Consider the following 71,794-nt stretch of genomic DNA (forward strand, 5'->3'; position numbering starts at 1 on the left):
GCAGTTAGCACACAATTAAAGCAATTTACCAAGTTTTACCTTAAAGTTAAAAATGTCTAGGAGTTAATTGAAACTACTAGAAATAGATTTACATGCAAGGTGTGTAAGAACAGTAAAATTTGTTTTTTAGTAAAAGGTTATAAGAAGGCATGGAAATGTAAACTTTTGCCTAGGATTAAAGGATTGTTTTGAGTTAGATATGAAAAGCTGAAAGTTCATAGAAGTGGTGGAAGAATTGTGGAAATTAATCTTGCAGAAGAGTTCTCTGTGTGAACATACTAATTAAATTCAAAGGGGTTATAAAAAGTTTCTGCTTCTTTAAATTTCTAAGTCATCATTTTGGCAAAAAGTTTATGGTAATCTAGAACTTTATTCAAGTGTTTTAAACACATTTAACAGCCTTCCCAAAATCAAACTTAAGTTTCAAAATTGTCTTTCCTGACACCTAACTTTTCAGATGCTTCAGAGGGCCCCTGAAGTGTCCAGAAAAGACAGGTAAACAGGATTATTTGACATGTTTAGGTACATGGGGTTGCCAAAATGATGTTCAATTTTCTTTAGGTTATATCTTGGAGAATAATGCTAATATATGTTCCAAAATTGTGTGGAATTTCTAAAATTCTAATTTCTGAATTCTGAGTATATGCTATCAAACATAATTAAGGTTTTTTATATTAAGTTATTGTGAACCACGGAGATAACCAAACCTCTTTGTCAATTATGTTTCTAACTATAACTGCCCTGGACATTTTGCTATTCACAGATAATTGTTGTTTTGTTTTAATCCTTTAAAAGATGGCTTATAATGAACTATAGAATTTTAACGGGTACTCTCAAATACAGGCTTCTGATAACTTTAGAGATTATAATACTGGAATAAAGGAAAACGTACAGGATTCATGAAGAGCTGAAATGTTCATGAATGTCAAGCAAAACAAGAGTTAACTAAATGGACTGAACTTGGAAAGCTGAAGCAACCTTTTTGACTTTTGCTTAGAATATTGCTGGTCCTTGTTTTGTTTTTCAGAGTCAAGGAAACTTATTTTGAAATAGTTATAGCCTTTAGTAATTAAGTAAGGTGTGTCGATGAAAAGAGTCGAACTCTGTAAAATATTTTAAGAGATTTATTCTGAGCCAAATATGAGTAACCATGGCCTGTAACACAGCCCTCAGGAGGTCCTAAGAACATGTGCCTAAGGTGGTTGGGGTACAGCCTGGTTTTATATATTTTAGGGAGGCATGAGACATCAATGAAATACATTTAAGAAATACATTGGTTTGGTTCAGAAAGGCAGGACAACTCAAAGCAGGGGCTTCCAGGCTATAGGTAAATTTAAATATTTTCTGGTTGACAATTGGTTGAGTTTATCTGAAGACCTGGGATTAATGAAAAGGAATGTTCAGGTAAAGGTAAAGGATTGTGGAGACCAAGTTTTATTGTGCAGAGGAAACTCTCAGATAGCAGACTTTAGAGATAACAGGTTGTAAAATGTTTCTTATTGGACTTAAAAGGGTGCCTGGCTCTTAGTTGATTATCTCCTGGGTCTGGGAAGCAAGGAAAACAAAGAGGAAAGGGGATTTTCTATAGAATGTGGATTTTTCCCATAAGAGACTCTGCAGGTCAATTTCAAGGTATGGCAAGAAAATATACTTTGGGGTTAAACATTTCGATTTTCTTCCTTGTTATGCCAGAGTCAGATTGGAAAGTAAGTCATGATATACAGGGTTAAAATAAAGCCCATCTGATGAGAATTTATAGTTTGTAGGGCATGACTCATTAGACCCTTTGGGTAGGAATTTGGGCAAGATAAAGAATCAGAGCTTAGTCCTCAGGTATATACATGTTTGTTTCTCTCTGCCTGGTTCCTCTAGACTTTGGAAACTATCTGTGAGTATTCTTATGGCAATATAGTTTTTTTCATCAGTGCACGAAGAATCCGTTTTTCTTTTGCAACAGGACCCAATTAGAAAAAATGGTTATTCTACCAAGGGTTTGACTGGAAGGGCATACTTCCCTTTAAGGAGTCAAGCTTGACTTACAGAACCAATAAAAGCCTCATGGAAGTGTGGCCTCACACCCTCCCCTACACAGTCTCTGTACAAGGTTCCTGACCTGTGGTCAGTAAAGAATGTGACTTTCTAACAGGTCTAGGAGCTCCAAGTTTATCTTGGGATCTTAAAAGGAGAGGACCACTCAACTCACAGGTATTCGAGGATACAAACCCATGGCTGGGTTGGTTCAACTTTAAAAGGTCTTATCTGAGATGCCTTGTGGAACAGAATTCCATCAAGTCCAATCCAAAAGGCCTATGTAGAAATAATTATTCTTGTTGTACTTTATGGAAATAATCAGGCCAAGTATAAAACCAAAGTCTATTTTGCAAACCCTCAGTCCTATGATGATTTGTTTTTTAACAAACATGAGGACTACAGAGAGAGAAATTATATTTCAAAGCTTATCATATATTTGTCATTAAATTCTAAACACACTAGTTGTTTGTAAGTTTTTGCCTACATTTTAGGATAACCCTGCTTGTTCCTGTGAACCAACCAGCAATCTCCAGCTACAGCTCAGAAAGAACAAGAGGTATGGGTAATGTAGAAATCTGGATCGATATTCTAGTTCTGAGCAATTATCCTGCAAATCCCGCCAGGTGATGGGAATAAATAGGATGCCCATCACTTGAAGGTTTCTTTTTTGGGAAAGTAACACCAAGGGAGCTAACCAAAGCCAAGGACCATGCACCCAAATCCTAGCAAGCATAACTGAAGCCACCAGTTATCTGGGTGTGTCACAAGACATCCTTTTCTTTCCCTTGTTGGAGGAGGACTCAGTTCCACAGTTGCACCTTAGCATTTGGCTTATGATAAGGAGTCCATGCAACCCCCTGGGAAACATTTTTGTCCCAAACTCAATTCCAAGCTTCAGGTCAATGCTATAAGAAAGAGAACTGGGCCGGGCATGGTGGCTCACGCCTGTAATCCCAGCACTTTGGGAGGCCGAGGTGGGCGGATCACGAGGTCAGGAGATCGAGACCATCCTGGCTAACATGGTGAAACCCCATCTCTACTAAAAATACAAAAAATTAGCCAGGCTTGGTGGTGGGTGCCTGTAGTCCCAGCTACTCGGGAGGCTGAGGCAGGAGAATGGCGTGAACCTGGGAGGCAGAGCTTGAGGTGAGCCGAGATCTTGCCACTGCACTCCAGCCTGGGTGAGAGAGCAAGACTCTGTCTAAAAAAAAAAAAAAAAAAAAAAAAAAAGAAAAAAAAGAGAAAGAGAACTGGATCTAACAGATCCAGAGGCAGGCAGCTACAAAGGTTAAAAGGCACAGCGCAGGTGAGCGTGGCTAATTTCTGCTGATTAAGCCAACCCCGAGCTTGCTATTTCATGGATAAAGGCCACGTTAATGTCCATGGCATAAATGAGATCTAGGGAACTCCAAGGCTACCAACAGCAAGGGAGATACGGCATACATGGGTAAGAGTGGATGATTCCCACCCCTAAGGGCCCCCTGCTTCATGGGTGCAAAGCTCTTTTGCACTCACGCCAGACCTGCCTAAGTCGCCCGGACTTGGGGATGCAAGGACGGAAGAGGAAAGAGGACACTCTTCCTTCTCTCCGTCACATCCCCGGGTATCTGCTAGGAAGAGAAGGGAGCCAGGGATGTCTGCTCCCCTCTTTCTAGATGGGTAGCCATTCATCTTCAGTCTGTACCCCTTCCAAATGCATCCTGAACCTCTGGGACTCCTTTAACAGGTGCCTCTTTTTTTCCTTTCTCCTTCTCTGTCCTCTCTTCACTAATAGGTAATTGTGTCTCTGTACTACAAGACACTCCCTTCAGATGCATCCTACAAACTGGAAGGAGTTAATTTCCCAAACCTTAAAATGGCTGCCATAGGATTGGGCTCAGGGGAAGAGAACCCAGAAGCCCAACATGCTGGCAAAAGGGTAAAGTATTTTAACCAGTTGGGCTTTTGGCCTCCCTCTTCCTGTGCAAACTGGTAAAAGGCCTCAGAATTTTTGAGCTGTCCTTAACCCTCCCCTTGTTTCATTTGGATACATGTTTTCTAATAACATAGTTTGTCTCTTCTTGCCTTCAGGCCATCAAACTCCAAATAGTCATGCAGCTGGAGCCTCTGACAATGTCCCCTTCTGCTGGGAAACCTTAAATAGACCTTTGAGGGAGCTCGGACTGTTGTTTCCCCAAAACAGCATCCCCTGTCAGCAGGAAGCAGTTAAAATGGGTCTTCGTCCTTATCCTTAATCTAACAAAAGTTTGATGTACTTCTTTAGAAAGGGGAACGAGACAGCCAGGCGGGAGAGGGCTCCCCGGAAAAACTCCAACCAGCCTGCACAATGGGGTGGAGCCACAGAAGTTCACACCCTTTGTGGGGAGGAGTTGGGCCCCTCCTCTTCCTGTGTGGAACCTGGGATTCCAAGGCAGGCGGGAAGTGCTCTAGCAGGGACTCTGGCATTGCAAGAGTCCCTGTTTGCTCCTTTTCTTCCTCTTTACCCAAAAAAACTTGTCTTACTCACCATTAAAATTGTCTGTGAGCCTGAATTTTCATGACCGTGGGACAAAGAACCCCATTTTTAGCTGAAAGAAGAAAAAGTCCTGCAACGCATGTTCTTGTGTGTTTCTGGAGTTTGTTCATTTTTTTAGTTGCTGAATAGGATTCCATTGTATAGAATTTGTCCAATTTGTTTATCCATTTCCCTATTAAGGGGTATTTGGGTTGTTTCTAGTTTTGGGTGACTATAAACAAAACTACTAAAAATATACTGTATAGGTTCTTCTGTAAATCTCAGCTTTCATTTCATTTGGGTAAAACCTAGGGGGGATTTTCTGGGTTGTACAGCAAGTGTATGCTTAACTTTATAGGAAATTGCCAAACTGAGAAGCAGTTTCTAAAATGTTTATGAATATTTTAGTCTTCAGAGCTGTGCAGGGTGGGCACTGCTATTATTCCACTCCCAGGTGCTCAGCTCTCCTGGTCTGAGCAGCTTGCTGCAGTCACAAAGTTGGCACGTGGTGGATCTAGGGAAGGTGGGCTCAGGCACTCTCACTTGATGCAAGTACTGCTCTCTGCTTCAGTTTCTGTTTTCTCACTGGCTTCCTTTGCTTTCTCACAGTCTCTGCCCTCCTAACGCAGGCTGGCCCAGCCCAGCCTTCTGTGAACCTCCTCCATCGGGACATTTTCCCCGTGGTGGTGCCATCTGGGGCTGCCCATGCCCTGAGAACTGCAGCTGTGTGCCGAATGCCGGCTCTGCTGCTGGCAAGCCACTGGCCTCCAGCTGCTGCCTCCCTTTGCCCCATTCCCTGTCAGGGTCCAAAAGAGACAGAACAGTCAGCTCTCCTGGCTACTCTGCTCAGAGCCCCGCACAGCCCAGGGACCTAGTGACACCTATTGGCCATTTGTTAGAACTGTGGCTGCACTTGAGTTCAATGTGCAACAAGAAGGCTCTGACGCAGCTTCACATTAAATAGGCACATACGTGGCAAAAGGATACGTGCTCATGTTTAAAAATTCAAACAGCTGGTACAGACATACAATAAAAAGTAAAGTTTCTCCTCCCTGTAGCTCGGTTTACTCCTGTGATTAGCGTTTTCTGTTTTTAGTTATCTGGTCAGCACACAAACATAAATAACATGATAATACATGGAAATCCTTGATTTATCCACTTTAGATAGTGTGTTAGTCCATTCTCTCTTGCTATAAAGACATGTTTGAGACTGGATAATTTATAAAGAAAAGAGGTTTAATAGCTCACGGTTCTGCAGGCTGCACAGGAGGCATGACGCTGGCATCTGCTCAGCTTCTGGGAGGCTTCCGGAAACTTACCATCATGACCGAAGGCAACCTGGGAGCAGGTGCATCACATGGCCATAGTGGGAGCAAGAGAGAGAGGGAGAGTGCAGGGGTAGGGGCCACACACTTGTAAACAACCAGATCTCACAGTAACTCACTATTGTGAGGACATTACCAAGGGGGATGGTGCTAAACCATTCATGAGAAATCTGCCCCGGAGATCCAATCACCTCCCACTGCGCCCCACCTCCGACACTGGGGATTACATTTTAAAATGAGATTTGGGCAAGAACACACATCCAAACTATACTAGATGGTGTCTATTACCTACATTGTAGGAAAGATGAAGAATTTAGGGCATTATAGGGCTTTCCTGTCTTCCTGTCCCCTTTACTTCCTGGTTTCAATCTGTAATATGACTAGGTTTTTCTAATGGCTAGATTTATGCTTTAAAAAAAAGGACCTAAATTTCAATTTCTTTCTTTTTCTTTTTTTTCCCTTTTTTTTTTTTTTTTTTTTTTTTTTCTTGAGACGGAGTCTCACTCTCTCGCCTAGGCTGGAGTGCAGTGGAGAAATTTCGGCTCAATGCAACCTCCACCCCCCGGGTTCAAGCAATTCTCCTGCCTCAGCCTCCTGAGTAGCTGGGATTACAGGCGCATGCCACCATGCCTGGCTAATTTTTGTATTTTTATTAGTGACGGGGTTGTACCATGTTGACCAGGCTGGTCTCAAACTCCTGGCTCAAATGATTCACCGGCCTTGTGAATCAATCCCAAAGTGCTGGGATTACAGCTGTGAGTCACTGCACCCAGCCAAATCTCAATTTTTTGATGTATTATTTTTAGAAAAAGTCTATATTGATTCTCCACTACACACACACACATACACAAAGTTAGTGCATGTAGACTTTCCTCTGCTTTCCACCTCCAGAGTTCTGTGAGCCATAATATCACTTTTGTGTTGCACGTGTTTATAGAATTTGAATACTGAAGTAGCCATAATTAAGTGTTCTGTGCTTGAAGTTGATTCTAAAAATTGAAAACCCTTAAACAGTATTTAAGGCATTATTATTATGTAAACACGAGTCACTGCAGAACCAAGTACTGTGATTAGGCCCACGGAAAAGGAAATAAAATACTATGTAATTAAACCTTGGGCACTCAAAGGAGAATGTTCTATGAATAAAGGTCTCTTTTCTCCACTCCATTAATTATCCAGTTACCCACACTTCAGTTACTTCAAATTTGAACCACGACTTTCTTAGACTGTCTTGTTTTCCCTGGATTTCTAATTGTCATTCTATTTGCTGTAATTTTTATTGAAGAATAACATATCTCATCTGATTGTTTAGAATTGACTTAGACCTGCTTAGAATCTTTATTCTGTGTTCTTATTTCTATAATTTCTGGAGTGGAAGTGACTTCCTCTGGTGGAAGTGGAGCAATCTTCCCCAAGTCCTCTGACTTTTTGGATGCATTGTTTTCTGGGGCAGCTGTGTAGCTGTCAGCTTAGAATTTTTTCTGGGACACCTGAGTACTACATTCTCATGGATCTTGTGACATTTTCTTTCTTAGATTTTATTTTTATTGCTAAAGTTTAGATTTGCTGGAACATGTGCTACATCAGTATAACATGGTGATTAAGAGTGGGCCTTCTGAGTTTGAAACTGCTTCATATTAGTCCTGTGGCCTTGGATAACTGGATCTCAGCACTGTGGCATCTTCATCTGTAAAACGGGCACAATGCAGCTCTCTTATAAGTTATTTTGAGATGGAGTGAGACAATATATGTAGTACTGTTAGGACAATGACCAATAAATGATAAATCTAATATTTTGGTGGATTTTGCAAGCGAGAGGAGTAATGGGGTGTGTGCTCATTTGGCCATCCTGAATTGGCAGACAAGACATATTTCTGAAGTAGTCAAGAAGGCCCACCTCGTCACTATGCACATCCTCAATGCCCTCATGCCATCCTCGATGCCAATGACTGGCATGTACGTCTCCAGAGCTCCCTCCTGAATCCAGTCTTCTGTCACTGACTGTGTCCTTGACATCTCCACCTGCATGTCCATTGCTCAAAACCAAACTTCTGATCCTCTCCCCTAACTTGTTCCACTTACAGTGTTCTCCACCTCAGGATGGAGCTGCCATCTTTCTAGAATCTCAGGCCAAGTATTTTGGAATCATGTTGATTCTTTTCTTTCTCTTGAATCTTCATTTCATCCATCAGAAAATTCTGGATACTTTAGCTTCAAGATATGCCCAGTATTCCATCACTTCTGACCCCACCACCATCACCCCATCTCAACTGTCATAATCTCTCACCTGGATGGTGTAGTGGTCTCCTAACTGGCCCCCCTGCCTCCACGTGGCTCTCTGCTGTCTAGCCCCAAACTTGTTGGGTGTGATCCTATTTTATGTCCTCTTCTTGGGGCACTCCTCCCTCTGACTCCTGTATGCTGTCCAAATGGCCATGGAACATTTCATGCCTTTGTTCAGATCACCGTCTCTGTGAGGACTTCCTCGACCACTCTTTATTGTTGCAGCCTCCTCTGGGCATCCTAACCCTCCTATTTGGCTCTATTTCTTCTTTTTCATGGCGCATGCCACCTTCTAAATCATGACATAAGTTACATACTTATCATGTTTAGCGTTCCCTGTCTGTTTCCCCTGCTAGAATGTCAGCTCCTTGAGGGCAGAATTTTTTTTATTTGCCTTGTTTACCAGTGTATTCCAAGTACTTAGTACAGCAAGCACCTGGCTCAGTTGTAGGTACAGAATATGAATACATATGAATAAGAATTCTCAGTTGTAGGCAAAACTGAGGATGTGCATAGTGGCAAGGTGGGTCTTCTTGATGACTTCTCAACAATTCTCAGTTGTAGGCACTGAATATGAATTCATACTAAATAAGAACACATACTCAGTGAAGGAATTTGCAAATGATAGTGAGGAGCGTGGAGGAGCTCCCACACTGCCTTGCCCCACAGTTTAGCTATTGAAGGTGACATCTGAAGGAGGCAGTTTGGCTAATAAGTACAGGGGGCAGACTCTCCTTAAGGGTAAGAGTGACAGGGAGGTCACTTTCAGAGTGCAAGAAGGGTGACAGGAAACATGAGCATGAGCAGGGCCTGAGGGTCTCAAGGGCCCCTTCTAGCTCTAACCTTCAGTGATTTCAGGCCAGGTGAGGTGCTGAGCTCCCTGGCCCCAGAAGCATTCCAGCATAGGCTGGCTGATGTCTCAGCAGGGATGCTGTGGAGGGGCCCAAGCATGAGAAAAGTACAAGAAGTGGATGCCCTCAAGGCCTTCTCTAGTAATAAGACTTGAAAATTAAACAACTCACCCCTCCCTGACCACTCTCACACCCCAAAGCCTGAGGCCTGGAGTCCCTGGGCCAGCTGGGGAGGGTCCTCCTGAGCTATTGCCTCACCCTCCCTACGCCCCTGTTACCCCATGGTTATGGCCACAGCACCTCCTCCTTCTTCCCTTCCCACGCAGAGCTCATTCTATTTTTGGTGAGGCCAGGTGACAGTGACCCTGACAAAGAGCACTGCTTGGTCAGATGGAAGGAAGGCAAGTGAGGGGCACCTGCCTCTAAGCCTTATTCTCCCATGTCTTCCCCCAGCTCTCCTCCATCCACCAACATGGCCACAAGGCCGCCTCTGGACCAGATCTATCCATCGGGTTTGCTCTGTGGTGCCCCACTTGGAGACACAGGTGGACATGGTGTTCAGAGGTGTGGGACAAACACATAAGATGGACGAGAGCAATGGTGGAGAGATGGGAAGGGAGGCTGAGGCCGGGCGTGGAGGACACGTCCCTGAGGCACCCAGCAGCCTGAACACTCTCATTTTGTCTCTTTTCATCAGAGTCCTTAATCTCTTAAACTGCCTGATGCCAAGAAATGTAGAGCTGCAGGATATGCTGGGCCCCACCCACGAAATTTGTATTTATTCACAGCCTTCTTATAAGCAAATATGTTCTTTTGTCAATAAGCCACCCGGAAGAGTGTCTCTGGGGACATCACCCCTTTGCTTTTATTTCTCTGGAAAATAATTAAAGAACATTCACATCAGAAAGATTTTATGAATTTATGTAATCCCTGAAATGTTGAGTTTATGCATTCCCACACCTCCCATCTAATTATCCCATTCCCCTCACATTAAAAAGAAGACCAGATTATTTTCCATCATTTTCTTCTGAAGTATGCTTTTTGTTTTTTGTTTTTTGAGACGGAGTCTCGCCCTGTCACCCAGGCTGGAGTGCAGTGGCGCAATCTCAGCTCACTGCAAGCTCTGCCTCTGGGTTCACGGCATTCTCCTGCCTCAGCCTCCCGAGTATCTGGGACTACAGGCGCCCGCCACCACGCCTGGCTAAGTTTTTATATTTTTAGTAGAGATGGGGTTTCACCGTGTTAGCCAGGATGGTCTCGATATCCTGACCTCATGATCCACCCGCCTCGGCCTCCCAAAGTGCTGGGATTGCAGGCGTGAGCCACCGCGCCTGGCCCTGAAGTATGTTTTTGCAATTCAGCAGCTGCTCCACTGTAATGATGGGGGAGGGACCAAGAAAGGCAAACAGAAAGCAATGCAAACTTGGTAACAAACACAGGCACCTCCCCACCTGCTTCCGTGAACATCTGCATAGCGTTCTCAAACCTTACCTCCTTCCATATGTAATTCAGTCAAGCAGCTGTTATTTCTTTTCCAGTTTTATAGATGAGGTAACCAGAGCTCAGAGAGGTTAAACAGCAACGGGTAGTGGCCTGTACAGGAGCCAGGCCTTCCGGCTCCAAGTCTCGTGTGCTCTCTTCCTGCTTCACAAATGCCTCTCCCCAAATAGGACTCTGTGGCCCACGATACTCACTGAGGACATTTGGTGAAGTGACTAAGCATGGACTCCAGGGATGCACAGTTCTAGCTCTGACTTACTATTGTGTGGTCTTAGTCTAAACTAATTTCTTTAAGTCTCAGTTACCTCATCTGTAAAATAGGGATGTGGCAGGCCAATTCTCCCTGATAGTCACACAGACAGGCCTGCATGACAGTCACACAGACAGGCCTGCATAGCACCCCAGCTACACAGACAAATTTCCACAGCACTGCCTTAACATTGAGCAAATAGTTAAACCTAGAGAAATCGGTGCCCAGACATCAAAGCTGGAAATGAAACATATGGTCAGTAGGAGCCTTGCATGGGCTTCTCCCTAACCTGGAGCAAGCCAAAATAATAGAGACAGTCATAGATTCCTAGTGCCAGGACCTGTCTCTGGTCAATGAAATCTGAGACGAGTCAAGGTAACAGAGGCAGCTGTTTGAATAGATTCATTGGAGAGTCTAAGACAGCTCTCCGGACCAAGCCATAAAGGAGATAAGAGAGAAATAATCACTCCAGTACCACAGTAGACAGGCCTTGAAGGTATTGGAGGCCTTTTAATTGGACTTAGCAAGCTTTTTTTTTGCCTCTGACCTTCTAGTTGAAACAAAATTAGTTACCAATAGACTTAGGTGAATGCTATACTGCACAGAGGCACATAATCCCAACCTATATAAGCACTGAGAAAACTGTAACACTTTGAGTTGGACTGATAGAATTATCTCTGACCTTCTCACTGTATCTGGTTACAGCAATAAGTTCCCTTCTTTCCTAGTTTGTCTGCTTCTCATTATTGGGCCTTGAGAAAACACAGCTGAACTCAGCTTGGTTCCAGGAACAGGGACAGTAATGAATAAGTATTGCATAGGCCTGTTATGCACCCTAAATAAGATAATTTATGCAAAAAGCTTAGCATAAGGTATGACACATTAATTCCTAATAAGTAGTAGTTATTCTTATGGCAAGCTCTCTGTTGAGTGGGCAGTATTAATCAGAGGAGATTGGAAGAGGGCAAAGACAATAAAGTTGGTTAGTTGAGGTAAAATTAGGAGACATGAAACAGGTCAGCTAGATGTCAAAGAGACAGGTGGACTTTGAGAAGTGACAAAAGACAAAACAAAAAGAGGAAGTGGGCATAATCTTAGAATATTTCTTTTAACCACAAATGTGAGGGAAGCCGGGCCTCTCTTCTCTTTGAGGAGACCCTAAAAGTAACAGCTCAGAGATCTGAACCAACTGAGAAACAATCCCCAAAAATGTGTGCAGCCAAGAGACCACCTTTGTGATTGTGATGATTAAGTTTATGTGTCAACTTGACTGGGCCACAGAGTGTCCAGACATTTGGTCAAACATGATTCTGAGTGTTTTGTGAGGGTCTCTCTGGGTGAGATGAACATGTGAATAATTAGACTAAATAGAGCAGATTGCCCTGCCTAATGTGGGTGGGGACCATCCAGTCTGTTGAAGGCCTGAATAAAACAAAAGGGCTGATTCTTCTTCTAGTAAGGGGGAACTCTTCCTGCCTTGGGCTGGGACATTAGTTTTTCAGCCTTCAGACTCAAACTGAAAAATGGCTCTTCTTGGGTCTTGAGCTTGCTGGCATTTGGACTGAAAGAAACTGTACTATTGGCTCTCCAGCTTGCTGACTGCAGATCTTAGGATATGTCAACCTCTACAGTCACAAGAGCCATACTGCTCTCCTAATATGTGGGGCTGTCCCCTCAAAGAAACATTCTGCCTCTGTGGAGCCTCCTGAGACCACTGCTGGGCAGTTGAGATTTTGTCCCTCAAGAACTCGAGTCCACTCCAGGCCACACTATACTCGAGGCTGAGGTTTGCTCTTTGTTTGCCCATTCTAAATTATAGATAGACCCGTTTCACTGGGTCTGTCCTATCCCAGGCTAAAGCATGGGGGAATTTCTTCACTTTCTCCTTCCTCTTCACTCAAGACCAGCACAAGGTTGCAAACTAGAAAAATGTATCTGTTCTAAAGACGGAAGCCTTCCCTCTCATGGAAGTCCAGCCTCGAGAGCAGACGCTTAGCCTGCCCATTTGGTTCTCGCACCCTTGTTAATCATTGTGTTTGTCAGTGTTCTCTAGAGAAACAGAACCAACAGGATGTGTGTGCTTGTGTGTGTGTGGTTTTTTTGTGTGTACTCACATGCACCCATGAGGTAAGCACACAGATATACACCTATCTGTGTACACAAATGCATATACATTTATACACACACATACACATGCACACATACAGAAAGATTGGTTTATTAGAATGAATTAGCTCTTGTGACTGTAGAGGCTGACATATCTCAAGATCTGCAGTCAGCAAGCTGGAGATCCAGGAGATCCAATAGCATAGTTTCTTTCAGTCCATATGCCAGCAAGCTCAAGACCCAAGAAGAGCCATTTTTCAGTTTGCGTCTGAAAGCAGAAAAACTTATGTCCCAGCCCAAAGCAGGAGTTCCCCCTTACTTGAGGAAGAATAAGCCCTTTTGTTACATTCAGGCCTTCAACAGACTGGACGGGGTCCACCCACATTAGGGTGGAGTTTGTTCTGCCACTGTGCAGTTATCATTCTGGGATGGGGGTACCTTACTCTCCCAATGAGAAATTCTAAATTTCCTCTTTTGAGCCTGGTGCCTCCACCTTCTCAGAACTGCATAGGGCGTGAGCTTTGTTGGTGATGTGACCTCCAGAACAGACTGTGAGCAGATTTTTTTCTTTAATCCTGAGCCTATGCTTGCTGCTGTCCTTCTTGACTTTCAACTAGGCCTAAAAAAGCGGCCTCGGTGGGAATGCATTTCTCTTGCTCCACGTCTATTTTAGTTGCATATCTGTAGTGATGACAAATGCCTCCAGCCTTGTCCTCTGCAAGGCTGCACTGGGCTGCATACAGGCTCCTGTCTCAGGTGTCTGGTTTCCTCCTTGAAAGGTTGGGGCAGCAGAGCCAGCCCTGTCTATCTGGGCAAGGCCCTGACACTTGGAAGCATGAAAAGCCATGGTTCAGGTGGAGTGAGCTTCCAATGCCCTTGGAAGGATTTTATTTCAGGGCCGTGGGGCTTAAAAGTCATCACTGTACAATCCACTGGGAGCAAAGATCAAGATAAGATGTGATGGATATCATAAAAGCGGAACAGAACATCCCATTGCTCAGAGATGGGAGAACAACTCTGAATGGAGAGGGCTCAGGTTATATACATTCACCCTTTTCATGGGAAAGTGTGAGGCCTGAGGTGGGGAAACAAAGATAGTGGCAGCTACTTTCCGCTTCCCAGGGTGGCTGATGAAAGCCAACATGTCACAGAGAAGAAGCTCTCTCAGCAACAGCAGCTGGTGGTGCTGTGGCCAAAGGCTGGCCAGGGAGCAGCACGATCCGTGTGAACCGAGTTGGGCCCTGGGCAGCCAGAGCCACACATTCCCTCTCCATGGGCCTCTGCTGAGACCTATAGGGCTTCACATGCATGCAGTGCAGTCCCAGGGCCAGCAGCATCAGCATCCCCTGGGAACATGTTAGAATGGCAGTCTCAGGCTCTACGCAGACCCACTGAATCAGTATCTGTATTTTCACAGGATCCTCAGGTGATCCACAAGCACATGAAAGTGTGAGAAGCCCTTCCTCTTGCTGAACAGTTTCCTCATCCAAGCTCCTTCTCTTCCATTGTTTCTTAGGGAAGCCAGAATACCTCCCGGATTTCCTAGGGAGTGCACTGGATTTTATGCCAGTTTGATTACCCACAGTTTTCTTCCTCATTCATTCATTCATTCAGTCAGTCAGTCAAATAGTAATTGAGCACCTCCTGTGTTCCAGTATGTGTTCTGTCTGCACCCCTGGTCCTCCTGGCCTTGACTTGCTGGGTTACTTCTGTTAGGATGGGAAGAACTTGGGACTTGGTGTATGAAAGCCACTTACTTGGGCAGGTAGACACTGACACATGAGCAGGAGAGAAGTTACCTTGGTGTCAAGTGCCGACCTTAGAGTTTGAGACAGGTGGAGGAGTGTGAAATGCAGCCCCCGTGGGGAGACCCATCACATGTCCCATGTGCACAGGCTGTGTGCTGTCCCATTTGGCAGCACACTGCAGTAGCCCCACCAGGCTGATGACAATTGAGAAATGCATCCACCCAAAGCAGGAACTCTGTGTCGGAGTTTAGGAGCACCTGAGCTGTTAGGCCAGCCCGGCATCTCCTGAAGGCCCACTCTCCCTTTGTGTGGTAAGACCCCCTCTGTGGGGGTGTGATGAGAGCAGTACTCAGAACAGCAACCACAGCTGAAGCCCACTAAGGAATCCAGGAGATGTGCTGGGCCCTGGAGTGGGAGCACCTTGCCACTGGATTAAAAAACCTGCCAGTCAGGGCTTTAACTGGGAAACAGGTGACAGTCCAGCAGGGCCCTGCATTCTGGTCAGACTGAGAATGAGGACATGTGAAACAAAGGCCAGTAGATATGGTCTGGGGCAGCCTAAATCTTCCCACTTCAATGCTGCTTCTCCCCCAAGGGGAACTTTGGGGTGCAGAGGCTGAAACAGCAGTTGGAGAGACGTGTGGACTCATCTGTGAGGAGCTGAGGAAGCCAAGAACAGGGATCCGGAAACCGGGGTTGACGCCACCTTAACTTCAGAGTAGATGATAGGGGAACCCTAGGAGGCAAGAGCACATGCGTGAGGACCAGGGTGGGCCTGGGGGTGGGGGAGGGCATGCAGAAGGGGAGACTCACCTTGTTCCTGAGATGCCTGGGGTCAGAGGCCACTGTGGAAAGAGGAAAGTGTTCAGTTGTGGAAGACTGGCATGGGGCTCTTCCCTTGTGCCTGCGCTGTGGGGCCAGCCCTGAGCCTCCTGGAGGCCCGCTCTCCCTCTGTGCGGTGAGTAGCCATTCCTCTTAGTTGGTGCTCACCCAGTCCCTCTCCATTCCCAACTCCCTCAGCCTCTCAGCACTGACAGACCCTCTCTTCAACTCCCCTTCACACTTTGTGGCCCACTCTGAGCTGCCTAGAGGCCCTCAAGAGAAAGTCATTTGTCTTTTATCTTGTTAGTTATTTGAGCATAATTGGTATTATTGTTCTGGGAAGGTGTGGTGGGTGCAAGTTTTAGAGAGCACACTCCATCAGGGTCTAGACCACCTGAAACTGAGCCTGCCGCCTGTCTTGTCACCTCCGTGGTTGGGGGAAGTCACTCAACATCTCTTGCCTCAGTTGCCTCATCTATATGATGGGAATAAAAATATCCTCTGCCTGTAAGGTTGTGGTGAAGCTATATGAGTTTACACATATGTGTGAGCACATGTATCTGTGTGTCTGTGCATATATTATTTCTATCATCTGTCATGTATTGAGCAGTTTCTATGTGTCAGGTACAGTCCTGATTGCTATATTCAATACATTTTCTCTCTCTCTATTATCATATGTATGCATGCCATAGTTCTATATAAGTGCTACAGGTATAGTTCTAAGAGCTATCCATACAAATATAGTGTATTTATTTATCGCACTTATAGAACTATACCCAGCACATAATAGGAACTATTCAGCACATGATAGATATTATAAATTATTATTGTTATATTATCATCAAACTGGAGAGAAATATGACATTCTCCAGACAAGGCTCTGCCCTTTTGGCTTGGAATGAGCATCAGGACTCCCTGGAATTGCATGAAGAAGCAGAGTTTGGTCTAGAGTTTGGACTCTGGAGAAGACTGTTTGGTGATTGACTATAAGATTTCAGGCAAGTCATTTAAGGTGTCTATGCCTTGGTTTCCTCATCTGTAAAATGGGAGTAGTAACAGCGCATACCTCAAAGGGGCTTGTAAGAGTGAATGAGTTCACATGTCTCAGAGGGGTGCTATAGAACCAAGAATGAGGCACAAACACAATTCACTTGACTTTATATAAGAAAAATTAGAAAACCAGAGAGGGAAGCACACTGGCTAAAATCACGCAGCACTTTTTATGAAGCAGAGGTAGAAAGAAAAGCCTGCCGTGAAGGACTTTGTTCCTCTTTCCTGCTCCGAGTAAGGAGGCAGCCGGGCTGGGATTCCCTCATTTCAAACCACCGACTGTGAGTGAGGGTTGATGACATAGCCAGACCTCCAGCATGTAGTCATCGTCACAGCTGCTCAACCCTCTGCAGTTTCGACAGCATTTCCACACCTATTTTCTCATTTAGTCCCCACAGTTACCCCATGAAACAGCATGGTAGCTGTAATAATGTGCCCCCAAAGATGTCACGCCCTAATTGCTGCAACCTGTGACTATATTACCCTAAGTGGAAAAGAGGACCTTTCAGATGTGATTAGGATTACAGACCCTGAGATAGGGAGATTATTCTGGGTTATCCAGATGGGCCCAATATACTCATATGATTCTCTAAAACCCAAGGACTTTTCTCAGGTGAGGTCAGAAGGAGGCCTGTCTATGGAAGAATGATTAGAGAAATGTGACTTTGCTGGCTTTGGGAAAGGAAGGGGACATGGGTGCAGGAAAGTGGATGGGCCTCCAGGGAGGAACACAGCCCTGCCAACACCATGATTTTAGCCCAGTGAGACCGGCGTCAGACTTCTGACCCACAGAGCTGTAAGATGATAAATTTGTACTGCTTCATCCCCCCAAATTTATGGTCATTTGTCACAGCAGCAATCAGAAACTAGTACAGGTAGGTAGGTGCTATCAACTAAATATTTGTGTTGCTCTCCAAATGTATGGGTTAAAACCTAATCCCCAATGTGATGGCATTTGGAGGTGGAGCCTTTGGGTGACAATTATGTCATGATGATTATCATGATGAGACATGAAAGATGATCTCTCCCTCTCTCTCTGCTGTGTGGGGGATACAGCAAGGAGTCATCTGTCTGGAAAATGGGAATAGGGCCCTCACTAAGAACCTGACCATGCTGGCACCTTGATCTTGGATTTCCAGCCTCCAGAATTGTGAGAAATAGATATTAGTTCTTTAAGTCACCTAGTTTATGGTACTCTGTTACAGGAGCCAGAACTGACTAAGACAGTAGGGAAGTAGTCACAGTTTATGGATAGGGATATGGAAGGTCTGAGAGGTTAAGCGAATGCCCAAAAAGATAGTTTTGTTATTCAGGTTATACTGGGGCCCTCTGCAGAGAATAGGGAAAGGAGAGTGCAGGGGAGGCTTGGATTCACCTGAAGCAGCATAGGCACACATAAAGAAGCCCCATGACCCAGTGGGAGGGGCGGCTCTATGCCTGTCTGGCTCAGATCTGCTGAGTGGGTAGAAACTGAGCTATACTGTCTAAGTTGAGGGTGGGCCAGAACAGAGACATCCTTGGGTCTTACCTGCATGTTTCTTTTTCTCTTGGATGATCCGTACTTCTGAGTAAACCACATTTTCTCCTCTAGGATTTGCTTAGAAAAAAGTTGAAGTTTCAGAGGATGCTGAGGTTCTTGCCTCTTGTTAGAGATACTTCCTCCTCCCCCAGCCAGAGTCTCTTTTCTGGAAGGACTAGAGCCCTCTAGGCCTCGGCATAGTCCCTCCCCATCTCCTGCCCCACCGCTTTCCCACACCAGCCCTCCAGCTTCTGCCAAATGCAGGATCCTCGGGCCTCACCATTAGTGTACACTGGTTGCAGCTCTTCCCAGGCTGGTACATTGTGATAGGTGGGCTCTTGGGAGTCCGAGTCTGAAGGGCTCCTGTGAGACAGAGAAATGTGAATGTTTCTTAGGAATCCAGACAAAGTAGCTATAATGATCACTCCTAGTGAGTGACTTCTTACTGCAGGGTGGCTGCCAGGCCTGGAAACATGAACAAGTACATAACAAACTGACCATGGGCATTCTATTATGAATCATAATCATATTATATATGTTTCCAGGCTTTCTGGTCATCTAGTGTGTAACAGGCATGGTGCTGATGCTTACAGCAATACGTTGTTAGTTCTATTTCATCCTCGTTTTAGCTGAAACAAACGGAGGCTCCAATAAGTGACTTATGAAGATCATGTAACCAGAAAGGGGATGAGCCAAGGCTCAAAGCTGGCTCCGAACCCTGCATGCTCAGAGAGATCAGTGACCAGAAGGCTCCGAGGTGCTCTACATGTTTGGATGCTGCTATCGTGGGCTTGCCCAGGGATAGCTGTGAGCCTTTGTGTGGCTCCTAAAGTCAGCCTTAGGGATACAAGATGGTGGCCCCTTCTTCACAGGGACTACCTCCTGCTGGCAGAGTGACCTCTCTGGGTGGCCAAGTTGTGCGGCTCCATCTTCTCAGTTGTTATCACAAGAGGTGTTGATGAGATCAGCATCTCCAGAGATTTCTAGGTTGACTGAGCTAAGGTCATCTCAAGATATGGAAAGACTTGGTGGTCATAGTGGTCATTCAGACAACCAAGCCAACAATGGTCCAAGGATGTGGGTTAATAAATGAAAAGGCAATTAATACTTGATGAGATAACAGCCTATACAGCTAAGGGGGTGGGTGCAAAGGTCCTGGGAATTGCCTTAAGATATCCCCAGGGACGTACAACAGGTAGTGGCCACACCCCAGCTCAGCAGCACCTGGCAGAAACTGTGCTCTTGGTAATCATCAGATTCAATTCCATTTTTCCACCCTGTGGACATTTCACTAATCACACAGGAATGCAGCTCAGCTCTTACCTGGCGGGGTCAGAGGCAGGCTTTCTCCCTGTAAAGGAAAGCAGAGGAGCATTGGATTCAGGAAGATGAGACCCTCAGTGGGGCACAGCTCAGGCAAGGCTCACTTAGAAACTGCCAGGAGTTGCTGTCACTGAAGGTTGAATCCTTCTTTGTTATGCCCCAGGGAGGTAGCAGATTGGGCAAAAACTACTGACCCTGCCAGAGGGGTTTGCTATGATGTGAAACGGGAGTCCACAATCCGTAATCCTTTAACCTGGAGATTTTAAAGATAATCTCCAAGGCAGGAAAACAGACTTGATCAACTATAAAAATAGTGTACATTTAAAAAATCGGAAAATTACTGAATCCTATCTGGTTTCTATTTTCATTTCTATTTCTCTGAGTTTTTCTCCTCCTCTTCCCATTCGTTGGGGGGGTCTTATAAGGGTCGAGAGGAAGACACTCTGTAGTTTATGATGTTGGATAAACTACATCTCATCAAGACGTCTCCCACCTTATAGGTCTGTTTTGGAAACTGTGCATTTGGTAAAAGCAATTCGGGAGGACCCAGCGGGAAAGGAAGAGGATTGAGGGACAGAGCGGATGAGCTCTTGCGAGCCTGGGATGGTCACAAAGGCAGCATGAAGCCCAAGGGAGCGTTGCTGGGAAGGGCATGAACTCAAGCCAAGGTGTGCCCAGAGTCACCCACCTGCTTTTCTCGAGAGCCAGCAGTAGAGCAGCAGTGCCCCCGCAGCAAGGCCTGCTATGCTGAGCAGGCCCCCGGCGACTCCTGTGGCAAAAGGGCCACTTCTGTTCGCGGTCAGCCCTGAGGGGGAGACCCTGTGTGTGAGCCAGAGGAGAGGCTGTGGTCTGGAACTGCCCGCTCCCGGAAGCTGCTGCCTGGGCCTGACGGTGAACCTAGGTGAGCAGGTCCCCGGCAGCTAAGCAGGGGCTGGTGTGGCACAGAAGATGGCTCCTGTCTTTGTGAGGAAGCCGTCTCTGCGCCTGAGACAAGTGTCCAGGGTCAGGGTGGCCGGTGGCCAGTGAGAGAGGAGGCAGCCAGGTGAGGACCTCTAAAGTCAGTGGCGCTCTTGCGCCCAGCCCGCCAACCCGCGCTCTCAGCCCCAACGCCATCACTTCAGAAGCACTTCAGGAAATATAGCAGTTTAGAGAGCTGCCAGCTGTGTTACTTCGCCCTGAGGAGTGCCTTTCTGATCAAGCACTGTGAGGGTTATCAGAGGGTCCGCGGAGGAAACATTTTGTCCGCATCTGTGGCCCGGGCACGGGAAACTTACCTGTGATATAAAGTGTCACTGTCTCACTGCGCTGGGCCCCGAGGCCATTGTCGGCCTCACAGGAGTAGTTTCCAGAGTGCTCTGCAGTCAGAGAGAGGTTTAAGGACGCTCCTCCAGAGGGGGACGACCTATTTCCTAGGGTGACATCCTCATGAAAAAACCGGTACAGGATCAGGGGAGAGCCTCTCAGGGCCTCACAGTGAAGCTCCAGCAGGTCCCCCACCGCAGCATGGGTCCCGGGAGCCCTGAGGGTGAGGACCGGGCGAGACACCGGAACTGAAAGAGAACAAAAAGTCAACAGCAGTTTCTGCTTCTAACATATTTGTAAGAAACAAAAGGTATCATAAACAAATGTAAAAAGTCATATCTCAATCTTGGAAAGTAGATTAAAACATAGATGATAAAGCTAATTACTTTGACCTGCTAATAGTTTTCAGTGTACAAAAATATCCAATAGAAAACTGTAAAAAGTGTATAAATCACTGAAAACTTCAAATAGACAATAAATATATACAGAGATTCTCATCTTCATTACTAATTAACTAAACACAAAGACAACCATACAATACTATTCTTTTTTCTATTTTTCAGGTTGGCAAAGCTTAAATAGACTGATCATACTGATTAGCTTGTAGATAAACAGGCACCTACATATGCCCTTGGTGGTAATACAAATTTAACACACTTCCTTGAATGGCAACTTGGCAATATCTACAAAATTTAAAGTGCACATAAACTTTGACCCAACAAATCTGCTTCTAGTGGGCCAGGTGTAGTGGCTCACACCTATAATCCCAGCGATTTGGGAGTATGAGGCAGGAGGATTACTTGAGCCCAGGAGTTCAAGTCCTACTTCTAGGGCCATCTCCTTTAGGGATACTGACATAAAATATGCCAATATATTTCTACAAGAATTTCTATTGTAGCATTTTTACAAGAGCTAAAAATTAGAGACAACCTACTGGATTGGGTAATGAAACATGAATGATATCCAAGATGCATTTCTTAAACAAAAGTCAGGATGTATTTTAAGTTAAAAAATGCAACTGGCATAACTATATGTGTAATATTATTCTAGCTTTCTAAAAATTATCTACCTTTAGGTTTGTAGATTATTTCTAGAAGCATACACATGAAACAATTAACAGTGGTTATGTCTGGAGAATATGTGCGTAAGAAGTGATATGAGCAGGTAGAAAGAGACCTTTACTTTTCAATATTGGCCCTTTTGTATTATTTGATTTTTTTCATCACAAACATTCATGTGTTCTTTCAGAATAACAAATTACTAAAAACTAAAATGTTGTGTTAAAAGTGGCCACAACGGATGAGAAAATGTCATCATGTATCAGACTAATGTGAAGAGTTAGAGAGGACTGTGCTTCAACCTGGCTTTACCCTGGCTAGCTGTGTGTCTGCAAGCTAGTTACTTCACTTCTCTAAACCTCAGTCTCTTTTCCGCAAATAGGGGATACGATGGCTTAAAATTTATCCTCACAGGTTTATCTTAATAATTAAATGAGATGTTGCCTATTAAACATTTAGCACAGAGCCTGGAACCTGGTGAAGGCTCAGTGAGTGTTGATGATGATGACACTGGTTATGATGATAATAAGAAATAATATTTCCTTTTCTGGCAGCTCCTGGTCTCTATGACCTGGGTCCTAGTTTCAGGATTCAGACACAATTCATTCAGGCTGGGCAAGAAACCCTTTAGCTGTGATAACAGCAGCAGAAATAACATGCATTTGCGACAGAGAATTATAGAAATGAGGGAGTGAGGATGAGCAGAAAATCATGAAATCATAAGTATAGAATGTAGGAGGTATGATGTGTTGGCTTGCTGTATTGTGAGGAAAGATGGAGCAGCCCTCGGTCCGTGGTACATGCCTGTGTGCTGGCTCTAAGGGATAGGTGTGTAAACTGTGTGGGGAGAGCCCCTGCAAATCTCAGGAAAATTGGATGAGGTTGGTGCTGCTGGTGGGGGAAGAAGAACGAGCTGACTGAATGGGAAAACCCAAATCTGAAGTCATCACCTCCTGGATAACAATGAGATGGTTGCACTGGCTACTTTGTGAGATGCTGGATCATGGGTTAGCATGCCCAGATCAACCTGCTTATGTGACTCTGTCTATTCCTTATGATACCCAGGCACCTTGCCAAAGGGAATAAGAGCATCAGTGTATATTTTGCTTTACATGACTGGAATGGTGATTGCATACCATTGTATGGTCTCGTGTTTCTCCAGGATATATTCCAGGGGCAGGTACAACCTGCTTTTACTTTTGCATATCTCCTTCTAGGAACCTGTACGTCTGCATAATCCATATTCCCTGTCTACCAAAATCATAGAATTCTAGGACAAAGGATGATCATGATTTTCATCTAGTCTGATTTTCCCACTTTGTGGGTGTGGAAATTGAGGTCAGTATGGGAAGAGGTGCTTGGCCAATGTCATACAGCTAGTTATCTTCAGATCCAAGTCTAGAAGATTCATCTCAACACCCCTTAGCATACTTTTGCTAAACACCAGTTCTCTCTAAACAGAGGTTTCAAAGTTTGGCTTGTAGGAGGTCATCACCAAAAAGATTCAGAGCTCACTAGAAGCAGCTTTCCTTGGGTTATTACACTTAATTGAAAGAGATCAAAGAACAGCTTCGAGAATAGAGGAATTTGGGTGATGGATGTCCATTTCCATTCCATGTCATCCTGCTCCCCACTCTCTGCCCTGGTCACCTGTGTCCCTTGCTTTAAAGATCGCTGAGTGTGTCTCCTGAAGGGCTGTACACATAGCTTATGTTAACATAGGATTTTTAATGTGGAAATGTAAGGAACATTTACATCCCCAGTAATGAAAGAGACTCAAGAGTAGAGGCTTGTTAGAAGTCAATGAGAGAAGAATCCGGACAAGAAACAGCTTAATCCTTTCTACGGCAGAGAAACATATGCTCAGAATTCTTTGGTTTCATTTTCATGTAATAATTTCAGTTCAGAATATAGTTTATGTTCTAAAAAAGTCTTATTTGCATTTTTAGTGAGGTGCTTTGATCATCTTCAAGAAGACTGCTGGGAAACATCAGATTCCTGGAACCATACCACAAAGGATCCGAGACTTTCACAGGGAGGTTCTGCAGGCAGGAAGTGTGCTGGGATGCCACACAAGCAAACAGCCCTGAGGAGCTCTGTGGCTCCATTTTCAGCTGCAGGGAGAACAGGCACAGTCAGTTCTCAGATGTGCTGCTGGTGGGCAGGGCCCACTCACCTGCAACTTTCAGTGTCACCATCTCACTGCGCTGGGCCTCCAGACCATTGTCTGCCTCACAGGAGTAGATTCCAGAATGTTCTGTAGTCAGAGAGAGGTTGAAGGAGGCCCCTCCTCCAGAGGGGGCTGAGATCTTACCCAGGGTGACATCTTCATGATAAAACCAGTACAGGATTGGGGAGGAGCCTCTCAGGGCCTCACAGTGAAGCTCCAGCAGGTCCCCCACCACAGCCTGGGCCCTGGGAGCCCTGAAGGTGAGGATGGGACGAGATACTGGAACTGAGGGAGGAAAAACGTTATGTATCAGCTGCTTCTGCTAAAATATATTCCTTCATGCTAAAGACATTTCAAATGGAAGAATGTTTTTCTCAGTTTTTAATGCCCTTGTGACATTACTCAAAACTCAGCAATATTTTCAGATCTCCAGAAAGAACAACATTTGTGTAGTGCTATAAACAGCTTGGAATAGTGGAATATACAAACTCAAATGTGTTTGAAGAATGTGAAAACAAAGATTAAACTGAAACTCAGGTGTCTTAGAGGTAAAAAGACAGTTGGAGAGAGGAGAAATCAGTTCAACAGAAAATGAAGAACAGGAGAGACTTGCTGCTTACATCACCAGGGATGTAATTGCATCTGGGCTGCATCAGAAATAGGGCCCACAAGAGAATGAGTATTGTCAAGTTATTTGCTCATTTTTACATTCATTTATCCATCAAAAATTAATTGAACAAAAATTTTTTAAAAAATTGAGCAAAAATAAAAATTAATTGAGCATTTAATAAGTCCCAAGAATGGCATGACATGCTAGGGAATCAGTGATGAGAAAGACATAGTTACTGCTCTCATAGAGCCTACAATCTAGAAGGATGAGAGGCAGCAATTAAATAAAAATACAGTAAATTACAATTAAAACTTTGATAATTGATAAAGGACAGGGTACTATGAAATGTATGTGTTAGTCAAGGAAAGCTTCCCCACAAAATGATCTTTGAAATTAACATTGAAATTAACCAGTTGATGATGGAGGTGGAGAGTGCACCAGGCAGGCAAACAGTATGTGCAAACGCCCTGAGTTGGGAATAAGACTGGCACATTTGAATTTTTGAAATAAAGTAGCATCACACTGAGAAGATTCTGCAAACTACCAAGAAATAGGAGACTGGAGATCTAGGCTGGACTTCATAAGCCATGAAAGGATTTTGATCCTTCTTCACAGAGCAATGGGAAGTCTATAAGTCTATCTATGCAGGGCTGTGAGATGATCAAATTTGTCCCTTTTAAAAGACCATTTTGACCTCTGTGCATGAAATGGACTGTGGTGGAATGGAAGTGGAATTGAGGGATAGATGAGTGGCACTGCAGTAGTCAAAATGATGGTGGACTTGTCTAGATAGAGGTGGTAGAGATAGAGACCCAAGAAATATTTAGGAAGTCAAATCAACAGGACTTAATGATTAACTGGCTGTGAGGGGTGAGGAAGAGAAATGTTGAGGAAGACTCCTCTGTTCCTGCTTTGTGTATCTGTTGAGAAGAGATGTGTTTCACAGAGGTAGGAACCCTTGAAAGAGGAAGGGAATGTCAGCAGTTCAGTTTTAGAAATGCTCAGATTGATGTGCTTTTGAGATATTTGAGTGAAGGTATGTCATGTGCAGATGCTCAAGTGGGAGGTCCCTTTTAGAGATAGAAGTTTAGGAATCATTATTTATAGATGACAAGGCCATTTATACATGACATACCCAGGATCATCCAGACAAAGGATTTAGATAAGAGAAGAGGGCATAAGTCAAAGTTCTGGAACATGCCAGTGCTTAAAGGTTTTCTATAAAAGGAGGAGCCAGTAAAGAAGACTGAGAAGAAGTGGCCAGGGAGAGAAGAGAGCCAGAAGAAGATAGATTCACTGAAGGGAGGGTTTCAAGAAGGAAGAAATGGTAAACAACATGTAATATATCTGAGATGTCAAGGAAGATGAGGATTGAAAAATGGCCATTGGATTTAAAGCCTTGAAGGTCATCGGTGACCTTTGTGAGAAACATTTTGGTGGAGAGGTTGGAAAAACCTAGTAGATTAGAGCCTAGTGGATAGTGAGGACATGGAGACAGTCTGGGTAACTGACTGTTTTTGGAAGTTTAGCCATGAAGGGGTAGTGTATGGAGGTATAAGTGGGACCAAGAGAGGGTTTTCCTTGGATATGGGAGAGATATACCATGTTACGTGCCAGTGCAAAGGATCCTACAGAGACAGAGATGTTGGGGGCCACAGAAGAGAAAGGGATAATCAGTTACATAGCTTCTGAGAATGCACAAAATGATGAAATCTGGAGACCAGATGGAGATGTTCACCTATGGGGAGGGAAGTCCTCTCCTCTATATTTTAGGAAAAGGACAGATGAGTTATTGGGTGGATACAGAGCTAGACACTCAATTTGGTGGTGGGAGTGGAGGGGGTTATTGTCTAGTGGAGTAGGGAATTAGTGGAGGTATTAATGACCTGGGAGTTCTGTTGAGGTCTGAGAACAATAGTGATAGGAGGAGCTGACGCAAGCAGAAGGCCAGGGGGTGGTTGTCAGATAATAAGGGCTTAAAATTGTCCTTTTGGAGATGAAGTAGTGTATGTATGTGGGAGTGGCTGACTGGTGTGGAGAGGACAGGCCATGGTGTTAAGGGGATTATACATGTGACCATGAGAGTCATGAAATGATGGCAGATTATGGAGTATGGAGAAAGACTGAAAGTACAGTGCCAAAGCCTTCACTGAGAGTGGGCATAACTAGGAGTCTGCCTGTGACAAGGATGCATGGAAGATCTTGATGTTGCTGAATGGAACAGGAGCAGGTAAGGAGGCAGAAGAATTATGTCTTCTAACAAGGGTCTTGGGTGGGAACCCAACCCACTCTGGGACAGGGGCAGGAGAGGCTAGAGAGAAATGTGTGAGCCAATAAGAGAATTGTGTTGGCCTTTTTATTGATTGGCAGACAGAGAAAACCACAACTAAATCTCTTCCAAGGTGAAGCACACAGAACTTTATAACTTTCTTTCTTACTATCACTGTTGGCCAGAATATAGTTTGTATTTTGAAAGCCTTTACTCCTATGTTAGGGGAATTTTGGTCGTGATGGCTGGACTGCTGCTAGCAGGAAAAGTACAGCAAGGGAAGGGAAGGTGCAAGTTCCTGAACGTGTAGGATACAAAACTTAGAGATGGAGGCTGTGTAGGCACCAAGCCTGACAGGATGTCACACAGCAAATGACTCTAGAAACTGTACCTCTGATCTTGGCTACTGGTAAAGTTAGGGGAGATGGTCTTTTTATTTTTGTGCTGCTGGTTAGGTCAACTTACCTATAACACTGAGTGATATTGTGTCACTGTGCTGGGCCACTAGGCCATTGTTGGCCTCACATGAGTAGTTTCCAGAATGTTCTGCAGTCAGAGAGAGGTTGAAAGAAGCTTCTCCTCCAGAGGGGGCTGAGCTGCTCCCCAGGGTGACATCCTCATGATAAAACCAGTACAGGATTGGGGGAGAGCCTCTCGGGGCCTCACAGTGAAGCTCCAGCAGGTCCCCCACCACAGCCTGGGCCCTGGGAACCCTGAGGGTGAGGATGGGGCGAGACACTGGAACTGAGAGAGAAAATGAGTTAGGGACACATGTATTTTTAAAATTAGAAACAGCTCTTTGTCCTAGCCAGAACAATCAGACAAGAGAAAGAAATAAAGGACATCCAAATTGGTAAAGAGGAAGAAGTCAAATTGTTGCTGTTCACTGATGACATGATTGTATACCTAGGAAACCCTAAAGACTCATCCAAAAAGCTCCTAGATCTGATAAATGAGTTCAGTAAAGTTTCAGGATACAAAATCAATGTACACAAATCAGTAACACTGCTATACACCAATAGTGACCAAGCTGAGAATCAAATAAAAAATTCAAACTTGTTTATGACACCTACAAAAATAAAATACTTAGAAATACACCTTCACAAGTAAATGAAAGATATCTATAAGAAAAACTACAAAACACTGGTGTAAGAAATCGCAGATGACACAATCAAATGGAAACACATCCCATTCTCATGGATGGGTAGAATCAATATTGTGAAAATGGCCATCTACCAAAAGCAATCTATAACTTCAATGCAATTCCCATCAAAATACCACCATAATTCTTCACAGAACTAGAAAAAACAATCCTAATATTCATATGGAACAAAAAAAAGAGCCTACATAGCCAAAGCAAGACTAAGCAAAAAGAACAAATCTGGAGGCATCACATTACCTGACTTTGAACGATACTACAAGGCTATAGTTACCAGAACAGCATGGTACTGGTATAAAAACAGACAGGTAGACCAATGGAAGGAGAGAACACAGAAATAAAGCCAAATACTTACAGCCAACTGATCTTTGATAAAGGAAACAAAAATGTAAAGTGAGGAAAGAACACCCTATGCAACAAATGGTGCTGGCATCATTGACAAGCCACATGTAGAAGAATGAAACTGGATCCTCATCTCTCACCTTACACAAAAATCAACTCAAGATGGATCAAAGACATAAATCTGAGACCTAAAACCATATAAACCCTGGAATATACTTTAAAAAACTCTTCTAGACATTGGTTGGCTTAGGCAGAGTTCATGACCAAGAACCCAAAGCAAATGCAACAAAAACAATAATAAATAGATGGGTCTGAATTAAATTTAAAAGCTTCTGCACAGCAAAAGAAATAATCAGCAGAGTAAACAGACAACCCACAGAGTGGGAGAAAATATTCACAGACTATGCATCTGACATGGGACCAGTATCCAGAATCAACAAAGTACTCAAACAAATCATCAGGAAAAAACAATCACATCAAAAAGTGGGCAAAGGACATGAATAGAATATTTTCAAAAGAAGATACACAAATTGCCAGCAAACATGTAAACGTGCTCATCACTATCAAGGAAATTCAAATCAAAACCACAATGCGATACCACCTTACTCCTGCAAGAATGGTCATAATTAAAAAAACAAAAAATAATAGATGTTGGCATGAATGTGGTGTAAAGGGAACAGTTTTACACTGCTGGTGGGAATGTAAACTATTACAACCACTATGAAAACAGTATGGAGATTCCTTAAAGAACTAAAAGTAGAACTACCATTTCATCCAGCAATCCCACTACTGGGTATCTACCCAGAGGAAAAGAAGTCATTATATGAAAAAGACACTTGCACAAACGTGTTTATAGCAGCACAACTCATGATTGCAAAACTATGGAACCAGCCCAAATGCCCATCAATTAAGGGGTGGATAAAGAAAATGTGATACATACGCATGTGTGTGTGTGTGTGTGTGTACACTATGGAATACTACTCAGCCATAAAAAGGAACAAAATAATGGCATTCACAGCAACCTAGATGGAGTTGGAGACCATTATTCTAAGTAACTCAGGAATGGAAAACCAAACATTGTATGTTCTCACTTATCAGTGGGAGCTAAGCTATGAGGACGCAAAGGCCTAAGCATAATATAATAGATTCTGGGGATTCAGTGGAAGAGTGAGAGTGGGGTGATGGATAAAGTACTACACACTGGGTTCAGTGTACACTGCTCTGGCAACGAGTGCACCAAAATCTCGGAAATTACTACTAAAGAAGTTACTCATGTAACCAAACACCACCTGGTCCCCAAAACTACTGAAATTTTTTTAAAAATGAAAAACCCAGCTATTCATTTAATAAAATCAAACTTTACAGAATTATCTAAGTAAAAATAAAAAGTTTTACCATTTTCTTTATTTTTTCAGAAATTACTTCTGTTGAGTATTTGGTGACACTTTCTAGATCTTTTCTATGTATAAGTACACTCATAGACACATAAATAAATACATTAAAATCACACACGTGCATGGGATCACAATAACATACTGGTCTACAACCTGCTTTTTCCCCTTAGCTATATATTATGGGCATCTTTCTGTGGTATTACTTAAAAATCTACATCACTAACTTTTAAAACTCATCTTTATTAAAGCATAATTTACACACAATAAAGTATAACTTTTACATTTACAACTTGATAATTTTGGAAATATATTACCTGATTTTATTTTATTTTATTTTGAGTCAGAGTTTCACTCTTGTTGCCCAGGCTGGAGTGCAATGGCGCGATCTTGGCTCAGCACAACCTCCGCCATCCGGGTTGAAGCGATTCTCCTGCCTCAGCCTCCTGAATAGCTGGGATTACAGGCATGCACGACCATACCCGGCTAATTTTGTATTTTCAGTAGAGACAGGGTTTCTCCATCAGGCTGGTCTTGAACTCCCAACCTCAGGTGATCTGCCCGCCTCGGCCTCCCAAAGTGCTGGGATTACAGGCGAGAGCCACCATGCCCCACTTACCTGATTATTCTTAACAATGACAAAGTATTCCATTGTATAGATATGCTATAATACATTTAAGCATTTTCCCATTAATGGATGTTTGGGATGTTGTTGTTTCTTAAATGTCAAGTGATGCTGCATTAAGTAATTCTGTAGATATATTTTTGTATATTTACACATGCATTTCTTAGGATAAATTCTTAGACATGGAATTTCTGGGATGAAGTATACAAACATTTTAAGTAATAACATATAATGTCAAATTGTTCTTCTAAAAGACTGGACCTTTTAAAATACAAAAGTACAGGCAACAAAAGCAAATATTAGACAAATGGGATTACATCAAGCTGAAAAGAATTTGCACAGCAAAGGAAACAATTAACAGAGTAAAAAGACAACTTATAGAATGGGAGAAAATATTTGCAAAGTTTATGTCTGACAAGGTGTTAACATCCAGAATATATAAAGAGCTTAACAGGAAAAAACCAAACAAGCTGATTAAAAAATGGGCAAAAGACTTTAACAGACATTTCTCTAAAGAAGACATAAAAATGGACAACAGGTACATGAAAAAAATGGTCAATATCACTAATTATTGGGGAAATACAATTAAAACGCCAATGAAGTATAACCTCACTCCAGTTAGAATGACTGTTATCAAAAAGTCAGAAGAAAACAAGTGCTGGTTAAGTTGTGGAGAGGAAGGAACCCTTACATTGCTGGTGGCATTGTAAATTAGTACAGCCACCACAAGAAACAGCATGGAAGTTTCTCAATAAAATAAAAATAGAGCTACCATATTATCTATCAATTTCACTGCTGGGTGGATATTCAAAGGAAATAAAGTCGCTATGTTAAAGAGATATCTGCACTCTCAAGTTTATTGCAGCCCTGTTCACAATAGCCAAGATATAGAAGCAATCTAAGTGTCCCCCAGCAGATGAATAGATAAATAAAATGTGGAATATATGCACAATGGAATAGTATTCAGCCATAAAAAATAATGAAATCCTGTGATTTGCAGCAATATAAAAAGACCTGGAGGATATCATATTTAATGAAATTATCCAGGCACAGAGAGACTGATACTGCATGATTTCACTCATATTTTGAATCTAAAAAAATACAAAGTTGATACTATAGAAGCAGAGAATAGAACTGTGGTTATCAGAGACTGGGGAGGGGAGAGGGAAGAGGAGGATAGGGAGAAGTTGGTCAATGGGTATAAAGTTATAATTTGACAGGAGGAATAAATTCTGTTCTATTGGTGATGATGGTTAATGGTCAGTTATAATATATTACAAAAAAGCTAGAAGAGAGGCTTTTGAATGTTTTTATTCCAAAGAAATGATAAATGCATGAGATGATGGGTACATTAAATATCCTAATTTGATCGTTATATACCATGTATGTATATCAAAATATCAAACTGTGCTTCCATAAATATATACAATTACAATGTGTCAATTAAGACGAAAAGGTTGAACCAATTTACGCTTGTAATAATGGCGTATGAGAGTTTCTGTTTCCTCTTTCCCTGATCATTTGTGATCATATCAATGCACAGGTTTATTTTTATTATTTTTTTTTTGTCAGTCCTAACATCTATGCTTGCGCCACCCAAAGAATTCACTTGTTCTCTCCTATGTGACTCTACAGGCTACTAGTTGGTTTTCCATGGAATTTTAGTGAAGTATAAGCCATTAATGATGAGTAACTGTTGACAAAGTATTCAGAAACGATTTACAAAATGGACATTTTGAAATCTATTACTAATTTTTTAAAACAGTCCATTCTTTTTGAATTGTGAAATAACTCACAATTTACTCTGAAATAATAATAATCATGAGAAAATGATTGTTCCTTTACTTCCTCTCCTTCCTCTAACTATTTTTCTTTGTTACATTTTTTTTACATTTTCAGTGTTCATAATAGTTACTTTCTATTCTGTGACCATAATTCTCACAGTTGATTAGCCTTTGTTTCTATATCTAAATCAGTGGTTTCCAATCTTGTCTACACAATATTCTCACTTGAGGTTGTGTCAAAAAATACTGATTCTGTGGCCCCATCTGTGAGATTCTGAATTGAATTAGTCTGGAGAGGGGCTTTGACGAGTCAATGTGTGACCTTTTACAAAGGTCTTTGACGAGTCTAATATGCAGCCAGGGTTGAGAGCCAGTCATAATGCGGTTTCCTCATTATGAGTCCTTTATATTCATTTACATCTTGTTGGGCTAGATTTTGTCATTAGGTGTTTTTTCCAGAAGGCTTAGTGCATTCTCAGTTTCCTGAATCCCTGTATTTTTGACAATGTCTTTTTGAATTGATATAAAATTTTCGGTTATTATTCTTCCCTCGCAGGTCCAAGTCTGGACCTCCTCTCTCTTTGGTATTGAGTGCACTGCAAAGTCTAAGACTAACTTGATGTTTTTCTTTCTGAGACGACTGCTTTTTTCCCCATAATCATAGGCACATATATATATTTTTAACCTCAAAGTCAATAACGTCATCAACATATATGTTCTGATCTACATATTCAAGTTTTCTTTACTTCCCAACAATTTCTACTACATTTTTGAGTTTCATTTTACTCTTCGGTTCAATTTTCTGAGGGTCTCCATTTTAATTATCCACATAACTGGATACAGACAAATCCATTGTCTGATTTCCATATTATAATTTTTGCCTTTATTTCTGTATCTTTCTACTTTGCATTCTGTATTGTTTTCTCAAATTGGTTCTTCATTCAATTAATGGTTTTCAAAGATATCCAATCTATTCTTACTGCTTCAAATTGGTATTTCATTTCTAAAATAGCTTTGTTTTTTTTCCTCTTGGGCTTTGCTAGATGATTTTTTTAAATCCCCTCTTATCATCTTGTCATATCATCTGTCCACTAAATTACAAATGTTGACTGAGGACCTACTGTGTGCCAAACACTGAGTAGGCACAGGGATGTTGTGAAGACCAAGATGGATGCAGTTCTGTTCTCATGAAGCTTACATTCTACTGGCATTAAGGGTGACAGTCAAGAAACAGAAAATAAAGAGGCTTAAGATGCTGCTGAATATGAGAAGAAAGTAAAACATGGATAAAAAGATAGTAATGGGATGCAGAATGAGTGAAGTCTAGAAGCTTCCTAGTAGATTTGGCTCTGACTTTGGAGTAGTCTCAGAACATTCACATTTTAAAAATAACCTCTTTACTCAACAAGTTATGCTAGGGGCATGTCTGACACATCAGGCTCAAGATTTTTCTATCATACCATTTGGCTTCTCTGAAAAGAAAGTAAACTTTCCCCCAGTTTCTATAAACAAAGATTCAAGTAAAAACAGAAGCAACTTAGCTCCTAAAAAGACACCAAATCGTACACATACAATTTGCACACGTTTCTTGAATGTATGTCATACTTCAACAATAGTTTTTTTAAAATAATACAATAAAATGATACTGATTTTAGCAGGTTAGAAAACAAGGGATCATAAAAACTCCAGAAGTTTGAGGAGTTGGTTCCTAGGGAGCCATTTCCCCCTTTGTTCACCAGCAGCTTTCTCCAAATCTACCATAAGATTGGAAATCCTTTGGAGAATTTAAGGTCTTGACCAATATTTATCTATAAGACTGTGCTTGTAGCTAAGTTAATATGTAAATGTCAGTAGAGAAGTAGGACACGCTCCGTGCATCAAGAAAAATTGGCGTACTGTTGGAACATACAAGGAATGAGGAGAAAATACAATAAATAAATTCATTTGGTAAAAGCTGGGGAATCTACTGAGCTGTTTTAGGGGTCTGGCTGAGCCAGGACTTATGAGTACGGAAAACCCCAGCTAGTTAGTTGAGGAGGAAGCCAAGAAGGGGATTAAGTTGATTAGGGGAGGAAACTGGACAGTGCAAACAGATTTTTAAAGGAATGGGTGAGAGAGAACTCAGCCAGGGGTGGGTGACTGGCAAGAACCCAGCACTTACCAGTGACAAAAAGGCTCACCACTTCACTGCGCTGGGGACCAAAGCCATTGTCAGCTGTGCAGTAGTAATTCCCTGAATGTCCTTCAGTCAGAGAGAAGCTGAAGGACACTCTTCCCACAGAGGGTGTTGAGCTGCTCCACAGGGGCATGTCCTCATGATAAAACTGGTATAGGATTTGTGGGGAACCTCTCTGGACTTCACAGTGAAGTGTCACAGTGGCTCCTTCAAAAGTCAGGGCCTCAGCAGAGCTGAGGGTGAGGACAGGATGAGACACAGGGACTGAGGAAGAGAAAGATTGAATCAAGAGTTGCTTTTGCCTCTTACTGTAGATTTCAACACTTGGCCAGTGCAGATGCCCAGTCTCCAGTACAGGATCTCTAGACTTCACCTACCTGGAGGGCAGCCAAGCAACTTCTCAGGTTTCTGTGACCAGCCCTCCATGCTGGTCTTTCCCTATCTGTTCATCTTTCCAGGAGACCAATACTCTCTTCTTCTCTCATGGCTCCTCTTGTAGTGTGACCTGCCTCCTTTTTGCAGAGGAGATGATGCTTTCAAGGAAAAAATTCCTTGTCTTGCCACCACCAGACTCACTTGCACCGCTCCTCACTTCTTCCTGCAACCATGCAGGCTTCCCTGCAACCATGGAAGAGCCATGCCTGGCCTGCCCAAGGGGGATTTTCCTATGTCTCTTGACCTTGTGCACATCTGCCTCTGTCCTAGACATAAAGTCCTTACCTCTTTTGGCTTCTTCCAAACTACATTTTGGTGTGTTTAACTATCTCCATATAAGAAAAACTATCAGACAATTCAAAAACAACTTTATTTGTATTTGAAGTTCCTCACAGTTGGTTCCTCCACTTTTCTGTGGACAGACTTCTGGAAGAAGTGACCTACATTTATCATCTCTACTTCTTTATCTCATATCTCATATGCATATTCTGTCCATTACAACTCAGTTTTTACCCCCAATAATCTACTAAAGCTGATTTTTCATGTTTATGAATGTAGTAATGATGATAATGATAAATATAAAAAAGATATTTGTTATAATGAGATTATAGTGCCTTTAAGTTCTGGTGTGTGTATATTTGTCAGATGTAATTTGTGAATATCTATATGTATAAAGACACTAAGTTAATCATCAAAACAATTCAATGAGGTAGGTATTATTGTTGTCCCTATGTCACAGATGAAAATACTGAGGCCCCGAGTGGTTGAGTCACACAGCTAGTAAGTGAAGAGGCAGCAGTCAAACCCAGGTATTCTGGTTCTAGTCTGTGTTCTTCTGCCAAAGGGTACTTTGTGGCTAAATTCACTGGATGTGACTCAGTTTTTTTTTTTTTTTTGAGATGGAGTCTCACTGTGTCACCCAGCCTGGAATTCAGTGGCATGATCTCAGCTCACTGCAAACTTTGCCTCCCGAATTCAAGCAATTCTCCTGCATCAGCCTCCTGAGTAGCTGGCGTTACAGGCGACCGCCACCACACCTGGCTAATTTTTGTATTTTTAGTAGACACAGGATTTCACTATGTTGGCCAGGCTGGTCTCAAACTCCTGACCTCAGGTGATCCACCTGCCTCAGCCTCCCAAAGTGCTGGAATTACAGGCATGAGCCACCTCTCCTGGCCATGACTCAGTTTTTATCTTTCATCATCTCTTAGCTTTGCCTTATCCAAACTGGCTCACTATCATCTGCTTAGAACATGTTCTACCCTTGGTGACAGTGGGGCACACTCTCACAGTGAGTGCCTTTTCCCTTGGCCAGAGTCCTTCCTTCTCATGTCCCATTTCCTCTACTGGGACTAGACTGGGGGTTCTGTCCAACTGGACACTCCCTTGTTGGGCTCCCTCCTTCACGCCTGGCTGCTCCTCAAACAGGTTGCTCTATGACCTGATCCCCACTGTACTGCTGGAGTGGTTTTCCCCAACATTTAAAACCTTCATGGAGCCCAGATTGCCCTGCAGAATATGGCCCAAGCCCTTACTCTGCTTCTAAGTAGGTTCTAATGATGTTGTCTTCCCCAACCTTATCTTGTGGTTCTCCACTGTTCTGTCTATGGTTCAGTCATCAAGAACTGACCACTCTCCAGTTCCTTGAAAGTGTCCTCCCTCCCTCACCACAATCCTCTTCTCCATCAGGTCTCATCTTGTTGCGGGAAGTCAGGGACCCCGAATGGAGGGACCAACTGAAGCCATGGCAGAAGAACATAAATTTTGAAGATTTCATGGACATTTATTAGTTCCCCAAATTAATACTTTTATAATTTCTTATGCCTGTCTTTACTGCAATCTCTGAACATAAATTGTGAAGATTTCATGGACACTTATCACTTCCACAGTCAATACCCTTGTGATTTCCTATGCCTGTCTTTACTTTAATCTCTTAATCCCATCATTTTTGTAAACTGAGGATGAATGTCACCTCAGGACCCTGTGATAATTGTGTTAACTGCACAAATTGTTTAAACAATATGAAATCTGGGCACCTTGAAAAAAGAACAGGATAACAGCAATGTTCAGGGAACAAGGGAGATAACCTTAAACTCTGGCTGCCTGTGAGCTGGGTGGAACAGAGTCATATTTTTCTTCTTTCTAAATCAAATAGGAGAGATATCACTGAATTCTTTTTCTCAGCAAGGAACATCCCTGAGAAAGAGAATATGTCCCTAAGGGGAGGCCTCTGAAATGGCCGCTTTGGGGATGGCTGTCTTTTATGATCGTTGCTGAGGGATGAAATAAGCTCTGGTCTCCTGTAGTGCTCCCAGGCTTATTAGGACGAGGAAATTCCTGCCTAATAAATTTTGGTCAGACTGGTTGTCTGCTCTCAAAACCCTGTCTCCTGATAAGATGTTATCAATGACAATGCGTGCCCGAAGCTTCATTAGCAATTTTAATTTCGCCCCGGTCCTGTGGTCCTGTGAGCTCACCCTGCCTCCATTTGCCTTGTGATATTTTATTACTTTGTGAAGCATGTGATCTCTGTGAGCCACACCCTATTAGTACACTCCCTCCACTTTTGAAAATCACTAATAAAAACTTGCTGGTTTTATGGCTTAAGGGGCATCATGGAACCTGCCGACATGTGATGTCGCCCCCGGACACCCAGCTTTAAAATTGTTCTCTTTTGTACTCTGTCCCTTTATTTCTGAGACCAGCTGACACTTAGGGAAAATAGAAAAGAACCTATGTAAAATATTGGGGGTGAATTTCCCCCGATATCATCTCAAATTCCAAGAATTGTTTTCTCACTTTCCAACTCAGATTGGCATGCCTTTCATCTGCTCCTGCAGCCACCAGGTACTTCTAAACTTAGGTTGATGTTTTCTCTATTACTTGACTGCATTTGCTATTAGCCCCTGTGAACTGTGTGGGCAGGGCCAGGTTAGTGTAGTCTTAGATGCATCCTTAGATGTCACTACATCTAGGTGTATATATAGAATCAGCATTTAGTAGGTGAAGAAGTGGGTCATTTAATAGGACTTTAAACATCTCTGAGTGTGTTTGATCATGATGTCCCTGTCTCCACTTTCCTTGGGCCTCTGAATGTTAGGAGTACTGTTCTTTTTCTACATCATTTGATGACTCCCCCTGGGTTCCCTGGCCCTCTCCTTTATAATCACACACATCCATGTGGGAGGGACTGGATTCTTGCTTGTCTTCCAAGGTGGTATTATTGTTTTACAGGAAAGGAAACTGAGGCCGCTTCCGGGACCAACCAAGACTGGACTCTCTGTCTCCAGTATAGGCCCAAATCACACTGTCTCCTTCAACATTGAACCTGGCCATTTAGCCACACATGGATGGTTCAAAACTGAGATCCAAAGCTCAAAGGAAACCTTTTTGATGTCATAACTATTTGACAGTTACCTGAGTAGCCGTGAGGGCATTAAGCCAAGCAAGTAGAGGTTAAGCTGTCTCCTGACCTGCCCTCAGCCCACTGCTGTCTGTGCCTTTCTTACCTACTGCCCAATCAACCCTAAAAAAGGCTTGAGCAAGGGAGACATGTTGGGTTAACTGTGATCCAGCGACTTGTCTTTGTGTCTTACATGACTTTGCATCTGGTTATTCATTGATGTCTGATGTTAACTGGACAGGGGACATTTCTGTGCTCCTGAGAACTGAGTCTGAGTCTATATCTACTAAGAATAATTTAGTAAACAAAAATCAGGCATCTGGCAGATCTACAGGACAAGTGGAGAGCACAAGAAAAGCAATTGGCTGCTCAGAATTTGAGGAGCAGGGAAAAGAAAGCTGCTACATCATTAGGCAGGGGTGGGAAGGCACCCAGACTGCAATGGGATGAGGCTCAAGGGGCAGACAGCTGGTTCAGTGAGCTAGAGAGTGGAGGAGGATATTAGGTTGTTTCAAGAAAGAAACAGAGGATACTAGAAGGTACACGCTGACTTCTGAAGGGTTGGGTAAGAGAGGACTCTTGGCCAGGGGTGGGTGATTGGCAGGAACCCAGGGCTTACCAGTGACGGAGAGGCTCACCGCCTTACTGCGCTGGGGGCCAAAGCCATTGTCAGCTGTGCAGTAGTAGTTCCCTGAATGCTCTGCAGTCAGAGAGAAGCTGATGGCCACTCCTCCTGCAGAGTTGGCCGACCTACGCTCCAGGGCAGCACCCTCATGATGAAACTGGTACAGGATGGGGAGTGAACCTCTCTGGGCTTCACAGTGAAGTGTCACCTTGGCTCCCTCAAAAATCAGGTCCTCAGGAGAGCTGAGGTTGAGGACAGGATGAGACACGGGAACTGAGAGAGAGAAAAAATTAGTCAAGATTTGTTTCTGCCTCCTGCTGTAGTTTTCATAAAAGGAAAATAAATCTTGGGAACCCCAAATCACTAAGCCAAAGGGAAAAGTCAAGCTGGGAACTATTTCAGGCAAACCTGCTTTTTATTTTATTCCTTAATAAGATAACTTCAAAGACTTTTCTAAAAGCTACATACCTCCCTCAAAATTTGTCCACTGAAATATTATTTGTGGGCCCCAAGATCTTTACCCTAAAATGGTTCTGTTTTAAATGGTTCTGTTTTACCCTAACAGTGTAAATTGATAGCTGATTTTCACAAGTGCAGGACAAAAGACAGAACTTTAAGTCATTGCTGCTTACAGGAGACAAATGCATATCTGATTATTTCCCTGACTTAAAAATGCAGACTCACTGGGCTAAAGGAAGACAGAAGTGACTATTCCTCTGCCCCTCTCTCACATGTAAATTGTGTATTCTGCTAAAGGTTGATCAAAGACTCAAAAGAATGCAACTGTTTGTCTGTTATTTACACATACTTTTAAAAAAATTTCTTCCTTTTTCTCCATATCTTCCCTTTCACCTTTAAATATTGAAACCCTCAAAATCATCTTTGGAGAAGGCAGGGAGCTGAATCTGGGGCACATGTCTTTAGCCATGGCAAAATATACTATCCAAATTGATTGAGACCTGTCTCAGATAGTTTTTGGTTCACAGATTCAATGTTTCACCAGTGCAGTTGTTCAGTCTCCAGTCCACAGGCTCTACCCACCTGCAGGGTGACCCAGCCACTTCCCAGGCTACTCTCACCAGCTCTCCTGTCCTCCATCCTAGTCATTCCCTGTCTTTTCCTTTTCCACCAGACCTCTTGTCTTTTCTCCTCTCCCAGCTCCCCTTGTTGTAGGACCTGCCTCTGTTGTGCAGAGATGTTGCTCTCAAAGAATTCCCTTGTCTTTCCACCAGCAGAACCACACCCTTACCTGCATCAGCTCCTCACTCTGACCTGGGCCCTGAGGCTATGGAGGAGCCCTCCTTGGCCTGCCTGGGGGGATTTTCTTCTGTCTTTTCATCCTGTGCTCACCTGCCTCTGTCCTAGATAAAAGGTTTTTACCTCTACTGGCTTCTTGCAAACACCATTTGCATGTGTTTAACCCTCTCCATGTTTAAAAAAAAAAAAAACCATCAGACAATAGAAAAACAACCCTATTTGCATTTGCAGTTCCTCACAGTCGGTTTCTCCGCCTTTCTGTAGTCAGTCTTCTGGAAGAAGTGACCTACCTTTAACATCTCTACTTCTTTATCTCATATCTCATATGCATGTTTTGTCCATTACAACTTGGTTTTAATCCCCAACAATCTACTAAAGTGGATTTTCATGTTTCTGAATATAATTATGATGATAAAGATAAAAATAATAAAATAGATGTTTGTTATAATGACACTATAGTGTCTTTAAGTAAGTTCTGGTGTTTGTATATTTGTTGGATGTAATTTGTAAATATCGATATATAGAGAGACTCTAATTTAATCATCTAAGCAATTCATTGAGGTGGGTATTATTGTTGCCCCTCTTTCACAGATGAACATGCTGAGGCCCCGAGTGGGTGAGTCACACAGCTAGTAAGTGAAGAGGCAGCAGTCAAACCCAGGTATTCTGATTCTAGTCTGTCTTCTGCCAAAGAGTACTTTGTGGCTAAATTCACTGGATGTGACTCAGTTTTTATCTGTCATCATCTCTTAGCTTTGCCTTATCCAAACCAGCTCCCTCTCTTCTGCTTAGAACACATTCTGCCCTTGGTGACAGTGGGGCACACTCTCACAGTGCCTCTTGCTTCAACCGGAGTCCTTCCTTCTCAAGTCCCAACTCCTCTACTGGGACTGGCCTGGGGTTTGCTCCAACTGGACGCTCTCTTGATGAACCCTCTCTTTTACTCCTGGCTGCCCCCCAAACTGGCTGCTCTATGACTCATTTCTCACTGTGCTGCTGGAGTGGTTTTCCCCAAGATTTAAAGCATTCATGGAGCCCAGATTGCCCTGCAAAATATGGCCCAAGCCCTTACTCTGCTTCTAAATATGGTCTAAACATACCTTCCTCTCCAACCTTATCCTACCTTTCTCCACTGTTCAGTCTGTGCTGCAGTCGTCAAGAACCGACTGCCCCTCCAGTTCCTGGAACATGCCTTCCCTCCCTCACCACAATCCTCTTCTCCTGAAATGTTCCCACTCATCCTCAGGTCTCAACTCACACATGAGTTCTTCCAAGAAATTTTTTCTCACTTCCCAACTCAGATTGGCATGCCTTTCCATCTGCTCCTGCAGCCACCAGGTGCTTCTATCCTCAGGTTGATGTTTAATCTCTTACTTGACTGCATTTGCTATTAGCCCCTACGAACTGTGTGGGGAAGGCCAGGTTAGTGTAGTCGTAGATGCATCTTTAGATGTCAGTACAGTCTGGTCCATGGAATATATGCAATCAGCATTTATTAGGTGAAGAAGTGAGTCATTGAATAGGACTTTAAACATCTCTGAGCATGTTTGATCATGATGTCACTGTCTCCACTTTCTTTGGGCCACTGAATGTCAGGGACACTGTTCTCTTTCTACGTCATTTGATGTCTCCCGCTGGGTTCCCTGGTCCTCTCCTTTATAATCTCACACATCCATGTGGGAGGGACTGGATTCTTGCTTGTCTTCCAAGCTGGTATTATTGTTTTACAGGAAAGGAAACTGATGCCGCTTCCAGGACCAACCAAGACTGGACTCTCTGTCACCAGTATAGACCCAAATCACACTGTCTCCTTCAACATTGGACCTGGCATTCAGCCATGCATGGATGGTTCGAAACTGAGATCCAAAGCTCAAAGGAAACCTTTTTGATGTCATAACTATTTGGCAGCTACCTGAATAGCTCTGAGGGCATTAAGCCAAGCAAGTAGAGGTGAAGCTATCTCCTGGCCTGCCCCCAGCCCACCATTGCCCGTGCCTTTCTTACCTACTGCCCATCAACTCTAAAAAAGGCTTGAGCAAGAAGGACATGCTGGGTTAACTATGATCCAGCGACTTGTCTTTGTGTCTTACATGTCTTTGCCTTTGGTTTATTGATTAATGTCTGATATTAACAGAACAGGAGATACCTCTGTGCTCCTGGAAATTGAGTCTGTGTCTACTGAGAATAATATAGTGAATGAAAATCAGTCATCTGGGGAGCCACAGGACAAGTGGAAAGCACAAGAAAAGCACTTGGCTTCTCAGAAATTGGGAACCAGGGGATAGAAAGCCACTGCACCATCAGGCAGGGGTATAAGGGCACCTAGACTGCAATGCAACGAGACTCAAGAGGCAGACAGCTGGTTCAGTGAGCCGGAGAGTGGAGGAGGACATTAGGTTTTCCCAAGAAAGAAACTGAGGATACTGGAAGGTATATGCTGACTTCCGAAGGGCAGGGTGAGGCAGGACTCTTGGCCAGGGGTGGGTGATTGGCAGGAATGCAGGGCTTACCAGTGACTGAGAGGCTCACAGCCTTACTGGGCTTGGCGCCAAGGCCATTGTCAGCTGTGCAGTAGTAGTTCCCTGAATTCTCTGTAGTCAGTGAGAAGCTGATGGATGCTCCCCTTTCACAGCGGACTGACTTGTGCCTCAGGGGGACACCCTCATGATAAAACCTGTACAAAGTGCGCAGAGAATCTTCCTGGGTTTCACAGTGAAGTGTCACCTTGGTTCCCTCAAAATTCAGAGCCTTTTCAGGGCTGAGAGTGAGGACAGGATGAGATGCAGGGACTGAGCAAGAGAAAAAATTAGTCAAGAATTGCTTTTGCCTCTTACTGTAGATTACAAGGCATGGCCAGTGCAAATGCCCAGTCTCCAGTCTCCACCCTTAACTTGCTGCCATCAGAACCACACACCCTTACCTGCACCTGCTTCTTGCTCCTTCCTTCTGCCCTATGACTATGGAATGTTGCACCTGAAGTGCCCAATTATTCTGAGTCTTCTTTCCTATCCCTGTTTATTTCTCCTTCACTTGCATTGGCCTCAGGGATTTATTTGCCATTGCTAGTTTTTCCTTAAAGATTAGCATAGTCTTCTAGAGCTTTTTCTTCTGCTCCTACTCTCTCCCTTGGCCCAGACTGACCTTCTTTATTTACAGGTGAGAAAACTGAGTCAAGGAGAGACTAGGAGACCTGCCTGTGTAGGCTGTTTTCAGGGCCAGCCAGGGCCAGAGTTGGTGTCCTGACTCCTAGTCTGGTGATGATCACATTGCCTCCTTATAAGTGAGCCCGGAGTTTGCCATGAGTGGAGGGATGACACAGGGCTCTACAGAAGCTGTTTTTCCCTCATCACTGTAACTACCATAATAGCTTTGAAGGAAGGATGGTGCTGTATACTAGTAAGGGAGGTGATGTAATCTGGGGTGCATATTTGTACTCATAACTAGGGAATGGTAAACCTCCAGAGTCACATATTTGGAGTAACTATAATGTTGCAACCTGTCTTTGTATCCTACAGAAATTTTCACTTTGGTTATTGTCAATAAGTAATGTTAATTGGGACAACAGATACCTCTGTACACCAGAGTCAGAGAGCTATGCCACAGCCCATGGCTTATCCCTATGGGCCTAGAAGAAAAAAAAATGATGTCAGGGAAGAGAACCCTGCGAGAGAAAAGAAAGAATTGTATTTAATGGCATTGAAAGAAAAAAAATTAGACCTTTCTTTTCTTGGATTTTCCTGGGTCTAAGCTCTTCTAAGATGTTCACAAGAGTAGAGGTCTCTTTGCTTGCACAACTCCCATTCTCACAGGTACGAGTTTTTTCTACAGAGACTGGTGACCCACGCTGATATGCAGCCCTGTCCCACTTTTCCAGCCCTCTCTGCAGCAAATCTCAGGTTCCACCAACACTTACTCTGCACCTGTATCCAGGATCTCGGGCTGTCAGATATGACGCTGTAAGGCATTGTTGCTGCCTTACACCAGTAGAACCCTGAATCTTTACTCCACATGGCAGTAATCTGGAAATTCGGGGAGAGACTCCAGCCTAATCCCAGGGTCTGGTCATCTCTGAAGAAGCGGAACCGGAGCGGGACATCTGACCTCTCTAGAGAGAGCTGGGTCTCACAGGTCAGGGTCACTGGGTTCCCGCTGATGGGCTGGAAGGAGCTGGCTCTCAGCACTGGACGTGTAAATGGCTCTAGAGAGAAGAATCACAACAGTCCCAGAGCAATGAGGCTGGAACTGCTTTGGAGAAAAGCACACTTCAAGCAGCAGCACATCCAAAAGCAGGCAAAGAAAGGAATGCCATTGATCCCTAGCTTCCTTCAGCCCAAAACACTACTATACTTCCTCTGCTCCTTGCAGGAATGTGTCCTGTGGTTTAGTGGTATTCCAGTCCACCCTTTTCCTCCTGTTCTATCTCTATGACCCCAAGGAATCTCCTTTTGACCAACTCACTTCACAAAATAATGAAGGCTTTACCTTGGACTTGGATTTTGACTGTATTGGAAGAAACAGGGCAACAACTTTCCTTATATCCAGTACAGCGATATGCACCATTGTCCTTGAGACATGCATGAGGAATATGGAAGTCAGTTCTTTTATTAAGGAATGCCAGGACATTATCATTCTTGTAAATAGTATTATTCAGTGTTACTTCCGCCTTTGCCCGGCACCTCAGAACCACAGAGTCTCCTTCAAACACAGAAAGTGGAGCTTGCAGGATCAGCGAAGCTATGAGAAACACAATAGAGTTATTTGGTTCATCCTACTGTTTCCCCTTTCTTTTCATTGTTTTTCCAAGTAGATTTTATTTTAAAAAAATGGGTTGGGAAAAAGAACTCTTAAAATAATTATCATTTCTTTTTTTCTGATTTAAAAATGAACACATACACCTTAAGAAAAGTTGAAAAGCAGAAATGTAGGTAAAATCACCTACCATCTCACCACCCATGTTTTGGCATATGTTTTTCCAGTTTTCTCTTCCACTTTCAAGTACTTGGAGCTCATGCGTATTTCTTTTATGGAATAATATTAATATTTGTAGATTTGATAACTTTCCTTTCACTTACTATGCTATGAACACTTTCCTACATCATTAGTATCATTATTGAACCTGATTTTTAATGTTTGCGGTTTTCCTTCACTGGCAGTAATGTAATTTCTTTAATGAGTTTTTTTTTTTTTTTTTTTTTTTTGAGACGGAGTCTCACTCTTTCACCCAGGCAGGACTGCAGTGGTGCTATCTCGGCTCACTGCAAGCTCCATCTCCCGGGTTCATGCCATTCTCCTGCCTCAGCCTCCCGAGTAGCTGGGACTACAGGCACCCGCCACCAAGCCCGGCTAATTTTTTGTATTTTTAGTAGAGACGGGGTTTCATAGTGTTAGCCAGGATGGTCTCAATCTCCTGACCTCGTGATCCACCCGCCTTGGCCTTCCAAAGTGCTGGGATTACAGGCGTAAGCCACCGCGCCTGGCCAGGTATTCTTTTTCTAAACCATGTTAAGGTCTGCCATTTTCAGGGATGGACATCTGTGATTGTTTCAGTAGGCAAATTCTTAAGAGACGGATTGTTAAGTCAAAGAGTATAAACATTTTTGTTTATTCCTTGCTAGTACACTGCTTCCACTACATTAAAAAATGATGTAACTTCAACTTCAAAACAGGTGGCTTTAGGACAAGGAAGGAAATGTCTCTTCCTTTATCTTTCTTTCTCTGTATATTTATCTACCTATGCATTATCTACCCATAAGTATGAACAATTCTCCTGCCACTTATTATTCCAAGTAAATAATGTGACTTAAAACTATACATAGAGGCCGGGTGCAGTGGCTCATACCTGTAATCCCAGCGCTTTGAGAGGCCTAGGTGAGCAGATCACTTGAGCCCAGGAGTTCAACATTAGCCTGGGCAGCATGAGGAAATCCCATCTCTGCTAAGAATACAAAAATTAGCCAGGTGTGATGGCGGGCTCTTGTAGTCCTACTTACTAGGGATACCGAGGTGGGAGAATTGCTTGAACCCGGGAGACAGAAGTTGCAGTGAGCCGAGATAACGCCACTGCACTCCAGCCTGGGTGACAGAGCGAGACTCCATCTCAAAAAACCAAACCAAACCAAACCAAACCAAACCAAACCAAACCAAACCAAACCAAAAAGCTATACATAGATTCAGGAACCACTCAAATAAATTAATCCTCAGACTTTCTGGTACCGGAGAGGCTTGTAAAAAATATAAATTGCTGGACCCCACTTCTACAGGTTTCTATTGAATAAGCATAGGTAGGTCCTGAGTATCTGTATGGTTGATAAGCTGCCCAGGCTTTCTGACTCAAATCAAACTTTAAGAACCACAGGTTTAGAGACATTAATCCACTCAAGTAAAAATTCTATTTATTTTAATGTTTAAAATTAAGCAGCTAACCCCATTCCCTGTCTGGTTGTATTCTGAGCTTTTTACTCTCTCCTTGTCTTACCACAGTGTGAAATAAAATTGTCCACTCATGAAGGGTCTGAGGTAAACAGTAATAACAGCTAGAGAGAAACATGGGCTGAATTGATTTCTAAAGTTGGTGCGTCTTTCACGCTCTCTCACCTGAAGAAAAATCCAAGTGCACAGGGCTACTGAGAGGGGAGCCCTGGGCCTGGCATCTGTACTCTCCAGATTCCTGAACCTCAAGGATATTGTCTGGGGTTTCTCTTAGTATTTCTTTCCCAAGGTACCGATGGTACCATTTTGTTTTCTGTGGTGAGTAGAAGCGAAATCCCTTGCAAGTGAGGGTCACTCTCTCTCCTTGGAAGACTGTGGTCCATGGAGGCTGGAGGAAAATAATGGGCCTGGGTGTCCTTGCTGAAGAGGAAAGAGAAAAGGAGTCTGAGGTGGAGGCGCCTGCAGACCCAGCCTCAGGGCCTCCTGCTGCATAGCCTGAAGGACCTGGGTTTGGAGGATCTGAAAGAGGTCCTCTGGGAGGGTCACTGATAGCTCAAAGCTCCCTGTCAGCCAGTGGCCCTCACCTCACCCAAGGGAGAAATTGCCCAGGGGATGGCAATGAGCAAAATGATTTCAGGAGGGTGACACCAGCAGGATTCGCCATCAAATATCACAGTTAGGTAGCCTTACATGGAAGTGGGTCCCAGAGAAAATCAATGCTGCGCTGCCATTTCATCATGTTCATACACTCATAAGAAACTCCAAAGGTTATGTTAAAATCACAATTTTGCACTTTCCCTAAGAGAATAAATCATATTATCTTAAGATTTGTCCCTGAGAAAACCTTGAGAGCTCAACTTACCTAATATCTTCATTTTGTAGATGATGATTCAAGTGCCCAGAAGAATCCCATCACAGCTAATTGTGGCAGAGCAAGGAAGGGACAAGTCACTCACTGACATCCAGAGGTGACCAGGACAAAGTTACAGCTGGGGCCACTGATTTGGACAAGGAGAGGGGTTGTAGAGGGTTGTTGCTGTTCATGGGTTCTCAATTATCCACTCAGAGCCAAAGGAATGGCAGTAAGAGCCAGAACTAATTAAATGTGGGATGCAGATAACTTGTCTTCTCCCCATCTCCCCTTTCTGTGCCTTTCTTTTTTGTAAGGACCCAGTTATTGGATGTCCTGGAGGATTTTACTCCAAAGTGTAGAGAATGCAGCATTCCTGCTGGCATCAGCACAGTGGGATATTTTCAGGGTATTTTTCTGGCTCGCTGATTGAGAGGATCCTATCCTGAGTCAATATACTTGCCATGGAGTTGAAGATGTCCTGCCTGGCTAAATGGGGTCTGTTGGCAATAATAGTAAATGCAGGGCTTAGCAAAGGCTGGGAGCTGCTTGGGCATTCACCCCTTCCCCCAGGGAGGGTCAGAGGGTGACCATGAAGCTATCCTGGCCCTTGGACGATGCCAAAAAACCAGGCATCACTTTGAAATCCCTGCTGACCTCAGCAAGAAAACAGGAGATATTGTTTTAGGTCTAACATTTAAGTCTTTAAGAAAACCTAGGCAATACCATTCAGGACATAGGCATGGGCAAGGACTTCATGTCTAAAACACCAAAAGCAATGGCAACAAAAGCCAAAATTGACAAATGGGATCTAATTAAACTAAAGAACTTCTGCACAGCAAAAGAAACTACCATCAGAGTGAACAGGCAACCTACAGAATGGGAGAAAAGTTTTGCAATCTACTCATTTGACAAAGGGCTAATATCCAGAATCTACAATGAACTCAAACAAATTTACAAGAAAAATTCAAACAACCCCATCAAAAAGTGGGTGAAGGATATGAACAGACACTTCTCAAAAGAAGACATTTATGCAGCCAAAAGACACATGAGAAAATGCTCATCATCACTGGCCATCAGAGAAATGCAAATCAAAACCACAATGAGATACCATATCACACCAGTTAGAATGGCAATTATTAAAAAGTCAGGAAACAACAGGTGCTGGAGAGGATGTGGAGAAATAGGAACACTTTTACACTGTTGGTGGGAGTGTAAACTAGTTCAACCATTGTGGAAGTCAGTGTGGCGATTCCTCAGGGATCTAGAAGCAGAAATACCATTTGACCCAGCCATCCCATTACCAGGTATATAACCAATGGACTACAAATCATGCTGCTATAAAGGCACATGCACACGTATGTTTACTGCGGCACTATTCACAGTAGCAAAGACTTGGAACCAACCCAAATGTCCAACAATGATAGACTGGATCAAGGAAATGTGGCACATATACACCATGGAATACTATGCAGCCATAAAAAATGATGAGTTCATGTCCTTTGTAGGGACATGGATGAAGCTGGAAACTGTCATTCTCAGCAAACTATTGCAAGGACAAAAAACCAAACACCGCATGTTCTCACTCATAGGTGGGAATTGAACAATGAGAACACTTGGACACAGGAAGGGGAACATCACACTCCAGGGCCTGTTGTGGGGTGGGGGGAGGGGGGAGGGATAGCATTAGGAGATATACCTAATGTTAAATGACGAGTTAGTGGGTGCAGCGCACCAACATGGCACATGTATACATATATAACAAACCTGCACGTTGTGCACATGTACCCTAAAACTTAAAGTATAATAAAAAAAAGGAAAGAAAACAGGAGATATTGGAGATCTCAGGCAGCCATCACAAATGTTTTCTATTTATTAGGAAGAGACACTCTTAACCAGAGACGCTGAAGAGCCAAAGACAGGAGAACTCACCAAACTGTCCACTGACAGGAGCTGCAAAAAAATAAGAGCCAGAGATGAGCACAGAACCATGATTATTTTGTTTTAAGAAGATAATTCCCTTTTTTACCCATGCATGTATTACTTGTCCCTTTAAAAAATTCATTTAAAAACTCTAATAATTATTCATCAAATGTATATATATACACATAAATATACATATATATACATATATATATGGCATGGTATTTGGACTTCTACAATGAATTTTAAAAATGGTATCTGCCATCAAGAAGTTGACTAGTGGAAAAACAGAAACACGATTTAAAATAATATAACACAGGGTGTAAGTGCAATAACAGAAATACACATGGGGTATGTTGGGGGCAGAAGGGCCACTAGCCCAGTGTGTAGGATATATGTGTGTGTGTAGAGTGTGTGTTTGTGTGTACATGTGTTGAACAGGATGGGTGGATCCTTGAAGGTACCTGAAGGAGATGATACTTCACAAAACTGTGAGTGAGAACATGAGTCTGCAGGTGGATGTTAGCATTTGTGTGTGGTAAGAGGCGATTTCTACCTTTCAAGGTAGAAAGGGCACAGAAGTGGAGAAATGACATTGGTGCTCAGGAACTGGGAGTGTTGGGGGAAATAAGACCAGAGAAGCATGCAGGGCCTGAGTAAGTGGTTCTAATTTTATTATAAAAGTGATAAGGAGTCATGGAATGGTTTCAAGGAGGAGATTGACAAGGTTAGAATTTCAGACTTTGATGGAGCACTCTGTCAGTGGACAGAATTTAATGGGACAATATGAAGCAGGGAGACTGATTAGAAGGCAGGGCAAGGAAATGGACATGAATTAAGCCTCCCTTGGGCACCAGACTCCAGGCTATACTCTTTTCATGAGATCATTGAATCCAAGGGCTCATTATCATCATGCCTAATTTTTAAACAATCAACTGATGCTCAGATTATTTAGACCTGATGCTCAGCCCAAGAGATGGTAATGTGTAATTTTTGTCAGAGTATTTATCCAAATTATCTTCATTATCTGCTTGTTTATTTTCCCTTCTCTATAATGCAAGCTCTATGAGACCTAGGACTTTCCTTATGTTCACCATATATCCTCCAGGACCTATAACGGTGAATGGCATATAAAAGATATTCCTTTAATGTTCACTAAATATATTTGTGTTGTATAATGAATTAATTAAAGAACTAGGTTAATAATATAGGAATAGAAGGATAGAGATTTGAGAAATGGGTAATGAAGAGAGAGAGGACACAAAACTGGCAGGTTTATCAATTGAGTAGGTATTCTGCATATGGGTTGATTTATTTATTCAACAGATTTTTGGAATGCCAATCATACTCCAGAGCAAGGCAATAGAAATCCAGGAGTGTGTGAGAGACAAATCATCCCTGTCCACATGAGGCTATTGGAGACTTATCCAAACTTAAGTGTTTTACTGAGAACAACAAATTATTCACCATTCACCTGAATATTTTGGCTTCCTTCATCTTTGCATTGTTTTAAATGAAGCTAATATTTTTGTGAGTGGTTTCTATATGGTCTGCATTTACGTAGGTTATTTCATATAACCATGTCAATAATCCTGTGAGGTAAGCACTAGGATTAACTGCATTTTGTAGACCAGGAATCTGGTAGCCAGTAGGTGGCAAGATGAAGTTTGAACCTAGATCCTGTTTGACCCCAGAGCCCATGTTATAAACTTTGCCCTCTCATGCTCAGGACCTGGCCATTACCCACATTGTGTGGGGCCACACTGAGATGTATTCCTACTTCAGGAATTATAGTCCATGCACCTTCCAACTGTGAGGTCCTCTTTTCTTATATCACGCCTGCTCCATTTCTGCTCCTCTAGCTCCTACTCACCTCTAAGTTTCATGAAGTCTTTACTAGCTATTTTGAATACAGTTTATTATCTGCCTACAGCATTCATTGGTAACTTTGCCTGGACAATTATTTAACTGGGAGCTTGTTGCATAGCTGCTTGAAAGTACATTGGCCTTGCTGGGAGCCCTTCTATGTCATGACTTTCCAGAACATAGACGTAGTGTCTCCTATGGACTCTAATTGCTCAGCACCTGTGCATAGATATTACTAAACACATTTGCTGAACAAATAAATAAACATATTTAATTATAATATTTAACCTTTAGTAAAAATCAACCAGTTCGCACATATGAGTTGATAGAGACTTACGTACACCCACAGGGACAAAGAGAAAGTCATATGCTTTAGATTTATCCTTGCTTTGTCCACCTACGCCTCTGCGACCTCCTCCACCCCATGTTCTTAATCAGCCAATTGCTGCAGTGGTTTGCAATTATGTACAAGAGAAAGACCTGTCTTTCCCGTTAGAAACCTTGCCTCTTATGCTGGGGACCAGGATCTGGCCTTGTCATACAAGGAATAAATACATCTCCTCTGCAGAGAGGAGAGTGGGCTCTTCTATGAGTAAGACAATATGAACAAACAAACATGAAACATTCTCTGGACTTTAAGAAGTACTTTTTAAAGAAAAAAATAAATGAAATTTTAATTGTTGTGGTTATTGTGGTTTCCTACTCTGTAAGATTGAAAATTCCTTCCAGCTGTGGCCATTTTCTTCAGCCTCAAGAGAAAGCCCTGAGCTACAGAGTAAAGTTCAAAAATACAGTCTCCTAATGTAGGAGAGAGTCTCTCAGCAGGGGCTGAGCCCCAAGAAAGGACCAGGCCTGCGGTGGAGAGAGAAGCTGTCCCGATCCCACCCAGGGCCCATGGTGAGCCCTTTTACTCACCCAGGACCAGTAATATCACCCACAGCAGCATGAAGACCTGGACCACCAAGGGCTGAGATCAAAAGAGAAGTTTCCTCAATTCCAAAACAGGTTTGGACTTGATCTTACAGTCAGGACACTGCACACCAGCTCCAAGGAGCACATCTGAGAAGCTGTGCTCTCAAAAAGAGCAGAATGCATTAGTGAATTGAAAAAAGGAAGTGGGAGTACCCGTCTTCAGCTGCTAATCACAGTTTCCTACCCGATGATCAAAGAAAAAAAAAAGTTAAGGTTTTAAAAAATCAAATACCCTTGACCCTACATTTTTGCTATTGGGAAATTACCCTGAAGGAAGTATCTGAAGAGAGTACTATAAGAACGTTTATTGTAGCATTCATTATTGCCTAAACACTGGAAACAAAACAAAAAACCATGATATGGGGACTGTTTAAGAATATTCTGATTCATCCGTATGGTGACAAGCAATCATTAAAGAATAAGGTAAATCTGAACATGCCAAGAAGGGAAGACCACCTTGTTTGATGTGAAGAGAATAAAAGTGAGATATAGATTGGTTTTGTAGTATTATCCCATTGGGTAAATATAAAAAATAGGATATATGTGTACATCAACTCTTTTAAGTATACTTTCTTCTTTTCCTGGAAAGTACACACAAAAATATTGATTATGTTTGAGGAGCAATAGGTGGGAAGAACACAATTTATTTTATGTATTTCTGTACCGTTTGATTTTTTAAAAAATTACCAGGTGAATGTATAGCTCTTATGATTTTCTAAAAGTCAAGTTTCCATCCTGGTATACTGGTCAACAGAGGTTCCTAAGACATTAGCTGCCACGAGGAGTGCCAGTTTCTTTCTTTCAAATATTTTCTCACCCTTTCTCTCTGGGCCCATACCTTGGTCTTCCTAAGGGGGCATTTAATTTTATATCTACAAATGCACATCACCTTAGGTATATTATGTCACATCTGACCCACTGCACCCTGAGGCAAGAAAACCATACAGGGGTTACAGGGGTGAATAGAGATTAAGAGGAGAACTTCAAAGGGAACACAGAATCTTTACCTACTTTTGGTGCTAAAACAAATAGTGCTGCTATGAACATTCTTGTATACATTTATTGGGGCATATGCGCACATAATTCTGTTGGGTATATATCTGGGAGTGGAAGTCCTGGCTCATAAGGTATGCATATATTCAGTTTAGGAAGTATTACCAAATTATTTTCCAAAGTGGTTGTGCCAATTCCCACCACACCCACCAACCAATGTATGAGAGTTATCATTGTTCTAAAATTCTTGCTGATATTGGTATTGTCATCTAGTAAAATCTGGCCGTTCTGCTAGAATTATCTCAATGTGGTTTTAATTTGTATGTCTCTGGTGAATTTGAGAATGAGCATTTTTTCATAGTCTAATTGGTGATGTAGATATCCTTTTTATGTGCAATCTCTGTTCAAATATTTCCTCATTTTTCTCTTAACTTTCAGTCTTTCTTTTCCTGTTTTGTAGTTATTTTAAACCCTGAATATAAACCTTTTGTTGGATATATGTATTGCAAATGTCTTCCTTCAATCTGTGGCTTGCTTCTTTGCTCATTGATAGTGCCTTTTGATGAACAACCATTCTAACTTTGACATAGTCCAGTTTATCAGTCTTCTCCTTTGTGGTTAGAGATTTTTGCATCCCTTCTAAGAAAGTTAGTCTACTCCAAGATCATAAAGATACTCTCCCAGGTTATCTTCTAGAAACTTTATTTTTTACCATTTATTTTATATTTATAAGAGCATTGCAATTGATTTTTGTGTACAGTTTGAGTGTTTATATTCACTTTTAACTTAAATACAGATAATTTATCCTGCCCTATTTATTGAAAGTTGATTTTTTCCACAGTACAGTGCAATTTCACCTTTGTTATAAAACAAAAAGCCATGTAGGTCTATTTTTGGAAACTCCTTTCTTGTCCATTAGTCTATTTTGTCTATCCTCATGCCAATACCACACTCTTCTAATTATTGTGGCTTTATAATAACTCTTATTAACTGATAGTTTAAGTCATAAAATGCTGTTCTTCTTCAAAATTGTTATGGCTATTTTTGGCTTTTTGAATTTTTCTATACATTTAAAAATCACCTTGTCAATTCCTGTCCCCTCTCTCCCCAAAAGCCTAGTAGATTTTTAATAACTGGGATTGCATTGGATTTATAAGTTAATTTGTATAAATTAGAAAAGATTTAGTCTCCCAATCCATAAACATACAATATCCCCTCATTTATTTAGGTTAACTTGACATTCTTTCAGTAATTTTCTATAGCTTTGCCTCTGGAAAGTATATCTTTTGGTAGGTTTATCCTTAGGTTATTGATATGTTTTTTATGATATTGTAAGTGACATCATTAGATTTTTTTCTAAATGTATATTGGTATATAGAAATATAATACTTTTTTGTTTTACTGACCATTATTTTTATTTTTTTGAGACAGAGTTTTGCTCTTGTCCCCCAGGCTGGAGTGCACTGGTGCGATCTTGGCTCATTGCAACCTCCACCTCCCAGGTTCAAGCGATTCTCCTGCCTTAGCGTCCCAAGTAGCTGGGATTATAGGTGTCTGCCACCATGCCCAGCTAATTTTTGTATTTTTAGTAGAGATGAGGTTTCACCATGTTGGCCAGGCTGGTCTCAAACTCCTGACCTCAAGTTATCTGCCCGCCTTGGCCTCCAAAAGTGCTAGGATTACAAGCGTGAGCCACCATGCCCGGCCTTACTGACCTTTTAATATCTACTAAAATTGCGGAATTTACTTATTAATTTTAATAGTTTATCTTTAGGTTATTTTAGATTTCATGCAAACACAATCATATAATGATAGTTTTATTCATTATTTTTAATACTTAAACTTCCTTTTCTCTCACTTATTGCACTGACTAGGAACTCAAACATGATACTAAAGAGAAGTGGTAATATCAGGTGTCCTGTCTTAGTCTCACAGAAAAAGCTCTTAATATTTCAATATTAAATATAATATTTTCTGTAATTTTTTTTGGTGAATACTATGTATCAGATTAAATACCTTTCCTTATATTTCTAATTTGCTAAGAAATTTTCCTTTTTTCCTAAATAATGGATGCTGTTTCAGTAAATACCTTTATTGCCTCTATTAATATGATCATATGATTATTTACTTTTATTGTTAATATGATGAATTACATGGATGATTATAAATGTAAAATCAACTGTGCATTCCAACTTGGCCATGATGTGTTATCTTTTTTATATATTCTTGAATTTGACTTATAAATTTGCTGTGCTTTTTAGCATTTGTGTTCATGAGGAAGATGGACCAATTTTCTTTCTTGATGAATTTTAGTAACAAAATTATATTGGTCTCATAAGCAAGCTCCTTCTTTTTCTATTTTCGTGAAGAGTTTGTGTACGACTGATGTTATTTCTTCCTTAAATGTTTGGAAGATTTTACTGGTAAAGGTACTTACTTAGGCTTATGAAAAAATGCTCACCATCACTGGCCATCAGAGAAATGCAAATCAAAACCACAATGAGATATCATCTCACACCAGTTAGAATGGCAATCATTAAAAAGTCAGGAAACAACACGTGCTGGAGAGGATGTGGAGAAATAGGAACACTTTTACACTGTTGGTGGGAGTGTAAACTAGTTCAACCATTGTGGAAGTCAGTGTGGCGATTCCTCAGGAATCTGGAACTAGAAATACCATTTGACCCAGCCATCCCATTACTGGGTATATACCCAAAGGACTATAAATCATGCTGCTATAAAGGCACATGCACACGTATGTTTACTGCGGCATTATTCACAATAGCAAAGACTTGGAACCAACCCAAATGTCCAACAATGATAGACTGGATTAAGAAAATGTGGCACGTGTACACCATGGAATACTATGCAGCCATAAAAAATGAGTTCATGTCCTTTGTAGGGACACGGATGAAATTGGAAATCATCATTCTCAGTAAACTATGGCAAGAACAAAAAACCAAACACCACATATTCTCACTCATAGGTGGGAATTGAACAATGAGAACACATGGACACAGGAAGGGGAACATCACACTCTGGGGACTGTTGTGGGGTGGGGGGAGGGGGGAGGGATAGCATTGGGAGATATACCTAATGCTAGATGACGAGTTAGTGGGTGCAGAGCACCAGCATGGCACATGTATACATATGTAACTAACCCGCACAATGTGCACATGTACCCTAAAACTTAAAGTATAATAATAATTAAAAAAAAGTACTTAGGCTTGGAACTTTCTCTGGAGGAGGGCAAATTACAGATTTGATTTTTAAAACTGATATGAGATTATTCAGATACTTTATTTCTTCTTGTGCCAGTTTTGATATGTTGTATATTTTTAGGAATTTGCTTATCAATATTTCCAAGTCTATTGGCACAACATTATTTACAATGTCCTCATTTATTTTTTAATATATTTGAGATCTGTAGTAATGTTTTTTATTTTTTCACTCATAATATTGATAACTGTCTTCTCTTAGTCATTCTTTTATTCTTGATCAGTCTCTAGAGGGAATCATCAATTGAATTAGCCTTTTCAAAGAACCTTTTGGCTTTGTTGATTTTTCTGTATTGTATGTTCATTTTCTATTTCATTAATTTCTCCTCTTTTCTTTAATATTTACTTCATTTTACCTTTTAAAAGTTAACTTGCTTTTTAAAAACTTCTTACAGGGATACTTAGGTCTTTGATTTTTTAATCTTTTATTTTCCAATATGCTATACAGTTTTGTCTAAGTGTGACTGCAATGTGTAAGTTTTGATATGTCATATCTCTATGATCATTTTGTTAAGAATATTATTAATTTCCATTAGGGTGTTCCTTCTGGCCAATGGGTTGTTTTGAAGTGTATTGTTTCTTTTCCTAATAGAGATTTTCATTTTTGTTGATATTAATCTCTAGTTTAATTCCACTGTGGTCTGAGAACATATTTTGTGATTTCAGTCTTTTGAAATATGTTGAAATTTGCTTTATGGGCTAGTACATAGTCACGTTTTGTAAATTTTCCATGTTTTCTTTAAAACAATGTATATTTGCAAATATTGGTGCAGCATTTCATTTCTGTGAATTACATAATTTTATATTCTATATTGTGTTATTCAAATATCCTATGGTCTTACTATTTTTTCTAATATTCTATAAGTTACCAAGAGAATTATGTTAGGGTTTTCCATTATCATGGTGAATTTGTCAACTTCCTTTTTATTTCTGTCTTTTTTTGTTTTATATTTTGAAGTTATTTTATGAAGCGCTTACACATTTAGAATTGTTACCTCTTCCTGATAATTTGACACACTCGCCATTATTAAATATCTCTCTTTATCTCTGTTTCTTGCCTGAAAGCCACACTGGGAGAGTCTCATCTACATTTGGACTTGATTCAGTTGATTGGATGCTATACTTAAAAACCCGAATCTGATGCTGTGTTTGCTGTAATGTTACTAATGACGTTCAGCTAATCTGAGTATCTCGTTGAGCATGGTCCATTTATTGAACCATTGTTGTTTTAAGTCACAAGGTTTTGGCTTTTTTTTTTTTTAATGCAGCAATAGATAACTGAGATGGGCTTATTCCATCATGTTTAGGAATGTTCTTTTTTTATCACTAAGTGATAATCCAGTTATCTCTAGTAATGTTTGTTTTAAAATTTATTTTTCTTATTAGGTCAAACTTGTAAATCATGATATTCAAATCCACATCTTTTCTAATTTTAATCTATCTCAACTCTTGATTTCTTTTATAGCATAACTTTTGCATGCTTTAATTTTATCTCGTTCTTTGCAATTTTTATGGTTGTATGTTTTATTTCTCTTGAAATAAAGACATTTACTGCTCACAGAATACCCGTATGCTCCACATTGTTCAGCTCTCATATAGTAGAGGACCATGTGACTAGATGTGTCCTATAGTCTGTGAGAGGAAGTAGTATGAGTTATTTCCAGGCTGACATATACAAGAGCAGACATGAAATGCCCCTGTATCACTTCTCTTGCTATTGGCACCAAACAGCCTATGTGATTCAGACAGTGCAGGTACAAAATGGTGAAGCCTCTATGAGCCTGGATCTGTTGCCAATTCATGTTGGACATGTAACTTGAGTTAAAATAAGCTATTATGTGTTGAGTCACTCAATTTTTAGGGTTGTTTCAAACTGTCTTCTTCTCACTAAAACACACTACCAGAACAATTCTAAATTACCATTTTTTCAAGCCTTACTGGAAACTATTTTGGTGCTCTTCATTAAATGCAAATCTAACTTTTGGCTTGAGATACATAATTGTTATTATATTAAGAAAAAGGTCTGGCCAGGCACGGTGGCTCACATCTGTAATCCCAGCACTTTGGGAGGCCGAGGCAGGTGTATCACGAGGTCAGGAGATCAAGATCATCCTGGCTAACACGATGAAACCCCATCTCTACTAAAAATACAAAAACTTAGCTGTGCATGGTGGCATGTGTCTGTAGTCCCAGCTACTCGGGAGGCCGAGGCAGGAGAATCGCTTGAACCCAGGAGGCGAATGTTGCAGTGTGCTGAGATCGCGCCACTGCACTCCAGCCTAGGTGGGAGAGCGAGACTCCATCTCAAAAAAAAAAAAATTCCTTCTAGTTTTAATTTTTGTGTGCCTCAGGACCATTTAAGTAAATTGCAATTATTCACTCTTTGAAAGTTAGAAAGATTTATCTTTGAAACTATGTTATACTGATAGGTTTCTTAAATAGGATTGTTCCTTGGAAACTTTAAAATTCTACTATGATAATTTATCTGTTTAAATTATCTTTTTTTTATACTTTAAGTTTTAGGGTACATGTGCACAATGTGCATGTTAGTTACATATGTATACATGTGCCATGTTGGTGTGCTGCACCCATTAACTCGTCATTTAACATTAGGTATATCTCCTAATGCTATCCCTCCCTCCTCCCCCCACCCAACAACAGGCCCCGGTGTGTGATGTTCCCCTTCCTGTGTCCATGTGTTCTCATTGTTCGACTCCCACCTGTGAGTGAGAGCATGTGGTGTTTGGTTTTTTGTCCTTGGGATAGTTTGCTGAGAATGATGGTTTCCAGCTTCATCCATATCCCTACAAAGGACATGAACTCATCATTTTTTATGGCTGCATAGTATTCCATGGTGTATATGTGCCACATTTTCTTAATCCAGTCTATCATTGTTGGACATTTGGGTCGGTTCCAAGTCTTTGCTACTGTGAATAGTGCCGCAATAAACATACGTGTGCATGTGTCTTTATAGCAGCATGATTTATAATCCTTTGGGTATATACTCAGTAATGGGATGGCTGGGTCAAATGGTATTTCTAGTTCTAGATCCCTGAGGAATCACCACACTGACTTCCACAATGGTTGGTCTGATTTAATACTTTATTATTTTAGCTGAATTAGACTTGTTTGATATTAACCTCATGATTCTTGTTCTTATTTGTTTGCATGGCTGTACACTTTTGTCACCATTTTATCATGTCTCAGGCTACTTTGTTTTAGAATTATTTCTTGCATATAATATATGCTTGGGTTTTGTTTTTAGATTATAAATCTATTTCTTTGATAAAATTATCATATTTCCACATTCATAAGACAAAGGTGGTTGGTCTTAACTCTGTTATCTAATTCATGTTATCAAACTTTTTCTTTTAAATGTTTTATTTTCTTTCAATCCTTTGTATTTTTAAAGAGGGTACAGCACTGTTCATGTTTTGAAGGAGTTATAGTTTGTTCTTAGTTCAGTGGTTAACCTTGTAACTGTAGTATTCTTATAGCTATCTTTCTTGATTTGACAATATCTACTTATTTCCTATTAAAAAAGAAAGGAATCGGCCTGCTATTACTTTGTCCCATATGTTTTCATATCCTCCACCTCCTGATTTTATTATTAATAGTATAATTTCTATATTCTCAGGGTTTATAACGTTTACACTGTGTTCTATAACCATAATTCTCATAATTGCCTGATTTTAGTGTTATATTTAATTGAATTCAATAGTCCTCATAGGTTTTAAGTCATGTTTTGTCTTAAAGTGCCACAGTCATGGAGTTCTTGCATGTTAGAAAGTATGTTTTTGCTTTATTCCTGAAATATATCTGGATTTAAAATTCTTGGGTTAATCTTTCTTCTCTTGAGGGTCTTTAAACATTAGACTATTGTCTTCTAGTTTTGAACGCAGCTACGAGTTTGAAGACAGCTTTTTCCCCTCCTCCACATAACTTGATTTTTTTCTGGTTGTCCACCAAATTCTTCAATTTTTTTTTTTTTTTGAGATGGAGCCTCTTTTTGTCACCCAGGCTGGAGTGCAGTGGCACCATCTCAGCTCACTGCAACCTCTACCTCCCAGGTTCAAGTGATTTTCCTGCTTCAGCCTGCCGAGTAGCTGGGATTGCACGCATGTGCCACCATGCTCAGCTGATTTTGTATTTTTAGTAGAGACGGGGATTTGCCATGTTGGCCAGGCTGGTCTTCAGCTCACGACTTTAGGTGATCTATCCACCTTGGCCTCCCAAAGTCCACCAAATTCTGTTTTAAAAAATCTCTGAAGTATAGTAACTTTATCCAAATATGTCATGTTGCTAATTCTGTATCAGTTTTCTGGATGCTTTCTTCTATTATATCTTTAAATATTTTTCATTTGCATTTATTCTGTTGGCTTCAGAATACCACTTATGGGAATATTGGATATCTTTTATCTGTCACTCATATCAATTATTTTCTCTGTCATAATTTAAACCTTTGTTCTTTCCTATTTTATTTTGTTTAGTTTTATCAAATCCATCTTTCATTACTATATTTTCAGCAATTTTTATTCATTTTTTGTTTTCTGATTTTAATATGGCTGATTTTCCTCTTCTGTTTTTTGAGCTTTGTTAATTTACCCTCAATATTCTTCTGTTTCTGCTACATTTTTTCAAGCCCAAAGTGTCATTATATGAAAAAAAGACTTTATTTTTAAAATTTCTCTGATGTCATGGAGAAGAGGTTGTCTGATTTTTTTTGGATGGCTGGGTGGCGTTGTGCTTCTTCTGCCTATACTGTTTTACTGCCTATGCTTTTTCATTCTGTCTACATGCCTGAATCCCATGCTAGTGACAGTCTGATTATGGCTTATCTCTCAACAAGGGCCACACTTTCCCAACTCTCTATTGACTGAAGAGCAGATTGTGGGACAAGCTGGGGTGTGAGCTGAGGCAGCAGACAGCTCAGACATAGGTATTTTGCTTCAGAGCATTTCCTCGCCATCTCTGCCATGTTTTCTTTCTTGAGAATCAAGAGGTGGTCCACCTGGCTTAGCATGACATCCTGTAGTTCACAGATTTTTTCCATGTGGTGATTTAGCATGTACTTCTCTTCAGGGAATAATGTTCACACCTGCAGAGCCAGTACTGTGTACCATCTCTCCTCACATCTGCAAAGTGCCTTATTCTGATCGGATGTCCCTGCTTTTTTGAGTGTTCTGTGGGACTTGAGGATGCTCCTACAGTCTCCATACTCCCAACACCTTGTCTTCTGAGTATGGGTTTACTGGTTTGGAGCTTCAGGACTTTGCCCCTTACTGTTGGAAAACTTGGAGCTTTTCCCGTAGATGTGTATTGGAGCCTGCGTTTCCTGCCACCTCATTTCTTCCCTTGGTTTGGTTTGAATTTCAATTTCACTGTGATTAGAAGCTGCTCTCCAGCATTTATAAGTTGAGGAATGTGGGTTTTCAAAAGTTTCACTGAAGATGGAGTTTCTTTTTTTGTTTGTTTGTTTTTTGTTTGTTTTTTGGTCATTTGTGGTTGGTTTCAGTAAGTAAAATGTGGTAGATATGCCTTTTTCTCAACTGAAGGAGATCCTTACCCTTATCTCAATAATGGTTGCCATATATTGGATGGTTACTGTAACACAGCATCACACCAGATACTTTGTAAATATTACCTTATTTAACCTTTGAATCAACAGGGAAAAAACACAGAAAATATTCTTTCAGGCAGGTATTTTTATCGTCATTTTATAGATGGGAAAAACTGAAGTTCAAAGAAATTGCATACTTTACTTTCAAGCATCTTGTAAGCCAAAAGGCACAATTAGTGGTAGACAGCTGTCTGAGCATGAGCCTAAAAAATTCAATAAAGAGCTTCAACAGTCACAGGTATCTGAACAGGAATCTAGATGCAAGATCTTCCTTCAGCCAGCTGTAGCAGCAGCAGGGGCCATGGTTTAATGGTTACCTCTCAAGAGCAATTACTAGGAGCCTATTTTGGTGACAGGAAATGGAAACTTAGAGTTCTGAAGTTTATAAATAAGCACTGTACTATTTACAACACAGAAAGATAAAAATTAAAGGTTCTTGGAGGGCGTATTTAAACAGGCAGTGTGGAATTAACCACAGTAATCTCATGATCACTGAGTGGGCTTGGAGTAGCTCTCGGGCTCTGTCAGTCAGTTTGGAGAGTGGGCAGAGCCTCTCAGGAGCTCCTGGAGGGATGAGCAGAATTTTGTATGCTGACAAGCAGGATGCTGTGGCCACAAAGTGTACTATGGTAAAGGGGGAGAGAGAGTTGATACAGATGAAGAGAAAGTGTTGGCAGTGAAAACAAATCTGGGCAAAAAGAAGCTTTAATTTCTTAAATGTTAATATTGGATTTTCCTGAGGGAAAGTCTTACAGGCAATGTTCTGTCACGATGGAGAGGTGAAGGAGCACGGGCATTGTTACCAGAAAAACTCAGGGCTCTGCCACTCACCAGCTAGGTGACCCTGAGAAAATTATTAAACTCGAGCTTAAGTGTCTTCATCCTAAAAATGGGGACCACGATGCCCACCTCACTAGGATGGTGTGAAAAATCACAGGAGATAACTCAATATATTCAAAACCTTTGTCTGCATGACACCAAAATCTCTTGCTTTTTCAAAGTTCTATTCACTTTCTGCACTTCAGCCTTTCTACCAGTTGTCTTTACTTGTGGTAATGCATGCTTATTAAAAATCCCTGGGTGACTGCCTATGTATTTAACAGCTCTATTGATGTACAATATTTAATGATAGTATTCACTCGTTTTATCACCATCATCTAATTTTAGAACATTTTCACTACCTCAGAAAGAAACCTGGCATCCATTTGCAGTCACTCTCAATTCCCACCAACAACCCAGGCAACTAACTGATTACCACCATTTGACTTTCTTTCTCTATAAAGTTGCCTATTTTGAACACAGAAATGAATTCATATAATTTGTTCCCTTTTGTATCTGGCTTCTTTCAATGAGTATAATGTTTCTGAGGCTCATCCATATAATAGCATACATCACTACTTTGTGAATTTGTATTTTGCAGTTTAAATCTTCTAGAGCAGTATAATCAGGTTTAGTAAGAATCTATTGGAGGGCAGGCACAGTGGCTCATGCCTGTAATCCCAGCACTTTGGGAGGTATAGGCAGGAGGATCGTCTGAGCCCAGGAATTTGAGATGAGCCTGGGCGATATAGTGAGACCCTGTCTCTACAAAAGATACAAAAACTAGCCAGGCATGGAGGTGCCTGCCTGTAGTCCCAGCTAATTGGGAAGCTGAGGCAGAAGGATTGCTTGAGCCTGGGAGGTTGAGGCTGCAGGGAGCTGAGATTGTACCACAGTACTCCAGCCTGAGCAACAGAGGGAAATCCTATCTCAAAAAGGGGAAGAAGAAAAAAGAATCTACTGGAATATTTCACAATTTTCTGAGTGTACTACCTATACCAACCTGAGTGTGTTAAATAAGGGCAACAGCTAGAGATGAGGAAAGAAAATGTCTCGATGTCCACCATAAGCAGCTGCTCAGACTTCCTGGGCATGCCACTCATGCTTTTGGGTTACATTGCATTCTTGCTGCTAATTTTGCAACTATATTCAAAAGGAATATTTGGTCAGATTAAATTGGCCCCTTGACTTTGTCCCTGAATGCTGGCCATCCTCTTTTTGTGTGCTGTGGCTTTGCTTACTTGAACAGGGTTCTAGGAACAAAAGCTCTGCAGCCTTCAAACTCTTTGCTAGTTCTCCAGTATGTGCCCATTCCCACACCTAAATCAACCCGTGGATACTTCCTGTTATTTTGTTTGTATTGACTTTTTTCTTCCTTTTTAATAGCTACCTGCTAATATTTAGGAAAAAGAATAATTGAAACAGGGAGGTATCATTAGATTTGTTAAGCAAATCTCCTCCCATCTTAGGATACATGCTGGGCCTGCCAAGGTGACTCTCATCTAAAATCTCTGCACAAAGACTCTTCTCTTCTTTGTGGCTCTTCTCCCACTCAGCTGTCTCAATACAGCATTGGCCTTGTTTATTCAGACGCTGATCCTTGGCAATGGAGAAAGCTTGTTATATGGAAAGAACATAGGTTTTGGGCTGGGCATGTTGGCCCATGCCTGTAATCCTAGCACTTTGGGAGGTTGAGGTGGGTGGATTGCCTGAGCCCAGGAGTTCAAGATCAGCCTGGGCAATATGGCAAAAACCCATCCCTACAAAAAGTAAAAAAATAAAAAATTAGCCAGGTGTGGTGGCATGTGCCTGTAGTTCCAGCTACTTGGGAGGCTGAGCTGGGAGGATCTCTTGAGCTCAGGAAGTGGAAGTTGCAGTGAGCCGATATTGTGCCACTGCACTCCAGCCTGGGTGACAGAGTGAGACCCCGTCTCAAAAATAAATACATAAATAATAAATACGAGTATAGGTTTTGGAATTGGACAGACGTGAAACTGAATCTTAGCTCTGTCACTGTCTGTGTGACTGGGAAAATTTTTGCAAAATTCTGACCCCAGTTTTTTCGTTTATAAAGCAGGTGTTGGTTATACTTGCCTTATAGTTGTCGTCAGGATTAAATGAGATGTTTGTAAAGTATATTACAAGCACATAGCAGAAGCTGCATAAATAGCAGTTATAAAGTGTATCAGCCTACCACCCTGAACTCTTGCCTTAGTTCTTCTTTCCAGTCACACAATTACTATTTCATCAAGGCTGTTCTTAGTCCAGGGCTTTCAGGCTCAGTAGCCTCCTAAGCCCAGCACAGTCATGGTCAGAAATTCCAATGACAGGTTGAAATAGTTGCAAATAATTTATTAAAAGAGAGTAAGAACTTGTTTGGGGCCTGTTTAATTCTAGAAGATCAATTCCCTATTGGAGAGCCCTCCTACCAGCCTCTTGTGACTTGATGAAAATATCCAACCACAGGTGGCTTCCTTGGATATGTCCGGTGTGGTCACACAGGGCCCAGCACTCAGAAGGGCCCTGAGCTTGGTTTAATGCTTTGTTGTTGCCATCTTGAAACTTGTAATAGTTCTATCTTCGAACTTGTGTTTGGTACATGAAGTCTAATTGGATAAGAGTCTGTGCATGAGCTGAGGAGATACTTGCAATATGCATGTCCACATTTGCAATATCACATGATCCCAGTATTTCTAGTGTACCCACAATGAGTGGGACTTCAGTGAGATGCAAAGCAAGTACAAGGTAAGTGTATGACATCAATGACCGACAACCCTAAGAAGACATCACTTTCCATTTGATCCAGATCTTGCTTCTCATATAGAAAGAAGGCAGTGGTGTTTCTAAGAAACAAACAGCCAAGGAACTCTATCTATTGTATCTTTCTTATGTTACGTCCCTATATTAGCTAATCACTTTCATTGAAAGGATTCATCCCATTCCATTCAAAGAATGAAAGGGAAAGATAGGGCAACCTGGAGTTGTTTTACCTTTCACTCCTTCCATTCTCATCAATAAACCAAAGGTAGAAAGTGTTGTTAGAATGTGCACATATCAAGAAATAAAATAAAAAGAATTGTGTATTTTTTTGAATTATGTAGCATTTCCACTGTTCCGATAAGAACAAAATGCCTGCGTGTATAAGCTACGAAGTAAGTATTGTCTAATTTTAATAATCCTGCATACTACTTAAATGCTTTTATAGTGCAAAATATAAAGATGAACAGTAAAAATTCACACTGATAATTTAAAATGTCATTTTTTTTCTTCTTTTAGAATGACATTAAATAGCAAATAAAAAGCATCTCATGACAAGTTAAGGGAGAGACCATGGAATAAAGGAAAAAGTGCCTTTAATGGCACCTTTTTTCTTGCTTTTTGAACAAGGGCCTTGCATTTTCTTTTTGCGCTCAGCCCCACAAATCATGTAGCCAGTTTTGCATGTAACTCTGTTCTCTTTTCTGCAGTCCCTGGGCAACTGCCAGGGGATGACTTTGGCTTTTTTAAGAGATAATAGAATAGATGTGTTCTCAGAGAAGGAAGGCCCTATGCAGATGAACTTCCTTCCTTTTGTAATGAAAAACCTCATTATTAAACCAGAAAATAGAAGCCAACTGGTTTGAGGCTTTCCCCTTGTCCCCTCAGCTTATGTAAATACTTGAGGTGTTATTTTTCCATGGCTCTGGGAAGTCCGATGACCCAACATACTTTTGCATAAACATAAATGATATATTTATCTTGAGGTTCCTCTTTCTGCAAGTTTAGAACTAACATTTGGGTGGGGGCTGTGGGTTTCTTTTTTTTTTTTTTGAGATGGAGTCTCACTCCGTCGCCCAGTCCAGAGTGCAGTGGCACAATCTGGGCTCACTGCAAGCTCTGCCTCCTGGGTTCAAGCCATTCTCCTACCCCAGCCTCCTGAGTAGCTGGGACTACAGGTGCCTGCCACCACGCCAGCTAATTTTTTGTATTTTTAGTAGAGATGGGGTTTCACCATGTTAGCCAGAATTGTCTCGATCTCCTGACCTCGTGATCCGCGCACCTTGGCCTCCCAAAGTGCTGAGATTACAAGCATGAGCCACCGCGCCTAGCCTGGGTGGGGGCTGTTTTTAAATCTTATCTCAAGTTCATGTCGGCTTTGGAGATTTCATTAAACACGACAAGCGAGAATTTGGGATGAAGCTGATGTGCACTGAAAGCTGATGGTGTGCACACGGGAATCATAGATTATATGGCACTGGTCACAGAGATTACATAGGTCAACTTTCCACCTTGACTCAAGAATAAAGGCAAGAAATTGTCAAAGGCAATTTTTTGTTTTTAGTTAAGACACAAAGTGATATTCTGGGAGAAAGAAAGCCAATATGAGTCTCAAAGTTTCTAGAAATTGTTTTGGGAAAAGATTTGGAAAATTAAATCATGGGGCATAAAATGCAATATTAATAGAAAAAGAATGAAACTTCAATATGACCAAGGAGCTTTTAGATTATGCTGCAGTCTCTCTCCACAGCACATCATTCCCCTGGTTGTCCAAGCCAAATTCCTGGGAGTCAGCCTAGACTGTCTCCTTCACCTCCAGTCAATCACTACTTTTACTGTTTCCTACAAAACAAATTTTGCACCCCTCTGCTCTAGCACATCTGTTGCTCTGGCCCTCTTTTTCTAACCTACGTGATAGTCACAGCAACCAACCACCCTCCCTACCACCAGCCAGTCTCTCCTACCCTAAAGTGATTTTTTTACACAACCACCAGGAGAATCTATCTGAAGCACAAACCTGGATATGTTGCTTGATTAAGCACTTCAGTGGCTTTCAGTTGTTATAAGATGAAGCTCCTGATTATGGCACCAAGGCCTGCTAGGGTCTCACCCTCTCTGGACTGACATGATTTTCCAGTAAAGAGAATTTTATTCTGCAAATATACTAAATTGCTTGTAATTTCTTGAACACATGTTATTGTCTTATGCCTCTGCACATTTTCTATCAGTCTAAAGTCATTTTCTTCATTCCCCAGCACATCCTCTCTGTGTCTAATTTTCCAACTCCATCTCCTTTTGCTCTTCTTTCTGTTCCCTCTTGCCTTCTCAAACTTCCTCCTCTTCCTGAGAGGTACTATTTATTAAATGCTTACTATGTAATTATGCTGTGCTTAAGATTTCACACATTTAAGTGAGCCGAGATCACGCCACTGCACTCCAGCCTGGGTGACAGAGCAAGACTCTGTCTCAAAAAAAAAAAAAAAAAAGATTTCACGCATTTAATCCTCACGATAAGTTTATAGGTTCAAGTTTATTATATTTTACTGTTATTCCCATTATTTAAGTATTAAAAATGGGTTGGAGAGTTTGAGTGACTTAACAAAGCCTACTAATTCTTACCTGAATTTGAACTCAGCTTTTCATGACTCCACATGTCACTGTCTTAATATCTGTGTGCTTATCCTCCAGTAAAATTTCCCTGAATGTTTCCCTTTGCCAAGTATGGCAGTTACTTTCCAGGATGATAAGCAGATCTGTATCCTCTGCTTCTTGGGCCATAGCTAGACTATTTTCCCACCCCTTGAGATAGGCAAGGAACTGTGATTGAATTCTGGCAGATGAAATGTGGGAAGGATGAATGCATGCCACTTTCAGGAATGGCCTCTAGAGTCTCCTGGATCATCTGCCACACACTCCCTCTTTTTGCAGAGAATTTGGAAGCCCTGAATATGGTGGTACGATGAGATGTAAGGAGCCTAGGATCCTGAATGACCATGTGGAGCAGCAGAGCCTTGCCCTTCACCCTGGGAACAAGTGATGGGATGTTTTGTTTTAGAGAGCTCCTAAGATTTCTAGGATCGTCAGTTAAAACTGCTAGTGTTACCTTCCCTAACACACAGACTTAGTGCCTATTAGTTCTAATGTTACTTTCATATTATATGGAAGTTATGTCTTTATGCATCTATCTCTTCCAGTACGTTACTGGGGAAATTTCACAAAGAGAGACACTTTTCCCCCTAACCTGTATGTTGGTCAAGAGAGACACATTTTTCTGATCAAAGATTGTGTTTGGTATACCAAGTGTTCAATAAATGTTTTTTGACCTAGAAACATATCAGTAGTAAATACCAATACTAATAATTAACATGTATTGGGTGCTTATATGAGAAAGGCACCGGCACTTACACTCATTGCTTTATATAATCCTCATAATTCACAAATGTTACTTAAGTGCTTACCATATATTGGTTTCTGTAGGATGCAGTGGGTATACATTAGTGAACAAGACAGATAAAAGTTCCTGTCTTCATAAAGCATAAATAATAGGTGAAATGATCAGATAAAGAAGTGAGAAAAAAATTAGAATATTAGGTGGTGAAAAGTGCATTGGAGAAACATGAAGTAGAGTAGGATGAAGGAGGCTGATAAGGGTTGGGGCATGTTGCTATTCTAAACATGTGGCAACAGAAGACCTCCTAAAAAAGACAGCATTTGAACAGGCACTGAAGGTTATGAGGTCGCAGACAGTGGCTGCCAGGGGAAGAGCATTACAGCCAGAGAGAATGGCAAGTTCAAAAGCTTGGAAGAAGAAATGTGCTCATAGCAGCTGTACAAGGTAGGTGTTATCTTCATTTTGCACAGAAGGAAATAAAACCCCGAAAATGTAAGTAACTTGTCTAAGGGCTTATACTAATAAGTGTGACATTGTGGACTTGAACTAAATTCTCTTGAATTTAAAAATCTATATTCTGTTTTGATACACTCCCTCTGTCTGCAGCTTTTAGTAATTACACTAAAAGAATACACACACACACACACACACACACACACACACACACACACACCATTCTAAAAGAAACATGGTGGTAGATACTGAAGAGTAACTGTTTAATTGCAATTTAAGCTCTTTCTAGAGTGACTTCTTGTGACTTCTTGTTCAATAGGAAGTAGAAGGGTAAAGCAAGGGTCTTTGCATATAGCCTCTTTTCCACTAAACAGACCACCTAGAAGACTCAGAAGTGAGCTTGAATCTACTGAAGTCATAACTGTGTGGCTCTTTTGGAAGCTGGGTGATGCAAGTGGATATTTTGCTTCTTCTGAGCTATGGCCTTTGGTCAGTCTAATCTTGTAGTACCGAGTGGCAGTTATGCAGCTTTCTGACTTGAGAACTTTTGCAGTAGCAGCAGAGGCCCCATGGATCTTGAGTCAGCTGTGGTGACAGTGGCTGCCCTCTTGTTATGCCAATTTGGCAGTTTGCTTCTGGAAGTTGTTCCTACAGGCTCAGCCTAGAGCCTTACTCTCTAGTCTTTCCACTAATACCCTAAACAAATTCCTTTCTTCATAAATTAGTTAGGGTGGACTCTGTTGTCTGCCACTGAACCCTGACTGGTACAGCAACTGGCACAAAAATGGGTGAATATGATTCTCTTCTATGATTCCAAGCAGGCTTCCAGTTTACTTTCATTTGTGTGCGTATGGTCTGCTCACCTATTTTGTTCCCATGACCCAAAGTTCTTTTCTTTTTTTTTTTTTGAGAAGGAGTCTCGCTCTGTCACCCAGGCTGGAGTGCAGTGGCACGATCTTGGCTCACTACAAGCTCTGCCTCCCGGGTTCACGCCATTCTCCTGCCTCAGCCTCCCCAGTAGCTGGAACTACAACAATTTTTTGTATTTTTTAGTAGAGACGGGGTTTCACCGTGTTAGCCAGGATTGTCTCGATCTGCTGACCTTGTGATCCGCCCACCTCGGCCTCCCAAAGCGCTGGGATTACAGGCATGAGCCACCGCTCCTGGCCGCAAAGTTGTTTTCAGTCATAGTATTGTCATTACCATTTTCTCATTATTGTAGCCATGCCTTCTTTTGTCTCTGCTACTCTGAGACTCCATCATTATCAGGGAGCCTACTTGTGAGGCAATGTCTTCACCTTTGTCCTTGACCTATTTCTGTTATACTTTCCAAAGGTGCTGATACTTTTATCACTAATGTATTTTTCAACGTTCTGTGGAAATACCCTTTTAAGAGATATAGGGTACATGTGAATGGAACATGTGTGATATATCGATATATCCACTGCCACAATCCCATCTCTATAAATCTTTGAATTCTTCCCCTACGTTATACCAAGGACTTGTTATTATCTCAACTTTATTTTTCCAAGGCCATTGTTGCCTACAGATTTTGATCTACCAAGAGAGAAACTAATTAGAATCACTCCCAGCTGCTTGATCTAGTCCACTGAGTCGAGAGTCTCTTCCAAGTGTATCTGTACCAATTCATTTAGCCTCAAACAGAATTATATTCCTCTATCCTTGGTCTACTATTCTTAGCAAAATATACAGATTTCTGCTGTTAAAATTAATAATTAAAGAAATTCTATTAAATCTAATTCTTCCTTTTTGGGGATTTATTGTGCAATCGGGTGTCTGCAACATGTTGGGATAGTATATTAAATTGTTGCTTCTATTCTTTTAAGGAAGAAGCCCAACATTTGACAGGCCTCTGGATCTTGGAAGCAACAGATGTCACATTTGGTTGCTTGTTCTGACTCAATAACTGGATAACTCACAAACCTATCATCCTTGAGTGGACCCCTGAGCAAGCAAGGGGTCTTTAGCTTGTCTAAGCTACAGTGCAAGCAGCACTGACCTTAGCTTTTAGGATCCAGCATATCCAAAGAGCCCAAAACTGTCATGGCTGGTCAGAATGTTGTGTAAAGGCTACAGCAAGGCTCTACAGGAGAATCACAGTTGAGAACCATAAAATTTTGGAGCAAAACTATGTTCTCTTCAAGTAACTTTTCTTTTTCACTGAACACTTGAACATGGCCCACCAGAGACCTGAGCTGTTCCCCATGAACTGGAAGCTGTCTGATCCACAAAGCAAAAATTCATAATATATTGAGGATTATTCCATCATTAAGTGGAAGTGATTTGCAGGAGGTCTCACTCCAGAATGGTCTGAAAGCAATGGTAAGTTGAATAAACAATGAATAGCTCATATTCTGCTGCTCTTTTACCTCTCTGTTTCAACCAGCAACTATGACCTGGTGGTGAGTTCCCTATGACCAACTGACAGAGGAGGAAAAAACAGTCTATCCTGGTTTAAATATGCCCTCACATCAGCTGAGGGTGACAATTGCAGCACCTCAACCACATTCAGGA

At 41.7% G+C, this 71,794-nt stretch overlaps 1 protein-coding gene across 7 annotated transcripts, besides 4 other annotated features; it reads right to left on the minus strand.

Moving 5' to 3' along the window:
* Positions 5,118 to 5,357: an enhancer, noted in NCBI's record as "active region_1890". NCBI's record gives its function as "activates an Ori minimal core promoter by ATAC-STARR-seq in GM12878 lymphoblastoid cells {active_cell/tissue: GM12878}" and the evidence as "EXISTENCE:reporter gene assay evidence [ECO:0000049][PMID:35858748]".
* On the minus strand, positions 12,937 to 52,075 carry FCRL5 (Fc receptor like 5). Of its 7 annotated transcripts, none has more exons than NM_001195388.2 (17): positions 51,892 to 52,075; positions 49,120 to 49,140; positions 46,503 to 46,757; positions 44,391 to 44,642; positions 43,822 to 44,106; positions 42,419 to 42,697; positions 38,646 to 38,924; positions 34,174 to 34,452; positions 27,177 to 27,455; positions 23,839 to 24,117; positions 20,577 to 20,852; positions 19,991 to 20,107; positions 19,303 to 19,330; positions 18,260 to 18,342; positions 17,989 to 18,047; positions 15,402 to 15,433; positions 12,937 to 15,324 (listed from the first exon to the last, which is right to left on the minus strand). In NM_001195388.2, the coding sequence occupies exons 1-17, from the start codon at positions 51,920 to 51,922 to the stop codon at positions 15,162 to 15,164; spliced, it is 2,997 nt and encodes a 998-aa protein (NP_001182317.1). In that variant the 5' UTR covers positions 51,923 to 52,075; the 3' UTR covers positions 12,937 to 15,161. The 7 variants fall into 7 exon arrangements, with proteins under 7 accessions (NP_001182317.1, NP_112571.2, XP_011508332.1 ...); NM_031281.3 differs by having other exon boundaries at positions 17,989 to 18,057; XM_011510030.3 differs by lacking the exon at positions 46,503 to 46,757 and having other exon boundaries at positions 17,989 to 18,057.
* Positions 19,610 to 20,809: an enhancer, noted in NCBI's record as "CDK7 strongly-dependent group 2 enhancer chr1:157489840-157491039 (GRCh37/hg19 assembly coordinates)". NCBI's record gives its function as "activates an origin of replication core promoter dependent on BRD2, BRD4, P300/CBP, MED14 and CDK7 cofactors, with strong dependence on CDK7, by STARR-seq in HCT116 cells {active_cell/tissue: HCT116}" and the evidence as "EXISTENCE:reporter gene assay evidence [ECO:0000049][PMID:35650434]".
* Positions 23,522 to 23,801: an enhancer, noted in NCBI's record as "active region_1891". NCBI's record gives its function as "activates an Ori minimal core promoter by ATAC-STARR-seq in GM12878 lymphoblastoid cells {active_cell/tissue: GM12878}" and the evidence as "EXISTENCE:reporter gene assay evidence [ECO:0000049][PMID:35858748]".
* Positions 62,089 to 62,288: an enhancer, noted in NCBI's record as "active region_1892". NCBI's record gives its function as "activates an Ori minimal core promoter by ATAC-STARR-seq in GM12878 lymphoblastoid cells {active_cell/tissue: GM12878}" and the evidence as "EXISTENCE:reporter gene assay evidence [ECO:0000049][PMID:35858748]".

This window comes from Homo sapiens, chromosome 1 (genome assembly GCF_000001405.40).
Source record: "Homo sapiens chromosome 1, GRCh38.p14 Primary Assembly".
NCBI classification, from domain to species: Eukaryota; Metazoa; Chordata; class Mammalia; order Primates; family Hominidae; genus Homo; species Homo sapiens.

What these genes read in the sequence shown, in the direction of transcription:
- FCRL5 (NM_001195388.2), bottom strand. Translation starts at nt 51,922, where the DNA reads ATGCTGCTGTGGGTGATATTACTGGTCCTGG. An exon ending in GCACTTGGATTTTTCTTCAG is followed by an intron (nt 44,643 to 46,502) that starts GTGAGAGAGCGT and finishes TGTTTCTCATAG; the next exon opens with CTTCGCTGATCCTGCAAGCT. An exon ending in AGTCAAAATCCAAGTCCAAG is followed by an intron (nt 44,107 to 44,390) that starts GTAAAGCCTTCA and finishes TCTTCTCTCTAG; the next exon opens with AGCCATTTACACGTCCAGTG.